The sequence below is a fragment of the Myotis yumanensis genome, unplaced genomic scaffold (genome assembly GCF_028538775.1).
Source record: "Myotis yumanensis isolate MYYU_CA2020_CCGP unplaced genomic scaffold, mMyoYum1.0.hap1 SCAF_10, whole genome shotgun sequence".
Taxonomy (NCBI): domain Eukaryota; kingdom Metazoa; phylum Chordata; class Mammalia; order Chiroptera; family Vespertilionidae; genus Myotis; species Myotis yumanensis.
Genome location: NW_027223761.1, coordinates 20,096,422 through 20,168,159, shown reverse-complemented (window position 1 = coordinate 20,168,159; position 71,738 = coordinate 20,096,422). Strand labels below are relative to the sequence as shown.

Genomic DNA, 71,738 nt, shown 5'->3' with positions numbered 1-71,738 from the left:
AAATAGACTTACAAGTCCAGGAAGCGCAGAGAACCCCAAACAAAAGGAATCCAAAGAGGACCACACCAAGACACATCATCATTAAAATGCCAAGAGCAAAAGACAAAGAGAGAATCTTAAAAGCAGCAAGAGAAAAACAGTTAGTTACCTACAAGGGAGTACCCATACGACTGTCAGCTGATTTCTCAACAGAAACTTTGCAGGCCAGAAGGGAATGGCAAGAAATATTCAAAGTGATGAATGGAAAAACCTACAACCAAGATTACTTTATCCAGCAAAGCTATCATTCAGAATTTAAGGTCAGATAAAGAGCTTCACAGGTAAGGAAAAGCTAAAGGAGTTCATCACCACCAAACCAGTATTATATGAAATGCTGAAAGGTATCCTTTAAGAAGAGGAGGAAGAAGAAAAAGGTAAAAATAAAAATTATGAACAAATACATATCTATCAACAAGTGATCTAAAAATCAAGTGAATAAATAATCTGATGAACAGAATAAACTGATGAATATAATAGAATCAGGGGCATAGAAAGGGAGTGGACTGACAATTCTTGGGGGAAAAAGGTTGGGGGGGGGTGTAGGAAGAGGCTGGACAAAAATCGTACACCTATGGATGAGGACATTGGGGGGGGGGCGGTAAGGGCAGTGGGTGGGGTGGGAACTGGGTGGAGAGGAACTATGGGGGGGAAAAAAGAGGAACAACTGTAATAATTTAAACAATGAAGATTTAATTTTTTAAAAAAGATAATGCTATATATACCTGTATCCCATTTTGCATAAGTGCCCTAATATTTTATTTCATTGAATGAATGTAGATGTTGATAAGTGAAGATAAAAGTGAGGTTTGGATAGGTTCCTAAGTTTCTTAAACTGAGACACATGAAGGGGAGTGGATTGATGGACAGCTCTGCCTATGAAAGAGCAGCTTCAAGAAGGTTAACTTAAGTGAAAGAGGCAGGCACAAAGGACCACATATTGTATGATTCTATTTTAATTAAACATTCAGATAGGCAGATCTGTAGAGACAGAAAGAAGATTAGTGGTTGCCTAGGGATGAAGGGGTGGAGGGGAATGGGAGTGACTGCTAGTGGGCATGGAGCTTCTTTTGACGAAACCATTTTAAAATTAGACTGTGGAAATGATTGCAAAATTCTGAATATGCTAAAAGTTACTGGATCATATGCTTTGAAAGGGTAAATTTTGGAATTTGTGAAGTATACCTCAATAAAGCTGTTTAAGAAAAAAAAAAGAAAGAGACTGGGCAGGTGTATAGGACCAAGGGTGACATTCATGGGAAGGCACCATGTCTATTGTGGGCATTCCCTTGTGATTTGATAATGAAAGAGAAAAAGGAAGTGAGCCATGGAGTTTAAAGTTCCTTAGAAAATTAGAAAATAAAAAATCAAGTAAAACATGAACCCATCCATCTTCCTGAGTGAAGTAATCATATACAAAACAAACTTCCCTTCCCTATATCAGCAAAAAACGATACTCTTAAACTAACTAACCTACTAAACTTGCATCCTTGTTTAGGACTCCATAGCCCTGCACAGTCTCGTACTTCAGGTTCTGTTAGAACTGACCAATATTGCCAGGATTCTTGCAATTCCCTCACCCGTTGCACTGTGGCATGGTCCAGATAGATCATTCACCAACAGGACACTTAATGAACAAGTAGAGGTTCTTGGAACAGGACTGAGCCAAATGCAGAATTCAGGAGGAGGAGAGGCCAGCAGCCCCTTTTGGTCAGAAGTAGAAAGGAAGAGATTCACCATACATTCCTTCTTAATAGTCATTTCTCTTTCTGCATTTGCAGTATGGCTTGACTTGTATTGATTAGAGTTATATATGGATTGCTAGAACTATATTACATGACTATAAAGATGATCAAATTAACCAATTAATATGAAGTGGCAAGTTGCCAAAGCCAATTCCAGCATGTCAGCAAGGGCCCAATCATCTGGAGTGGCTGAAGGGCATTTCCCCAAACCTGAAAAGGATGCAAAAATTGATTATCTTGCTGCCAGACAGCTCAGGGCATCTTAATCTACATGTTATTGCCTCCTACTGGCCAAACACCTGAATAGCCGTAGGCAAATTCTTCCAATCTGACAATGGACTCAGTAAATGAAACCAGACCCTTTGATGTGTATATCGCTGCCTCACCTCATGACAATTTGTGTTAATAAAAAGCATGGGGTCCAGAAATGAGGAGATCTTAGTTTCTTTAGCGAGGCTCCTCTGACCCCCAAATGCCTTTCAAAATTATGTTTTGTCTCTGAACTCTGTATTAAGTTATGCACAGCCCCTTCTTCAGACTGCTGAACCCTTCTAGATGCTGGACAATAACCCCGGCAGCAAGTAAAATGGAACAACGTTTTTTGTTGTTGTTGTTGTTTCTTTTTAATAATACATTTGTATGTTTTTTAAAAAATATATTTTTATTGATTTCAGAGAGGAAGAAAGAGGGAGAGATAGAAACAGCCACGATAAGAGAGAATCATGGATCTCCTGCCTCCTGCAAGTCTGCCACTGGGGATCGAGCCCACAACCCGGGCATGTGGCTTTGATCAGAATCAAACCTGGTACCTTTCAGTTCGCAGGGCTGACGCTCTATCCACTGAGCCAAACTGGCTAGGGTTGGAACAATGTTTTATATATGTATATTATTTATTTATTTTAATATATTTTTATTGATTTCAGAGAGGAAGGGAGAGGGAGAAAGAGATAGAAACATTACTGACAGGAGAGAATCATTGATTGGCTGTCTCCTGTATGTCCTACAATGGGGATCAAGCCTGCAACCTGGGCATGTGCTCTGATTGGGAATCAAACCGTGACCCCCTGGTTCATAGGTCGATGCTCAACCACTGAGCAACACTGGCTGGGCTATATGTATATTTTTAAATGATGAGACACCAAAGTGTGAAATCCTGATAGAGGGAGATCCATCACAAGCCTGTAGTAACTGAGAAGTTAACGGACAAGGCGGGCAGTAGATGGATCTGGCTAGTGATAGTGATGATACTGACTTCAGTGTGTGTAACTCTTTTCAGTTTATAGCCACAAATATTGGGTCATGACAGCTTGGCTATAAGCCTCTCATCTGATAGATGAGGGAGCAGGACCTCAGCTCACATTTGCTGATGGGACCTAGCAAACAGGCAGCAGATGAGGGACAAGGCAAACAAACGTACCATTCAAGAAGAGGGAATATTAACATCTCTCCCACAGTGGTCCACGCAGGATACTCCTTTTCCCTCAATCACTGCCACTTCAGCTAGGACTATCGCTTCAAATATTTGGGCACGCATATCTGAGAGAGGCTGAATACACCCCGCTTTACTTGGTGCCCCGGGGATAGGAATTCTTCTCTTTAATAGATCTCTTCATGTGGAGGGTTCACAACTTCTTTGTCAGTCCCTTCTATCTTTGGATAAAGATAAGAAAATCCTTGCTATAAGAAAGTTTGTCTTTGAACTAAGCAACAATTTCTTTCCAAGCAAAAGGGACATTAGAGTCTCCTCCCTCCATACTTCATACAATGCAGAAAAGGGTGACATTTTGCTTGAAGAGGTGTGTGGGACTAAAGGATTCCAATATTCTTCCTTACCCTGTTCTGGAGGAAGACAGTAAGCAGAGAACCCAGTTTGGGTGTTCAGACTTCCGATCTACAGAACTGAGATAATATGTCTATTGCTTTATGTTGCTAAATTTGAGCTAATTCATTATGCAGCAACAGCAAGCTAATACTCTCATTGCATATTTTCATTTGCTTCTCTATAAAAATACCCATTTCTGAACTTTTGCAGTTGATATCTGATTGAGCTATTCTTATTTTTTTAAGTTTCTTTGTAGAAGAGTTGTGCTATTCAATTAAGGAAACAGTCACTGAGCTTCTATTTGATGCCAGGCACTGGGAAACAAAGATGAATAAGAAATTAAAACCTTAAGAGACTTCAAAGAGGAATAGTACAATTAGACGCACAACTATTATCTGAGTCACAAAGCAATGGAAGCCATGAGGGCATAACAAATACAAGCTATGAGAGTTCAGAAGAGGGAGAAATGATATCCATATGAGGGTGTCAAGAAAGGTTATCTTGAGGTGGCTGTGAGAACTATGACAGGAAGGCAACATGAGGCTCAAGAAGTAGATGCCTTTGTGGGGTTGGATACCACATTTAAATAGCAGCTATCATCAACAATCTAAGTCTGGAAATTGTACTGGAAAAAGAAGAAAATAGTGAGGGATGGTAGTAGGAAACACATGGAGTCAGGGTGATGGACTCATGAACTTGGGAGGGCCTGAGGATCAAGAAGTCACCAAGAATAGATTTGGTGAATTGCACAGTAAAAACAAAACAAAACAAACAAAACAAACAAAGCAGGACATTTTGATAAAGGTACATTTTAGAGTTTGAGATTTTAAAATCAAACATTTTCCAATTATGGTGAGGTTTGGGATGGGGCTGCCATATCATCTAACTGGGAAACTGGGATAGCATGGAGTATGAAGTCAGTGGAGGTATAGAGGTCAAGACTGTGTGCAGCGAGGGAATTTGGAGGGGCATTCACCTTGAAACCATTTGATTTATCTTTCTGGTTGCCCTTAAACATACAGGGCTAAATAAATGTTTACTTGAGAAGCATAGAGAAGAAGGAAATAATCACAATGAGGTGAGGTCCATTTAGAAATATTTCAAGAGCTCAAAATCTGGTCTTGAAGAGAGGCAGTACCACTCCTGGCCATGTGTGGTTTCTCTTAAGCTGATTACCCAAACCCGTTGGTGACCAACTTGAGAAGAGTGATGTCTTGAGACCTTAATAAAAGATGTAATATGAGTAGTGCACAGAGGAAAGCTTTTGGCTCCCCCATCTTTCTATGTGCCACATATGAAAGAGAGAATTTCAAGACTAATCATTCTTTTTCAAGATTAATTAATGATTCAGTAAAATAAATAGATACTGGATGACCCATAGCTATCTTATTCTTTCTTCCTCTATTCCCTCCCCACACTTTCAACATCCACATAGAAAGATGTGTCTGCTATTCATCTGGCTTTTTATGGCCTCCCATAGACAAGACCTTTTCTACTATCTGGGAACCAGCTGGATAGCCCTCACCAGCAAATATTTATCAACCTAATGTCCTGCCTCCAACCACAGTGGCCCCTTCTTCTTGAAATTGAACTCTGCTGACAAAATACTACTTTTAAGATCAAGCAAGTTCACGGCAGTTGCACATTTTTCAAGTCACATCAGCTCTTGATGGTTTTCAGGTCTATTTAAAGGGCCACCTCAGTGTTGCAATGCACAGGAGTTAATTAGGTGCGTGATTCCCAGTGGCTCCAGGGTTGTCAGTGTTCCTGGTCTCAGAAAGGCTTCTGTAGGAGAGGCTTGGAGAGGGCTCTCTCAGCAGGACAGCTATGAGGTTTTCCAGAAGAGGTTCTACCCGTCCCATCACTCCCAACAGGACTGAAGGATCAGAATCTCTTTAAATAATAAACAATAAAAAAGAATAAACAATAGACACTGTGTGGAGGGCCACACCTGCTCAATACATGTGGTAGGGCAACTATTTTCTGGTTTTTATCATGCTGGTTTATCAATATATTCTAAGACTTAGAATGAATTTCAGAGAACACCTTCATTTATCCTGGATCGAGGAAAATAAATAAACTTCTATGTCGTTTTCAATGAGCTAAAAACAACTGTTTGCAAAGACAGACAAGACCAGCTTTAAGCAAAAGTATGAAGTCCTATAACTTTGTCCTTTGTGCCAGTCCCTCTGGTTTTAAACCCCTCTCTTCCCCATTTTGGGTTCCTTGCCTTTCACACTACCACTTCCCTCTGTGTTCTCATGCAGCCTTCCTTGGTCCCTGGTGACTGAGGCACAGGCTTACACTCTGGCTCTGCCAATGACTGATTGTGACCTGGTGAGCAGGCATGACTGAGAACCTCTGTTTCAGAGCACCCCTCTCCATGGCCTTCATTCTCCAAACCTGCTTCAGTTTCCCAGTCTTGAGAATTCTTCCCCTGACATTGCCAGATGCTGTACCTATGTTTCCATTTCCTTCTCTTCTTTCACTGCTAAACTGGCATCTCGCTTTCTTCAGTTCCCCCTGAGCACCACTCCACATACCCCATCTGGGATTAACAGGCTATTGAAACTGTGCTGAGAAGATTTCACTTTCCTTCCTTCTTGCCACATCCAATGGTCGTTTTATTCATGTGTTCTTTTTCCTCTTTGATTTCCATGCCATGTTCAACTAGCATCAGTGGGTAGTGAGGGCTTTGAGGATTAGGATAGGAACTTGAATGTCATCAGGTTATGAACGAACAATAACAAACTAACAAATATTCTCAAGCCAGGAACAATATGAATTGATCTGTGCTTTAGGGAGGGCCCTCTGCATGGAGAGAGTGTGAAGACAAAAAGACCAATTAGAAGATTTTGGAAGATCATGAACAATGGGGTTAAAACTGCCTGACAAAAAGAAGTTGGGGTGGAGATGTCAAGAGGCCTCACTGATTCTACTGATGATATTTATGTTCTCTAAATATGAAAGAAAAAGAGAATCCTTTCTGAAATTTTGCCTTGGGGAGAAGGGAGGGAGGGAGAGAGGGAAGGAGAGAGGCAAGAATTAAAAACACACCACAATCTTGCCAGACCAGTGGACTCAGTGTTTGAGCATTGACCTATGTACCTATGATTCTTGATTAGGGCACATTCCTGGGATGTGGGCTCAATCCCCAGTAGGTGGCGCACAGGAGGCAGCTGATCAATGATTCTCATTGATGTTTTGATCTCTCCCTATTACTTTCTTCCTCTCTGAAATCAATAAAAAATATACTTTTTAAAGAGCCATAAAAATAAACAAACATCACAATCTTCCTGCATCCTATCCTTATGTTCTTCACCCTGCAATAAGGAGTAAGAAACAAGTGGTTTGTTTTTGTTATTTCTTCAATCTAGCAAAGATTATTTACATACAAATGACTGCATTGGCCATGGTGATCCCTTTCTCCAATATCAAATCTTCGGAGATCCAAGACTATAGGCATAAGGCCAAGAGCTGGGGATTGGGGGAAGGGGTATAATATTTTAGCTTCACAGTAGGAGGCTATGGCTCTGGTAGAAGAGAAACGGGTGGGAGTGTGGGAGTGGACAAGAGAAACTGCAGATTTTTTCCATCTGGATACAAGTTGAAGAGCTGCCAGCATCAACAGGGTGTGAACCACCATCTTTCTCAAATCCTTGAAAGAAGCCGCAGAGTCCTGTGGATTTGTGCAATGCCTACTTCCTCCTGCTCCTTGCATGTCCCTTCCCAAGACACACAAATAAACCTCAAATCTTTTCAAATTGGATATTTGATAAATCATAAGCAAAGCATGTACATGAGGGAAATCTGGCTCTAGTCAAACAGCAAATGATTATTTTCTTTTAAACTCCCTGCACATCGATATTTTGAAAAATGAGGTCTATGAAGTGATATCCTCGCTCCTCCCCCCCCTCCCCGCCCGCCTTGCTATACATTCTTTTATGTCCTCATGGGGGCAGTGGGGTGTAGAGGACTGAGTATGGACTTTGGATTCTTGAAGACCTGAATACAAATTCCATTTTTGCCACAATCTTTCTGTATGGCCTTTGACAAACACATCTCCAAAAATTCCATTTTCTCATCTGAAAATGTGTTTAGGAATGCTTCCTTTTGGGAGAAATATTATGAAATGAATTTTATTAAGGCCCAATCCACACTACCAAAAATAGTACCTGTCTGTCTTCTTTTCTCTTTGTTTCACAGAATCATTGAACCTTAGAATTTTAAAGAACCTGTAAGGTGGGCTAATTCAGACTCTTTTTTTGATAGTGTATTTATTTATATTTTTCCCAGTTTTATTGAGCTATAAATGACATATAACATTATATTAGTTTAAGGTGCATGACATAATAATTTGATATATGTATATACTGTGAAATGATCCCCACAGGAGGACTAGTTAACATCCATCACCTCACACAGTTATATTATTTTCTTGTGACGATAATTTTTAAGATCTACTCTCTTAGCAACTTTAAAAAATACATTATCATTAACTATAGACAGCACGTTATACATTACATCACAGGACTTATTTATCTTATAACTACAAATTTTGACTCTTCACCCATTTCCGCAACCCTCCACCCACTGCATCTGGCACCCACCAATCTATTCTCAATTTCTAAAGTTTGCTTTTTTTTTAGGTTCCACATATAAGTGAGATCATCACTGTTAAGTGTACTATCTTGTACTTACTTCCAGTGATGGAGAATTTACTCCTTTCCAGAACATTCATTCTACCTTTAGACTGTTCTATTGCTTTCCTACAATCTCTCCTTCCCCCTTCTTTCCCTCCCTCCTCCTCCTCTCTCTCTTTCCCTCTCTCTTTTAGCCATTTAGTCCTATTTACAACTCATCCAAAAGATATTCTTACACTGAAGAGATTCTGTGTAAAGCATCCAGTGCTTTACAAAGGTAACTGTTGATGAAATGGTTACATAGTTTGAGGCCAAAAGCCACTCTTGGCTTTTACTGCCTCTAGGGATATCTTATTGGAACCAGACCAAGGACTAAGAATATAGTGGAAGCAGGGTCAGTTGAAATGAGCTCCACCCAACCAAAGCTGGCATCCTCTCCACCGCTGAGCCCAGGCATTAAGCCAAGCTGCCAGTCAGTGCAGTGGGATATGTCACACCCCACAATCTAGAGAGGCCCATTGGTACCGAGGAAAGAACTGGCCTTCTTTTAAAGCTCCATCAGCTCCTTTCCTTGGTGGCCAATTCAAAGTCACTACATCCAAATTTTATGTATTTCTTTGGCCAAGACCAGCGCTCCAGGTGCCAGAAGAGTTATGTTTTGCTCCAAGATTCTGGGATTAGCCATCTGACTGAAACTTAGAGTTTAAGGTGTTGTAGGTGAGTCTGCTCTTTGTCTTTCTTTATGAATGGTTACTGGTAAATTCTAGAATCATAGAATGGATGAGTTAGAAGGAGAGGAAGGGGAAGCAGGCATGCAGTATTTAAAATAGGAAAGGTTCAGTGATTTTGAAGGAGAGGAAGGTGAAGCAGGCAAGATGCTGATATCCTCTCTCCCTACTGCTGGATTTTGACCTGAGGATCTGGACTTGACTTGATATTCTAGAATTCTGCAAAAGATCTTGTTTTTAAAAATGATCTGCTATTTACAAATGGAAAGAAAGAAGAACTTTGGACTAGAATTTACACTTACCTAAGCTGATACATTGTGTAGACAGGAGATGAGAAGATTCAGATTCAGAAACGCAAATACTTTTTCCCAAGTCACAGAGCAAAAAGGTAGAAGGGACATGAATTAAATCAGAATTTTTAAAACTTCCAGGTTTGTGCTTTTTATGCTATTCTAGACACATGAATGTGTGCACGTGTGAGTATGTATGCAATTTAAAAAATCATCTAGTTTCCTTGGATCCTCTATAGTTACCATCGAGACCCCAGGTTGTAAATAACGTAAAGCAGAAAGAGCTACTCCTGGAGAATGGGATACATGTCCTAACTTCACCTCTCATCCCAGCAACTATACAGACATCCATTCTCTCTTTTGTCTTTAGTCTCATTATCTATAATAGGGAAAGTATAGATTAACTGGTTTCTACCTCTGGTATCCTATTATTTTATTATTTTAGGTATATTCCCAGAATTTTCTGGACATCCATGCAGTATTTAAAATAGGAAAGGTTCACCCTGACCAGTTTGGCTCAGTGGATAGAGCGTCCGCCTGTGGACTTGGGGGTCCCGGGTTCGATTCTGGTCAAGGGCGTGTATGTTTCTAGTTCTCTGTCCCTTTCTCTTCCTCTCTGTAAAAAATCAATAAAATATATATATTTTTAAAAATGATAAAATAAAATAGGAAAGGTTCTGTGATCTTGGGATTAGGGCAAGTTTACAGTGTCTATATAATAAATATATTTTTTAAAAAAATGTTTGTTTTTTTTTTAGAGAAAGAGGAAGGGAGAGGGAGGGAAAGATGGAAACATCAATGATGAGAGAGAATAATTCATTGGCTGCCTCCTGCATTGCACCTACTGGGGATTGAGCCCACCATCCTGGCATGTGTCTTGACTGGGAATCAAACAGGGGACCTTTTGGTTCATGGGTCGACACTCAACCACTGAGCCACACTGACCAGGCTGTAATAAACATCTTAAAACCCTATATTTAGCCAGTCAACAAATAATCACTAGAAACCTATACTATGTCCAGTACTGTAACAGATGAGGAGAAAGGATGGATGAAAACAGAGAACACATATTTTTTTCTACAGACTAGTCTCTAGGTTTCCTTCATCATACTCTAAAAGTCACCTGAACTGCAATGATCCCCTGTACCTCAAGTATAGCATTCATTTGAGAATTACCATATAAGAACTTTATTCTTTTTTGTCTTGATGTAGAGCTTTGTTAAAATATAAATGGACCTGCCCAGGTTAAGGAGAAGAAAACTCTGTACAATTATTTTAAGCATTCAGGTTCCAGTCTTGTCCAGTCCATTGGGATGGGGAAAAGGTCATATTTACTGTGGTTAGAGTTATAATACAGTCTTCTGGATTGCCCAGCCTTGTGGCCATGTTCTTTTATAGTATTCAAGAAAGAGAACAGGCTCTGGGATCAGAGAATAAAAGGTTAGTAAAATTGCAGCTCAGTAACTTAATAACTCTTTGAGCTGTCTTAACCTCAATGAGCTTCTGGTCTGAAATATGTGTCTTTTGGAATTATTGCAAACTGAACTTATTCAACAAATATTATGTAATGTCTACTATGTGCCAGGCACTGAGATTACAATGCCCTCCCAGTCTTTATAGTCAAGAATACAGACAGAACAGATAAGCAAACAAATGTAAATACAGTCTGGCCACAGTGGCTCAGTGGTTGAACATCGACCTATGAACCAGGAAGTCATGGTTCGATTCCTAGTCAGGCCACATGCCTGGGTTGTGAGCTCAATCCCCAGTGTGGGGCATACAGGAGGCAGCCGATCAATGATTCTCTCTTATCAGTGATGTTTCTATTTCTTTCTTCCTCTCTCTGAAATCAATAAAAATATATTCAAAAGTAATTATGAAGTGTGATTTTATGAAATACGTCAACATGTTGCTATAAATTTTGGGGATAACATAAGTAAAGGACATTTGGTCAATGTAGCCATTATTATCATGTACAAGCACATATACTTGGGTTTAGGCAGCCAGTGCAGTGGAGAGCAGATCTTGGATTAGGGATGAAGAAACCTGGATTCAAATTCTAACAGTGCTGATTATCTGTTAAGTAATAAAAGTCATTTCTTTTTTCTTTTCAAAACTTTATGTCATTTATTTCATTTAATTCTTGCAATCTGTGAGGTGGTTCTTTTATTGCCTCTGTTTTTATTTTTTATCAATTTTTTAAAAAATATATTTTATTGATTTTTTATAGAGAGGAAGGGAGAGGGATAGAGAGTCAGAAACATCTATCAGCTGCCCCCTGCACACCCCTTAACTGGGGATGTGCTCACAACCAAGGTACATGCCCTTGACTGGAATCGAACCTGGGACCCTTGAGTCTGCAGGCCGACATTCTATCCACTGAGCCAAACCAGTCAGGGCTTGCCTCTGTTTTTTTAAAAAAATATTTTTATTGATTTCAGAGAGAGAGAGAGAGAAAGAGGAAGAGAGAGAGAAACAACAATGCTGAGACAAAATAATTGATTCTCACACTGGAAATCGAGCCTGATCCCGGGCATGTGCCCTGACTGGGAATTGAATCGTGACCTCTTGGTTCATAGGTCGATGATCAACCACTGACCCACGCCAGCCGGGCTATTGCCTGTTTTTACAGTTGAGGGAAATCAAAATAAATTGAAGAGTGATGTGTCAGCTTGACCAAAGCCACACAGTTAGTGAGTAGCAACATACGGATTAGAGACTAGCTCTCTCTGACATCAAAGCCCTGCTTTGGATGACCGCAAATAGGATAATGGATGTGAAAATGCTGCATGAACTCAAATGCTGTAAAAATAAGTGGCGGGGATTCTCAGACCATGCAAACTAACACACACACACACACACACACAAACACACTACATTCATATACTCTATTTCTTTCTATATAATTCCTATGTACTCTATATCTATATATAAACTCTATGATTTATCAGAAATGAATTTTTCTTATAAATTTAATGTATGTCATATACTCTATATTTCTACTTCTACATTTTTAGGTAATTTAGGTAAAAATAACCAGGTTATCAATAATCATATAAAATAAAAGGCAATCAGCTTTTGTCACATCCTTAAAATGCAATAGACTAGATATAATAGACTCTTGGAGTTGAAAGAAAAAAGAATTATGATGGATCTTGCTAAAATATACCTTTAATGATAACTGTAAAAGTGAGAAATAAGGGGAGGCCACGGGGTAATTGTCTGGCCACGGATAGTTTAGTTTCTCTTCTGAATGACTGGTGCTGTTACATCTCAGGGGAGTGTTTGCTTCTAAATCGACCTGTCTCAATTCAAATCATCAAAGCCTTTTTTCCTGGCTTTGGAAGCAACTTTATAATCTTCCTGCCCAGTCTCTTGCACTCCCATCCATCTTTCACACAGGTTCTACAGTTTCATATTGCTCTCCGTTATATGGTTAAACTTATATTTGATACCTACTTCTCTGTTTACAAAGATGCAAGTAAAATTAAAAACACAAACAAAAACAAACTTTCATGTTTTCACTCTTGTCCATAGGAGAAAGGCCAAACTCTCTAACATGATATTCATTCAACATATATTTATTGAGCACCTATTATGTGCCAGGTTGAGCTACTTGGGATACTTGAATAAACAAAGGAGATTAATGCTTTTCAATTCACGTGAAATATGAGCTTTCAGAGCAGGCTTTTCAAATATAACTTAGTCATAGCTAATTTAGTTTATCTGACATGCTGTTTTTTTATTCAGTGTAAAATGAGCAATTGCTAATGATGGAAGCCTGACTTTCTCTACAAGAAGAACATAACAGAATAAAGAGAAGAAAAAACATTAAAAATAAACAAAAGAGACAAAAATTCCTTAAAATCCTGTTTTTAAAAATTGAATTTATTGGGGTGACATTGGTTCACAAAACCATGCAGGTTTAAAGTGTACAACTCAATAAAACATCAACTGCAAACTGCATTGTGCACCCACCACCCCAAGCAAAGTCTCTTTCTGTTCATACACCCTTGTCCTCTCGCTATCACCATGCTGTCATCTGTGTCTACGTGTTATGTATATATGTTTTTTTGGTTAATTCCTCCACCTTCTTTCATCCAGTCCCCCAAACCCTCTCCCTTCTGACAGCTGTTCCATTTATCGATGCCTCTGTTTTTATAAAAACCCTGGTTTTCAGTAAGCTTACATTCTAGTAGAGGGAGAAAAATCAGAAAGATCAATAATCAACAAACCAGCCCTAGCCAGTTTGGCTCAGTGGATAGAGTGTCAGCCTGCGGACTGAAGGGTCCCAAGTTCGATTCCAGTCAAGGGCACGTACCTCAGTTGCAGGCTCCATCCCCAGTAGGGGGCGTTCAGGAGGCAGCCAATCAATGATTCTCTCTCATCATTGATGTTTCTGTCTCTCCCTTTCTCTCTGAGATCAATAAAAATATATGTTAAAAAATCAACAAATCAATTATATGCTATGGTAGAAGGTGATAAGTATTATCAAAAGAGTAAGGCAGGGTAAAGGGGGACAAAGTCTAGAAGTGGAGAGAAGGTTGAAATTAAACATAAATATGCACACATATATACAATTAAATATACAGTATGTACAATTAAATACGCAGTACTAGTATGTGCAATTATATATATGTTAAACAATTAAACAAATGTCCGCGCCATCTTTACTTTGGAGATCTTTCGCAATTTGTCCACCTCCCACTGTCTCTGAAAACTAGACTGCTATTTTCTTCTCTTAACACTGTTTACCCTGTGCTCCTGCCATGCTGACATGTTTAAGGCTCCGCAAACACTGTACTCTCCTGAGCTTTTTATATCTTTGATGTAAAGCTCTCTGAACCAACCCCCTCCCAACCCCTCATACACCAAATTTTCATCCTGGTGATGCTGTACTCATCGTTGGAATCCTCCTCCAACACGTCTTCTCTTTGAGGACTCCACCTGCTGTGTCCACGGTCCCAGGTGCCTTATCTCACTGCTGTGAATAATCTGTTTCCTGTCTGTCCCGTGCATTATAAGGACCATCTTGAACTTAATAGTCATGTTTTATTACTTTCCCTATCATCCTCATTTAACTCTATAAACACATGATGCAAGGTGTTTGATCATTGATAATGTTCGTGCTAAATGAGCATTAGCATTTCACAGTGAGGAGGTGTTTTTTTTTTTTTTTTTTGTACCTCTTTCTTTAATCTTTACAGGGGATGTCAGCTTTTCACACCTCTAAGTGCTTCACTCTACTGCTTAAAAACAAAGAACACCGTAACCCCATACAGAAAAACTATGATGACAAAAACCACAACGTTGCCTCTTTGGGCACTTAAAGTCTTGACATACTTATTTTCTTTTAAAAAAAGAGTACCTAGGATAAATTCAAGTGCCTCAGTAAGTCAACTGCAATGCTTGGAGCAACTGAAAAAAAGGGGGGATATTTGGTCAATGTAGCCAAAATACCTCTTTTGGTATAGTGCCTTTGGTACAGTGCCTTTGGTATAGTGGTAACATTGACAGTGAAGGTGATGATGCAGATAATGCAAAAATGCCAGTCTATTCTGGGGCATGTCACTTTTCCATAAAGAAAGGCATCAGATAAGGATGATCACGAACTCTATGAAAGACCCAATAAATGTTGCAGAGGGGAATTCAATGTCAAAGAGAGGTAGGACATTTGCATTCCAGTTTCTTCTGACCCTGAGAGTTTATGATTCCATGACAGAATGAAATGGTTTCTTCACTTGGATTTTCATTGCCACAGGAATCCCCCTATGGGGCTCTGAAGGCAGCAGAAAGAAGATACATGTCTATGGGAAGGAATATCAGCACAATGACTGATTTCATCCTGTTGGGATTTTCAGAGCATGCGGAACTGCAGGTTTTCCTCTTTGTGTTGTTCCTGGGGATCTATTTCATGACTCTGGCTTGGAACCTGGGTCTCATTGTCCTGATCAGGATGGAGTCGCACCTCCACTCCCCTATGTATTTCTTCCTTGGTAACTTGTCCTTTGTTGATATCTCATACACCTCTTCTGTAGCCCCTAAGATGCTCTGTGACTTCTTTAAGGAGCGGAAGACCATCTCCTTTGTGGGTTGTGCTGCCCAGTTTTTCTTCTTTGTTGGGATGGGAGGCACTGAGTGCTGTCTCCTGGCAGCCATGGCATATGACCGGTATGCTGCCATCTCCAACCCTCTGCTCTACACAGCACTCATGTCACCTACCACCTGTGTGGGGATGGCCATTACAGCATACACTGGAGGATTCCTCACTGGATTGGTCCAAACTAGTTCCATATTTCAGCTTCATTTCTGTGGGTCGCGAGTCATGAACCACTTTTTCTGTGACCTACCACCCCTGCTGGTCTTATCTTGTTCCAGTACCTTCCTCAGCCAGGTGGTGAACTTTCTGGTTGTGTGTGCAGTTGGTGGGACATCAGCTCTTGTTGTTCTGGTTTCCTATGGCTATATCATTGCTGCTGTTATGAACATCCATTCAACCCAAGGGCGGATGAAGGCTTTCAACACCTGTGCCTCTCATATGACCACAGTAATTCTCTTCTATGGCTCTGGTCTCTTCTCATATCTCCATTCTAGTGCTGGATACTCTCGGGACCAAGATAAGGTGGTGTCCATCTTCTACGGAGTTGTGATTCCCATGCTGAATCCTATCATATATAGTTTGAGAAACAAGGAGATCAAAGATGCATTGAAAAATCTCAAGAGAAGAAGAAGCAAATGTCTTTTATGGGTCTTATAGTTCCTTGAGTTAAAAATCTTAAATTTTTCTAATGTATATGTGTATAGACATAATAATGACTCACAGAATCTGAACAATAAGTTAAAGAAGCTATTTCAAATAAGACCCCTAACCTACACTCCTACTGTATAATTAGGCTCAACAAAAGTTTGTTTTCTTGCCTTTACTTTTCTTACCATGGACCTATAGAGTTTTAATCTTGATCATCTGCAACAGAAAATAAATGTGCTTTTTCATGACATTCTTTAGCTTTATGGCATCAGATGGTAGGTTCAGGATATCATGCCTTAGAGCCAATTAGGACATGGCCCCAGGACCACAAACATTCAATAGAGACTACTTTATACTATAACACTACTCATATCAATCCATTCACCACTTGGGACAAATGGTGGACAAATTTGACCAGTGGACAAATTTTAAGTTTCCCTTGCCATGATTCCTACTTATTCAAGGGTTGATGCTGACCAGGAAGGCTGACTCTGGATTAAAAACCTGAGAACCCTAAGTGAGTTGGGTTCAGCAATGGTTACTCAGAGCCAGGAGAGCAATAGAGTACCTGTAAACGTGTGGAAGAAGAGCCAATGATCACACCTCTGGAATCATCAAGTCTCCTGGGGCCAGAAATAGGAACCAAACCCAGCAGATCCAAAGTTGTAAAGTCACAGTGAGAAAAGAGCAGAAATAAAAGCAAGTGAGAAGACCTAGAGGATAGAGGGCCATGAGGTTAATTTTCATGGTTGAGACTCCTGGTGACTGGGTGTGACCACCTGGTTGAAGGCATAGGGTCAAAAAAGAGACACTTCCCTTAGAAGCTTTGATTCCATATCTGTTTTCTCGACCAGTTCTAACTCTCAGCCTTGGATGGATATTTGACTCATTTACTCTCCTCCTGACCTCCAATTGACTTCCACTTTATATGCTAGACTTGGATTCTTTCTGCTGTATCCCTGGAATTTGAGTCCCATGATTTTGACATCCTTGCCTTCATCTTCATGCACTATCTTAGAAGAAAGGGCCCACCATCTGAGAAAGGTCATGAATTGAGGTAGGATAACCAAGGTGCAAGGGTTTGCAGCAGAACTGAATGTGAATTTTAAATGGTCTGATTCTATTTTATAGGCTGGTTCTTGAACGTTTCTGAAGTTCTGCTTCTTTAATGTGTATATAAATCCTGGTGAGTTGTGACAGCCATTCCTAAGTCATATCAACTTTAGCTATAAACTATTCTGCCTCAATCTTTTTTTTCAATTCATGCTGTTATTTGATTTGTGCTCTGAACACTTGGATAAGAGTTACTCCAATATGTTCCTATGCCATCCTCTATTTAACCTATCAACACCTATGATAGATTATGAAATTTTATTATTTTTTCTTGTGTAGCTATCTTGTGTAGCTATTAGTTTTTCTTGTGTAAAAGTAGGTTTACAACATTTGTGAGTATGCAAAACAGAGTTTATTCTTGTATTATTATTTATTAAATATTGTATTATTTTCCATAAAACAACTACAAGCCTACTTTTGCCCCACCCTGTATGTACTCTTTTAATCCTTGAAATGACCTTGCTGGACAGGGTTGTGTATTGTTCTCATTTACACATAATGTCCTACATAAAGGCTCTTTAGACACTTTTTTTTTTTTTTTTAGTTCTCACAACCACATTATGAGATAGGTGTTTTAGCCATTTTTATCTAAGAGGTGAGATATGTAAGGCTCAGGAAGGAGGTTAAGTAACATACACAGGCGCAGACTAAGTCAGGGAGATCCTGAGTGTGAATCTACATGACACCAAAACCATTAATTGAAAATACATAATCTCACACAAATGCTTGGCATCATCTAGAGAAAAAGAAAAATATATTAAAAACTATGTGTGGTGCCAGGTGTGTATTTGAAATATCAGAGGGACCACTTTGTAAAGTATATGATTGTCTAACCAACATGCTATACACCTGAAACTAACACAAAATAATATTGAACATCAACTGTAAGTGAAAAATAAAATTAAAAAAGAAAAATATATTAAAGCAAAGTTGATCAAAACTATTATCTCAAGTCAAGCATGATTTAAGTATATTAAGAGAAAGGAGAATAGACTTCTCCTATACAGTAAGGGTTAGTTTCAATAAGATCATCATTTAAGTTACATATCAGCAATAAGGAGCTGCAAACCCCAAGGAGGAAAAGAAGACCTTCTAAGAAGGCCTCCTGCTGGCTAACTGGGCTCAAATTAAAAAACAACCACAACACAGAGCTTAGCTGCCATTTTTGCACAGGGGCCTCTTACTCAAACCGCACTCCAGGGAGAAGCCTGCACTGAAACTGCCTGCCACCACTGAACTGCCGGCCTGCATTGTACTCCTGCCAGCTGTGCCAATCCTTAGAGAGGTTCCTGAATGTTATTTCAACCAATAGGATTGAGGTTTTTCTCATCTAATCAGAGCTGTGCAGCTCTGACCAATCAGAGCGGATCAATCAGGACAGTGCCTTTGGACCAATCAAATTGAGATTTAGAGTCTTCATTTGCATGAGGATGGACCAATCAGGGACCAGGGGCAGGGGACTTCTGCCCAAATAAGCCAGCCCCACTCGGGCTTAGGGAGCACACTTTCTACGGAAGACTTAAGGCTGCGTTTCCCTGGCAAGAGTTGAAACACCAAAGCGGTCTTGCTGGAGCAGGGCAACCTGCAGGAGCACAATGGACCATGGCAGGGTGGAGCTGAGCAGAGCTGCCTAACCTGAAAGGGGCCTGGCCTCAGGGCTGCCTGGCCCCGGAGCTCCTCAACAGCTATGCTGTTTTCACAACCATGACGCAGCACTGTTGAGCGGTTTGCCCTGAATAAAGTTTACTTTTTCATCACACCCCAAATTGGGGATTCCTGTTGATGTTGAATTGGCACCAATGACCATCGGTTGTCAGAGCTTTATTTAAAACGCATTATTCAAAAATTTATTTCTCAGTGGAATAATTTTATAAATGGGTTTATTCCCAAATGACTAACAAGGAAGAAACCAAAATGTTAAAAACAGAACTGAATAATACTCTCGAAAGGTAACAAAAGTAAGGAGGATCCATCTCAGTTACAGCAGATACATCTATATTCAGATTAAAGAAACCATCAGCTGTGCTGTAGGCTTTGATGAAGAAAAACAGTCATGAATGGCAAGTATGAAGACATTGGGGTCCAGGAGGGAGATGACCCCAAGCCAGATAAGAAAAGATTTAGCACAGAACATGGTATCAGTTTCCACAATGAATTGTTTATACTGGAGGATTTTGCTCTCAACTGCTTTCTCGTTAACAATTCCTCCATTGACCTTGTGAATTGTATCATTGGACATGGAAACATGAAATCTTTCTACATTGGCTGCTGAGAAGTTTCGAGTAAAATTTGTGCCCCATCTGTAGCAAGAATTTAGGTCACACCCGCTTGTGCTTTTATTCTCATTCCTGGCTAGAGTCTGCATCACTACTTTTTTCTTTTCACAGTTCTTTGAATCTGTTATCTTGTATTTTTAAAAAAATATATCTTTGCAAGCTGCTTGCTCCAACATTTTGGAGTAAAGTAGAATATACAAATGACCAAGAGTTTGCTTTACCCCCCATATTGGTGTATTAGGAAGGGAAGTTGTCATGGATTTTAGTCACCAGTGTCTCTAATCTCTGCCCAGATCACACCCATCTCCCTAACCTGGAGTCATCCTAGACTTCTTCCTCGTTATTCTCCCAATTCCCTCTCAACTCGCCCAAGTGCCGCCCCCCCCCGCCCCCCCAACCTCAGAAAACATTCTGATTAATGGTCCATAGACCCTGGTCTATGTTCTCTTAGAGCCGTGTACTTCCCTTTCCATGCAATGCATCATTGTTCAATGTCTGTCCTCCCATGGGACTATGGTCTCCTTGACAAACCAAGTGGTGCCTGACATGTGGTATTTGCACAGTAAATTTATGTGAGAACATTAACCATATGACTATATCTCAGAAAGTTTTTAGAGCCATCAGTGACCTCCTAGTGACTAGTCTATTCCGTTCCCCTCTTTTCAAAAGAATAGAAGCTCTGAGTGGTGAAATAATTTGCTAGTGACTCACAGCTGGTTAATTTTTCCAGCAATCTTTTCATTTGTTACACAACAGCTGGCCGTTGGTTGCCTGTCAACACATTGTCCAAAAGGAGGTGAAAAGTCCCATAAGGCAGAAGTCTGCATGGTCTGAAAACCCTTGCTTGCAGCTCTGACTTCCTCTTTGCAGGGAAATTATGCTGCTTTAATTCTGTCTCATGACTTATGACTGGGAAAGGTTTTCTTCTTCTCGTCATAATTACAATGCCTTGGCTAGAAGAAACTGTAGAAAACACACGTGGATTGGCGATCCTTGAGCTGCGTTCCAGGTGACCCAGGGATCTGTGCAGGCCTCCTCCAAGGGGTAAACTGAGGCAGCTCCTTTGCTATGTGTTTTATATCTTAGTTTCTAATGCAAGCTTGCATTTGTAAATAAACCTTCCACTGCTAAAATTAGGTTTATGATCTCCAAATTTAATAAAATCTTCTTCTTTTTGTGAATGAGGAAATGAAAGTCTAGAGAAAAGAAGCAGTTTGCCAGAAAGTGACGAGGCCAGGACTCAAAGCCAGGCCTCCTGATTCCTAGTGTCTTCACTGTGCACTTTTCTCCACACACACTCACACATATACATACACGGACACCCATGCAAACACATACACACACATAAACACACACAGAGCCACATTCATACACTCACACTCTCACATACACACACACCATAGAAGTGACAGGGAAAGAGGGAACGCCTGGTTCTTGTAAGTGTTCTACTGCTTGGACAGTGAGTCTCCGACTTCCTCTACCCAGGATGTGGGCTTTCTTCATCTTTCTCTCTCCACCTCTGGGCACTGACCAGCTGCTCTCTTTCCCTCTCCCTGCTCTCGTCACCTCATGAGAACTGCCATTCTCCACCTTTTTTCTGGGGTGCAGGGAGACAGAAAGGCAGATCACATTGGAGCCTGGGCATCCCCTTGTGGAAAGAAAGTTGTTCCCTTGGAAGAAGGGTTTCAGACTTCAGTGAAGGTGTTCTTTCATTGGGAGGAGGGGGTATGATAGGAGGAAAGTTTGTTTCCCAAAACTCTGATGCCACAAAACATTTGTAGCCACTCATTATACCTATGAAAAAGTTAACTGTTCAAAATAACCGCAACAGGAGAATTTGGCTGGTTGAGCTGACGCATGAAGATGCTCCTCCCCCTTAGACACGAGCACAGACACAGTTCTCTGAACACAAAGATAGAGGCTCAACACCAACAAAGGGACCCCTTTGAGTGCTAGAAAGAGAGAGCTCAGAATCAGAGAAGTGAGTGGGAGCTAAAACCCCGTGGCTGAGGGTATTTCTGAGTCAGACGGAGACCTCATCACAGTGTCCTGGGGCTTCCAGTGTCCACTGGTCCTGTGTACAGTGCTCCAGGGGGGCTGCCACTGTCCTGGGAGTTAAGAGAGGATGTCTCAGCCACCACACACACATGAGAAAAACTCCAGCCACTCACCTGTGGCAAGTGGCTAGGAGGTTTGCCAACTTCCAAAAGATATCAGAATCCCAGTCTTGTGTTCACACAGATGTGAGGTTTTAATTCACGTGGATGCCAAAGCAAGAAACTAACATAAACATTGGCCATAAGGCCTCAGCAGAGACAAGTTTACCTGCAAAAACACAGGGCAAACAGCTTCTCACAGTAAACCGCAGTAGACAAGGAACTCAAGAACCATAAATTACAAACCACACAAGGAAACAAGCCACCAAGTAAGTATCAGCAGGAACAACACTGGGAGGACTACAGGCCTTGACCTGTATAGAATAGAATATCCTAAACATTTTTGAGTAAAAGACCTGATATAGCTTTCCAAGTTGTAATTGGATTGAGGATGCACGGATCATGCCTCATGCAGACGCTGGAAAGGATCTCATCGAACCTTCTTATCTTATAGATGGAGAAACAGAAACTCAGAGTGGGGAAGTGTCTACAGTCACCCACAGGTTAGTTAGTGGCAGAATGAGGAATAGAATCCAAGTTTCCAGAATTCTAGCTCTGTGCTGCTTTTACTGTCCTGTGCTGCCCTCATTTCCCAAGGCAGAAACCAAAACCTAGTTTCAGGAGAGGAACCAGGGGGAGAGGAACAGCAAGGCCTACTCAGGACCTGGGAAACCCCAGAACCAAGGTACCTGATTCTTATTAGCAAAGTTCTGATTTAGCTTGCTGATAACTAGCATTTTAAAATAAATCTTCCTATCTTCTTTTTGCATTATGCTGGCTGTCTTTTCTATTCTTCTCCTCAGTCCTACTCCTGGCTGTCAACATGATGAATCCAATTCTGATTGGATTGGGAAGCAATTTGCCAGTTAGGCAATGACAAGGCAGTTTAGCTCTGTGATAGCTCCTCCTTCCTTCTGACCTCTGCCCTATCCTCCAGTCAGGCCCTGCCTGCACCCTGTGTAGGAGGATTAGCTGCAGATACTTGGCAGGGATGGAGACCAAGGAAGGTGGGTCTGGAATGAATATGGGTTCAGTCCTGCAGGGCCAGTGTCATAAATACCAACTCAGAAAGAAGGCAAAAGCTCTTGGCACATAGAAGCTCTCCCTCTGGGCTCTTATAAATAAGTCATTTATTATTTATTATGTAAGACACTGGGCTCACACCGTCTCAGATTCACCCAGGATACAATTATAGAAAATATAATTATTTTATAATATGAAGTACAAAGAGCACAAGCTAGACCCAGAGTATGTGTTCAAAAATATTGAAGTAAATTCCTATAATGTTTCGGCTTCACTATTCATTGCCAAGCAGTCATGGTCTGATTTTCCAGGGATATGTTTAAGAAATACTGTCAGCTTTGTCTGCTCTATTTAACAGTAATAAGTATTGATTGGGCATCTGCTATGTACCAGATACTGCACTAGACTCTGGTAATACAATGATGAACCAAAAAACACACTCTCTTCCCATAAAGAGCTTACAGTTTACTAGAGGAGAGAATCAAACAAAAAGTCCATTAAAATAAGTAGTTAAAAATGAAAGGGATGCTAAGGAGCATGCAAGAGGGACATTAACAGTAATTAATGCTCTCCACCAATTAATGTTTCATTGGGGGGTACACTCACAGAGCAAGAAATGTAAGGAAGAAAAGGAGAAAATGCGGGGAGGGAGACCAAACACATCTAAGGGGGTATATTACTGAGATGACAACAGCTTAAGGAAAGACACAGACAGTTGTCTAGTCATGCAAATGCCTTCAGACAGACCACAGGAAACCTCCGGTCCTCAAAGCAGTCCATTGTAGGAAGAGCAAATACTTGCCAGATCCCTCATATCTCTCATCTTTAATGCATCAACACTCGTTGGCATGTGGGATTAAGTCCTCTGTACTTCTGGAGGAAGTTATCTAGCTCCTCTGACAAACTGCTGGAAAAGTCATACCCCAATCCATGGCCCAGTGCTTCATCTGAGCTCAGAAGTGAGGAAGCAGCCAGAGTCTCCCTGTGTTCAGAACTACTTAGGGTCTCCAGATACAATATGAGATGCCCAGTTAAATTTGAATTTTTGATAATCAATGACTATTTTTCTTAGTATAAGTATGCCCCAAATATCACATGGGACATACTTATACTAAAAATTATTTGTTGTCCCAAAACTCACACACAGACAACAGTTGGGTGGTTACCAGAAGGAAGGAGATTGGGTGGGGGGTGAGGGAAGAAGGGGGCAATAGTAAAGGGTAAAGGGAGTTAAATATATGGTGACATAAGATGATTTGACTTTGGGTGGTGGGCACACAATGCAATATACAGAGAAAAGCCAAGATCCTGAGATCTCCAAAATGCCTTTGCTCACATTCCCATCCAGTAAGGATTGAACCATAGAGTCAGCCTAGACTAGAGATTGCAGCAAAAAGCCCAGCAAAGCTGAAAGCTGATACACATTGATCTACCCAAGTCATAGAGAGTTTTTACGTGCATGATTTCCTGATTTCAGTCAATCCTCTTAACAACTTCATCTATAACATAGAGGTAGATGCTGTTGTGTTTCACAGTTGAGAACCTGAAGGCTTAGGTAGAGACTCCAGAACTTGCCCAGAGTCATATATGGAGCCAGGATGTTGCCTGTATTTCAATTCTGAAACTTCTGTTTCACATCCATATTTATCATTCTCATAGCTGAGATATTTTGAGTGAATATACAAAGCAGAGCAAACTGTAGAAACCAAATAGACCCATAACCCAGCCCATGCTCTTAATTTCATACTTAGATCACAAAAAAATAGTAGAGACTAGGAATATTTCAGTGGAGGACTCAAAGCTCCCAATTACACATAATTCTGGAAGATTCACCTCACCTAGCTCATTTGTTTTTGTTTTAATCCTCACCTGAGGATATTTTTCCATTGATTTTTAGAGAGAGAAGAAGAGAGAGGGAAAGACAGAGAGAAATATTGATGTAAGAGAAACACACTGATTGGTTGCTTCCTGCACGAGCCCCAACCAGGGCCTGCAACCAAGGTACATATCCTTGACCGGAATTGCACCCAGGACCCCATAGTCTGCAGGCTGACACTCTATCCACTGAGCCAAACTGGCTAGGGCTAACTCACTTGTTTTTTACTTTAATCTACTTATGATTAAAACATACTTATGATTATTTTAGGTAGAAAGGAAAGTGGTGGTAATTTTTACTTTGTCACTGCTCAAAGTCCATCTGAAGATCTTATTGTAAAAGAGTGAAAAACTGAATGTTAGATTGGGTTTATGTTACCCAATAACAAAACAAATATAGAAACATGCAATCTGCCAGGAGTTAGCCCAGAGAGGTCAGATGCCACTCAGTTACTTCTTTTGCTCAAATCATCCTCAAAGAGGAAGTTTCATGACAGGAAAGACATGGGGATGGAGCAGTGAGGACATCAGAGAAATCCCACTGCGTTTCCAGTCCTGTTGTGTGTGAGGCCCCCTTGTCAAGCTGTTTTCAGCTGAAGCAGAACACAAGAGGCATTCTTCATACTAGGCTGATGTCATTAGGAAACCTGAGGCAGAGGGGAGGAGCTTGGCCCTAACTGCTCAGTCTCTAAGGGACTCAGCTTGGAGAGTAGATGGAAAGGAGGGATGGCTTTGAAGGCTTAGTCAGTCAACCAGACTCTTAAAAGAGCATTACATTTGACACTGGGTGATGGGCACCCAATGCAATATACAGATGATATATCATAGAATTGTACGCTCGAAACATATATACTCATATAACCAATGTCATCCAAAGAAATTTAATTTAAAATTAAAAAAAGAGAAAAGAAATAAATAAAATTTGAACCCTTGGGAGGGCGGGGGGGACTAAGTCTTTGCCAAATCAGATTTCCTTCTTTAGTGCAGTGGAAGTATCACCTCAAATCACAGACTTGTTTCCTCTGAACCTAAATATGGAAATGGTGAAGAGAAAAGAGTAGAAAGGGAAGAGTGGAAGAAGAGAAAAAGAATTAGGAAAATTGGGAGGGAAAAGTGTTAGTAGAGAAAAAAATCAAATGGCTGAAGGCTGCCAAATTATGACCTAGCTTTTAATGGGAATATGCAGAATTTCACATGGGCCTTCGGTTTTTGCCCACAAGATTAATTGGAGTCAAGAAACCCCTATGTTCCTATTTATGTGGTCAGGACACAAACAATCTGAATGGGAGAACAGTCTTTGAAGGGAAGAACTGACAAAACAACTCTATCAGGTTAGGAATTAACAGTTCAGGAAAAAAAGTATTGTCACTTGGTTGACTGATACCTTCTAGATTTTTCTAGAACCAAGTTTATTCCAGAGTCTATAAAAGTCATAGTTCTGTGATCCATTTAGAAATTGTTTGAGTGTAAGTTTTCAGACTGGTTTTCCAGATTTCTGCTAAAAATAAGAAAGGAAACGGTCCCTGAAAATACAGTCAGACTCTTTCCCCCAATCCCCGCCTCCCCCCCCCCCCCCCCCACACACACACCATTTCAGACCACAGTGAAATGCGGAAGTAGGAAACACCTGGACCAGCTCCAAGCCCACACAGAAGTGAACCTCAGGCCTGAATCATGGCTTGGCTCTGCATGAGATGATGCCAGAAGGTTGCACGCGCTCAAACTGAGAAAGAAAGCAGACACGGGACTTCCCTCTTGAATCTTTTTGGAGGAAGTGAAATTATTCTTCTGTAACACAGATGGATACCTTATGTAGAAAAGTTCGCTGTTTCTTTTAGAGACCAAAATTCAGTTTTCAGACAGGGGCCCTTGTGGGTAGCCATCTGGAGAGTTTATGCGATTGCATAAGCATTTCTGTACAAGAAAAAAAAAGTAGAGGAAATTGCTGGTGAACAGAGTAAAGCAAGAAAGAAGTGAGTGTAACACTCAGGTCAAACTCTGCGGGCTGCTTCCTCACCTTTGACCATTGTGAGCAGCAATGCCTGCTGCTGGCACGCAAATTTAAATTGAACTGAAATTCCCATCATTTGCACTTCTCTTTTCATTGTTTCCCAGGGAATACAAAAGAGAACTTCCTTGAGCATAGCAATCAGAGTCATAGGCTTTGAGTTATTTCAGATATATGGAAATTTCAGAAATAATTTCTTCTTCTTTTTTTTAAATGTATACTTGTCAGTTATTTTCTTGAATACAAAAGTAATGATTACTCAGTACCCATCCCTGTGTTTGGTACTCAGTAGATTCTCAAGAAAAATTTGTCAAATGATTAAAGACATGCTCATTGTTGAAAACTGAAAAACCACAGAAAAGAGGAAAAAGTTTAAATAATTCATACAACTATAAACCAAAATTAATTTGAGACTAATAAAGAATAAAAAGCATTTATTTGAGGCAAAAGGAGCTACAGCCTGGGAGACAGAGATTCAGGTAGTATTCTAAATTGTGTTCCACTGAGACAAAGGGGAGTCAACACTTTCTATAGCGAAAATTTCCACTTCAGTTGTCAATGTGTAAATGAGGTATCTAAATCATACAGTTCTGATTCATCTAAATCATGCAGTTTTGATTGGCCGATATAGGTGCGAGTGACTTGCACAGTTCTGATTGGACCAGGCGTGTCTCATTGATAGAAAGACTAAATCAGGGCTTCCCTGCAATGATTGACTCAGATGGCATAAATGGGAGTGGAGGGCATAGTGTGGGAAGCCAAAGGTCCAGTCTGAGGTTCTTCCCAGTATACAGAGTACATGAGGAACCCCTGTCAATAAGTGGCCACTGGATTCTAGTATTCATAAGATTGGGGTCCTTGGTTGAACATAGGGAGTCCACCTCAGCAGATAAACTTCTTGGTGGGTCATATCAAATGATTCTTTTATCTCAGGGTCCACAAAACCTACCAATCAGATATAACTACTGTCAACAGGTATATATTTATACACAGCTGAGGTCATGTTGAATGTATACCATGCTTTTTTCACTTAACATTATGGCACAAGAGTTTCTCATGTTCTTAAAATTGTTTGAATATTCAACTATGATGGCTATAATATATTATGTCATATGGATGCAATATAATTTCACTCCTATTGGCTCTTTTAGCTATTTTCAATTTTTGCTATGATAAAAATGAAGAAGAAAGCTGTCTAAAAAATGACAAAGACTGGATGTGTTAGGATGTGGGAACACCTGAATATAGAATTATCAATATTTGCCTTATATTCTCATTGCAGAAGATTTATTAACAGGATTTATTAAAGGGATAATCAAGAGTACAACATTGTTAGCATGTCTTTAAAACTGTATGAGAGAGTTTTCTCATTCTGATGAATTAACCATGAAACAATTTGAAGAAAAGTGTGTGGATATTTTAACAGACTTACTGGAAATACCAAAGGGCATTGAATTCTACTTTTTTTAATTCTTGGATTATGCTACTGAGCTATACATTTATAACTGATTTGGAAATTGACCAGGACATCCTGTGCATCGGTTTGCTTCTCTAGCCAAGTATATACTGGGCACTGGTTGATAAATCAATCCTTCTTGGGTGTAGGTGAATTCCCTGAAGTGTGATAACTGATGCATGAATAGGCCCACAACGTCTGTTTCTAGATTTACAGAACACAATATAATTATTATTTTAATAATAACTAGTGAAGCTCACTCTGTGAAACCAGGCAACTGGCCTCATGATTTCTGAAAACACGGTGACAATCTGAGGTAATTCAATTCCTTGAAACTGTCTTTCCAGGATGCATACAGGTGATAGTATAATGATACTTAACAAATCAAAGCATAACCTTTTCAACCTCAGCACTGCATCTCCTTCATGGTCTGATCTGGGGAGCCATGAGAGTGCATTGGAAATCCCATTAACTCCCCTGGTCTTTGGCTACCACCAAATATCCTAAAATGCACCTTAGTTGTCCCAAAGAATTGACAGATCTGGGCTTTAGTTAATCCTGGCATGAGATCAATGAGCCTAAAAACACTATTCTAAATTATGGGCTCTAATGCCCTAACATTAGTACACTAAAGAAAATTTGTGAAATTGTGTTCTACTGATATAACAAATGAACTGTTGCTTTAAAAAACTGAGTAATGAAGACCTACATTCTTTTTTAGGCACCTGTACTGATTACATGGGCTTAAGAATAGAATGAGAGGCATAACAGCAGGTACCAAATTATTACACACACGCGCGCGCACACACAATACACACACACACACACACACACACACACGGTGTATAAGTGTGTATATACATACTGTATATTCTTTGGCCACTGTCTGCTATTTCCAAATCAAAATCTAGACTATAGTGTGGATTTTCTCTTTGTTTAAACATTTCTATCTGAAAAGAAACAACAGCACAGAGTGGGACCCCTCACCTTCACTCTGAATGCTGAGGACAATGCAGACGGAGGTTCCCAGTGTGTAGCAAGTGGAATCCTCTTCAGATCCCTTCAACTCCGCCTCAGATAATGCCATCTCCAAAGCCGGGACTATTAGGGCTTATCACAATGAAACTCCACAGGACTCATGTCCAAGGTTTTCTCTCCTTTCTTCTGTGGGAACAACCTTCACCCTCAGGTGAATGGGAAATCCGGGCTTTGGCCATGAGCTACCTCTAGAATAGGTATGAAGGAGTCGGTGTCTTGGCAAGCGTGATATTGTCATTTACCTCTGCATTTGCAGTTAGAAGAAACTAATATTGGAGTTCCAGGAAAGAGCAGTCAGAAAAACTTTGAAACATCAAGAGAATGAATCGAAAGCAAAACCAAAGCTTTCTTTTATAGCTAGAAAACTCGTGTGGAGGAAACAGTAGGTGTGTGGTTGAACTTCTGAGTCCTCCCTACTGTCACAGCATAACCACCTTGGGGGCCGTGGGGGAACAGTTAGAGTAGTTAACTGTTAAGGCTATTTAGTACACCATAATATTTTCAAAGTCCTGATGGGCCACAGTATTCCAGTCGACTCATTTCCCCATTTTGCAATTACAGTCGCCTAAAGCGGAACTGGTGGCTTTAAGAGAACTATTGATTTTTTTTTTTTTTGTAGTTTCAGCAATTGCTCTTTCACATTGGTTCAGCTTGCACCACACTTGCTGGACGCTGCTTAGGGCTGGCTTGCCGCTGAGTCTGTCTGAACCATGACCAGCTTCAGGGGTGCTGTCCTCTTCTGGGCAGTGGCAGCATGGGCTAAGATGGACAAGCCTCTGGGCGAGGCCAATGAGGCTGGATTTCAAAAATGCAAGAATGCCTTAAACCTACCTGTGCTGGAAGTCTTACCTGGAGGTGGCTGGGATAATTTACGGAATGTGGACATGGGACGGGTGATGGACTTGACTTATACCGGCTGCAGGACCACGGAGGATGGACAGTACATCATCCCTGATGAAATCTTGACCATTCCTCAGAAACAGAGCAACCTGGAGATGAACTCAGAAATCTTGGAGTCCTGGATGAATTACCAGAGCAGCACCTCCTTCTCCATCAACATGGAGCTCTCCCTTTTTTCCAAAGTCAATGGCAAGTTCTCCCCAGAGTTCCAGAGGATGAAGACGCTTCAGGTGAAGGACCAAGCTGTAACCACCCAGGTTCAGGTAAGAAACCTGATCTACACAGTTAAAATCAACCCAGTTTCAGAACTAAACTTGGAGTTTAAGAAGTTGCTCTTGGACATCTGTGACCGTCTGGAGAACAACCAGACACGAATGGCCACCTACTTGGCAGAGCTCCTGGTCCTCAACTATGGCACCCATGTCATCACCAGTGTGGATGCTGGGGCTGCTCTCATTCAGGAAGACCACATCAGATCCTCCTTCCTGCTGGACAGCCAGAGCAGCCGTAGTGCTGTGACTGCATCTGCTGGAGCTGTCTTCCGCAACATCGTGAACTTCAAATTTGAGGAGAACTATACCTCACAGAATGTCTTCACCAAGAGCTACCTCTCAAACCGCACCCACTCCAGGGTGCAGAGCATTGGAGGGGTTCCTTTCTACCCAGGCATCACCCTCCAGACCTGGCAGCAGGGCATCACCAACCACCTGGTGGCCATAGACCGTGCTGGCCTGCCTCTGAATTTCTTCATCAACCCTGACATGCTGCCTGACTTGCCAGGGCCGTTGGTGAAGAAGTTGTCTAAGACGGTGGAATCTGCTGTGAGACGCTACTACACGTTCAACACCTACCCTGGATGCACAGATCTCAACTCGCCTAACTTCAATTTTCAGGCCAACACTGATGATGGCTCTTGTGAAGGGAAAATGACCAACTTCTCCTTTGGTGGGGTTTATCAGGAATGCACTCAGCTGTCAGGAAATGGGGCTGTCCAAGTCTGCCAAAACTTGGAGCAGAAGAATCCACTCACTGGTGATTTCTCCTGCCCCTCTGGCTACTCCCCAATCCACCTCCTGACCCAGATCCACGAGGAGGGCTACAATGGCCTGGAGTGTGTCCGGAAGTGCACCCTCTTGATCTTCTGCAAGACAGTGTGTGAAGATGTGTTCCGAGTGGCAAAGGCCGAATTTAGGGCTTTTTGGTGTGTGGCTAGTGGTGAAGTACCAGAAGACTCAGGACTACTTTTTGGGGGTCTCTTCAGTGCTAAGAGCATTAACCCTCTGACAAATGCACAGTCATGCCCAGCTGGCTATTTTCCACTAAGACTCTTTGAAAGCCTCAAGGTATGTGCCTCTCAGGACTATGAGTTGGGATATAAGTTTTCGGTCCCCTTTGGTGGGTTCTTCAGCTGTGCAGTTGGGAACCCCTTGGTGGATTCTACCAAATCTAGAGACTTAGGGGCACCTGCTCTGAAAAAATGTCCCGGGGGCTTTAGCCAACATCTAGCCCTCATCAGCGATGGGTGCCAAGTATCCTACTGTGTCAAGTCTGGGCTCTTTACAGGAGGGTCTCTGCCCCCTGCCAGGCTCCCACCTTATACCCGGCCACCCCTTATGAGCCAGGCTGCCACCAACACTGTCATCGTGACTAATACTGAGACTTCAAGCTCCTGGATTAAAGACTTCCAGACCAACCAGTGGAGGTTGGGAGAGCCGCTAGAGCTTCGCAGGGCCATGAAGGTCATCCATGGGCATGAGAGTGGTCTGTCGGGGGGAGCAGCTGCTGGGGTTACAGTGGGGGTTACCACCGTCCTGGCAGTTGTTATTGCCCTGGTGACCTATCGCATCCGGAAATACAAGAAGAGGGGATACCAGGCAATTGAGGAAGAGAGGCAGAGTTTGGCTTCTGGCACTGCAGGGAAGGAAGACGCTCCTGACCAAGAGCAGGAGCAGTGTCCAGCCTAAATTTCTCCTGAGAAAATGCTTCATTTGCCGGCAGAGCTTCAAGCATGTCTTTCATTCCTTCTCTCTACATTTCTGCCTTTCTAACTATTAAAGTGGCAAGTGCAACCAAAAGCAGGTATACCTTTGGTCTCTGGGCCAGGAAATTAATAGAGCTACATGGGCGAGTTTGGGGTGAGGATTGGGGAGGAGTTGTGACTTTCTAAGCAAAAGTCATTCTGGGCATTAACACATGAAGGGGTATGTTTTCTCTATGGGCACCATTAATTATTTTCACCTGAATGCATACATGTAAAAAGTAGGGTATAAGGTGGGAGAATGTTGCTATTTGAATTTGGAAATGATGTATTTAATCTGAGGTTGGGCATGGTTTCCAATTCATGAGCTATAAGAATTTCTGTCTTGAAAAAAAAAGAATTCCTGTCTTTAAGTGTTACCCTCCAGCTATCTTGTTTTTAAGAGTTGTCTGGATCTCATGTTCCCGGAGGCTGACAGAGCCTCCAGAGGACACAAGAGTCCTGCTTGGCCACAGCTTTTTAGCTTTGAGGGCTCTGCATTGATGGGCTGTGTCGTCTCCTCTGGGTCATCTCAACATCATCTGAACAGAAACATGTTGCTTATACCAAACCTATGTTTTCCAACTTCCACACAATTTAATACTTACTTAGACCAGATCACCTTTGTACTTTGGACTAGTTCATAAAGTCCTGAGAAAATATTTTAACTTATCAACTTCTATTAGGATGTCAAGGGAGAAGGAATAATATGTAGAAAAGGAGTAAATGAAGAAAGGATAAAAACTGGAAAAGGGTTTGGTACTCAGAGGAAATTGGAACTCTTACCCACAACAACTACCTGGCTTCTTTCTCTTAGCTCCTCATAAACGGAGCAAAGAAAAGAGCGTAGATTTGGGTGGATTAAGTATTGCAGTTTCCTGGTCTATGTTACCAAAGTACAACCCCTTCCTCTTCTATGAATGGCCCTTTTCTTTCCTGACTCCTATCACATGCACCCCCAGCCTCATACATCACATTCCAACAAGAAGTTTGCATTTTTCTGGGGATGGGAGACAAGGAATAAAGCAAAAAGTCAAAGTAAGCCCACAGCTAAGTTTTTCATTCTCCTGAAAACCAAAACAGACTAGACACCGCATATGTACCCTCCTGCCTTTATCTTACCAGAAGCAAGGGGGCCAGCATGATCAAATCCATGCTTTTAAATGAAGCGAAAAAGGCATTCAACAGCATTTGTGACGTATTCCCTTCAGTTCCAGGCTGACCTCCTGGAGGCACCTGACAGGATGCATGCCTGTTACCTGGCACATGAGGCTTTGCCCAGTTTTAGTACCAATCTCACCTAACTGCAATGATCAGGGAGACTCTATCAATCTTCCTCCACCACATTTTAAAAAGTTACATATTTCTCACCAAATCAAACCACTAGTGAGTGATCTTCTGTGGAGGATAGTTTGTCCTCCCCCGGTTCACATTCATAATCAGGAGCTTAGGTTTACAATTGGTCCTTCTTCAGAGGAGCTTGGAGCATCCCAGCCTGTGAGGCCATGAGAGGGAGGACCACCCCTCAACCCCTGCTGTGATGAAGAGAAGTAAGTGACAGAAGTGGAGCCCAGCCAGGGGCACCAATGTCTATAATCCCTTCACTTGACCTCACCTCTTAAGCATTAAAATGTTCCTCTAAACTTTTGGGGGTTTTGTGGGTTAGTTTCAGCCAAACTAGCCACTCTTCTACTGCCTTTCCCAGGAATTCTTTGAAGATGACTGAGTCAGAGAGACAAAATAGAACTGTGGCTTCCAGACTTTCAATGCAATAACTTCCCATGCAAGTGAAAACCTTGGCTAACTTATTTAACTTTTTTCCCCCATCACCATTTATACCCTTATACCCTTTCCCACTTCCCCCATGCAATCATCTCACTGTTGTCATGTCCATGAGTTCTCCCTCTCTTTTTCTTTACAAACTTATATTTCAACTAACAAAATTGCACATAAATAAGCATTGAAATATGTACTTAAGGAACACTCTGTCTGAGTGTTCACCCAGAGGAAATCGGAACTTGGGAGTTCACAGTGTTTTTACCAAGTCAGAGCCCGGAGGGGAGGGTTCCCAGGCCCGCTTTCCTGCTGGTGAGCCCAGGCTGGGGTCTGTGGGAAGGCCAATCCAGATTTCAAGAAAACCACACTTTGTGACCTCTCAGAAATGCAGACAAAGGTGGCTTTGGGGAACAAAGGTGGCTTTACTATTGCATTTTATTTCTGTGTTCTTGTTAATATCATGATGATTCATGCTAAACATTTATTTGAAAAACAACAGACTGTGAACTATTGAAACATACACTCTAGTGTGGTCAGGTAAGGGGAACTGTAAGAAGTGAACATGCATAGTTGTTAAAAAGTTTTTCCCTCGGGTTCATTTATTTCCCCTGTCATGTGGTCTGTTTTCTTTAGAGGAACAAGAAGTCAAGCCAGGTCCCTTGGGCACATGTGTGGTTGGAAAGATGCGTAAAAAATAGAGAAAAGGGACTCCCCCTACTCCACCCAGTAGGAGGGCTTTGTTTATTTACAGGCTCAGGGAGTTACCCCAAATGCCTCACGGATAGGCACCTGATCTATAGAAAGAAGAAGGTTGACAACAATTTGTGGTTGTTTGCCATTTATTGTTCTGCATGTACAGCTCATGAGCACCAGGTGGCGATGTCCTCTCATAGAGCAACACCAACAACTTCAAAACACAGCAGTTACAAAGATTTACATTAGGACAGTCACCTGCCCTCTCCCAGAAACCCACCCCCACTCAATGCCAGTGACCACAGACAAAGAAAGAGTACAGGACCCTTTCTTGTACCACATGGGGCCTTCCCCCAGTCTTCTCATGCACACAACAGTGCAATACCAGAACGAGTACTTTTGACCAAGTCTGAAATCACAGAGGAAAGGGATGAAAACATAAAGGCACACACAACCACATATGCACAATTAATCTTTATGGGATGAGCATCTGACAGGGTTTGTCATCTCTGGAGACTCAGGGAGGGAGGAACTGGGCTGCTGGTGCTAAGACGATGAAAGGAAAGGCATGGAAGTCCCTGCATGGGCCAGGGAGTTCAGCAGGCCTTCCGGTGGGGACACACCTGTTCAAAGTGCTGGATGCCCAGGGCCTCTGCTGGCAGGGTCCTCACTGAACCCGAGACTGTACCTTTTCAAGCCAGCTCCAGAGAAAGGGCAAAGGAATGCTTCCCACCTTGCCTGGCACAGTGTTAGAAAGGAAATGCAAGATTCCTTCTGCCCAGAATGTCCCACAAGAAGATGAGGATGAGGTAGCCCCAACTGAGCATCCTCAGAGAGGAAGAGAAGTGGGGAACAGATAATCAACACCCCAGGGGAAAGGCTTGAAGGTCTGAAGACTTACTCTCAAAGTGGCATTTCCCCTGGCATACATCCTGCGTTGTATGCTCTCTGGATCCCCTTTCCCACCACACTTTCTTTTGCTTGATGCAGAAAATCAGTTTCTCCCCATTGCCCATTGCCAGTTGTCAAAGCATGTCTTCTTTCTTCCCCTTCTCCTACTATACAACCGGGCTTCTATCCACTGACCCTCCATCTGATTCCTCATCACTGTGGGTGACAAGGGTGGAGGCGGAGATGGCAGTGGCCCATTGTAAAGCTCTCTAATGACCTCTCCTATATGGGAGCCTGGCGAGGGCATGGGGGGTGACATTCAACACTGCAGGGGTGTCTCTTGAGTTTGGGTGTTTCCTTCCCAACAGCGGCAGGAAATGACTCTGTGGTGCAGTGAACTCAGGACCAACCCAGTTTGCTGGTGAGATAAATGACTGCTGACTTATGAGAGAAACCAGAACCAAGATGGCAGACACAATTCTCCCCATGAGAACTCCCCCTGCTACAGCCTATGACTGTCCAGACAGCCAGTGGGAAAATGAGGAAAGGCTCAGCACCAGCGTCCCCGGGGAACTGGGTGATACTTAGGTAAATCCACTGGTCACAGCTGCAGGCCTAACAGCAGCAGCTCTGAAAAGCTTGGTTTCTGGTTCTAATTTAAGTACCATTTTTTTGAAGGTTCTTTTGTTTCAAATTTTCTAGCATCAAAAACCTCCCAAATATTATGAAATATATATCCATATATATACGTCAAACCCCCAAAACATGAGGTATATAAATTCAAATTAGTATCCAGAGGAACTTCCCCCAAACATATAGTTCAAAGAACCCACTTTCAAAGGGGAAATTGGGTTTCCCTGCTTGATCCCCCTTCTCTCCTCACTGACCCCCAATTCATTTAATAATGGGAGCAAGCTAAAGGCAAGAGGAATATTGGGGAAGAGATAGATAGGGTCTTGGGACACAACCCATACACAGGTTGGACTAGACCATAAGACGGTGCTAAGCCTGTTACAAATGAGCTAAAGAGGCTCTCTCCATGTTCTAGGTCAATCTGCAATGGATGAGGGAAATGGGGGGCCCAGCACCACCCCTGGGCTCTAATGAACGAATTTGCATGGATACAGATTGAAGCCCTCAGAGAAACAAGGCTACATGGATATTGGCTCAGATCCAATCTTGAAAGAGATTGAAAAAGGGGTCAGTCCAGCCCCCACCTTGCACATCTCCCCAAACACAGTTCTGACTCGATCAGAACCCAAGTTTACTATGTGATGGGTTGGCAAAGGGTGAGAGAAGTCGAGGGGTCACGACTGGGCTGTCTGATCCCCATCAGAATTGGGGTTTGACATCTTGCAAAACAGACCGTGAGAACATGATGGGACTCTCCACCAACCAGGCCCAGTGGTATACATGTGCATGTACACACACACACACACACACACACACACACACACATGCACGCACATACACAGATGGCACAGAGCCCAGCACAGGCTCTACTCACAGTGACTTGATGAAACTCATGGAATCTTTGAGCTGATTTCGGATGAGTTTGGAAGAAGACTATGGACTCCTCTCCCTGAGGACAGTTCAGATGCTAAATGGGATGCAGGCTCTGGTCTGATCAATGAGTGGCTGGAAACACCTTGGGATGCCACCCAGAGAGGACTCCCAGAGCCCATCCACCTGCATGAGAGAAGCAGATGCCTCTTTGGACCGGTCAATGGTGTGAGGAGGAAGGAGGGCCCAGAGAAGCCAAGGACTCTTATGAGAACTGAGTGTGCTCTCAGAGGCCTTTGCCTCCCTGGCCCTGTTGGCAAGAAGCACTTCCTCACTCTACGCCAAGGCATTGATTTCTGATGTCACAGCATTTTAGCGGTTCACCTCTTTGCCCCCCAAACTTGCACAGTGAGAGCTCCTCGCCTCCAGCAGAGGAGAGAAAAGTGGAAACTCCACTTTTGGAAGTGGAAGCAGCAAGAAGCCAGCTGAGGCCATGACCCTCAGGCTTCACGAGGCCAGGATATGGAGTGCCCATGCACTGTCCACACCCTAAGTGTGCTGACCATGCCCCCACTTAGGGGGTGAGGGACGGTGTTCTTGACTACCCAGCACCGAAAACCCCATGGGAACAGACTGGGGATGGTCCTCATCTCATGTCCCTTTTATAATGGATGAGGTTTATGAATAACATTCCCTTACTCAATCTGGCTCCCCCCTGTGGCTGGGAGGGATGGGGAATGGAGACAGGACAGGAGGGGAGATGAGGGAGTCGGGAGGGCACTGCACCAACTTCTACCTTGACTCTCCACACTTCCTACCCTGTGGTCCCCACAGCCCCTCTCCCCCAAAGCCCTTCCTGTTCAGTCCTTCTCCTGGGCAGTGCTGTCCTCAGAAATGCCCTGGGCAGCCAGTTCAGCCAGCACATTATCCAGGTAATTGGCATCTGGGTAGCCATGGCCAGTGAGATTCGAGCCAAACTCTGTCTTGTGGTGAACCTCATTCCAGATGACGGTGTCTGACTCGCCTGTCGTGCTCGAGGTACCAATGGCAAAAATGAGGCGGCGATCCCAGGCCACCAGCAGCAACTTCAGAACCTACAAGAGAAAAGGCAGGAGACCAAAGTCAGACATTTAGTGTTGACCAAAGGCTATCATTTGGATGGTAGAGAGTCCTGCAAAGGGCCCCACCCCTTCCTGCATCATAATGCCCTAAGTCAGCGGTTCTCAACCTGTGGGTCGCGACCCCTTTGGGGGTCGAATGACCCTTTTACAGGGGTCAACTAAGACCATCAGAAAACACATATATAATTACATATTGTTTTTGTGATTAATCACTATGCTTTCATTATGTTCAATTTGTAACAATGAAATTGGGGGTCACCACAACATGAGGAACTGTATTAAAGGGTCGCGGTATAAGGAAGATTGAGAACCACTGCCCTAAGTGAAGGGAAGATTTGGATGTGGATTCAGGGACATGCAGGTAAGTCTTTGCTCTGTCACTGCCTAACTGTGTGACCTTGTACAAGTTAGATCACCTCTCTGAGATTTAATTTCCTTATTTATAGAACGGCAATGGTATGACCTACCTCTAAAGGCTGTGAGTAGTTTAGCAGTTGCTACATGAAAAGTAGCTTAATAGCTGTGTCTGGAACACACTATTCAACAAATATTAGCTACCAATATCACAGCTGCATTTTGAAAGTTAGGACCTAGGAGTTCAAGGAACTTCTTTTTTTTAAAGAAGTATATATATATATATATATATATATATATATATATATATATAGATTGATTTCAGAGAGGAAGGGAGAGGGAGAGAGAGATAGAAACTTCAATGATGAGAGAATATCATTGATTGACTGTGTCTTGCAGGCCCCCTACTGGGGATCAAACCCACAAACCAACCATGTGCCCTTGACTGGAATCTAACCCGGGACTTTCCAGTCTGCAGTCCAATGCTTTATCCACTGAGCCAAACCAGCTAGGGCTCAAGGAACTTCTGATCTGAGACCTTCTGAAGCTGTGCCCGCCACCCTCACCCCACCCCACCCCACCCCCAAGTTTTGCTTGGGTCCGTAACACAGCCGTGAATAACCTGACACCCCCACCTGGATGTGGTATTCATTTACCCACAGCTGAAGTTGTGGAATATTTCTGCAACGACAAGGTCGAAGCGCTTTGACCTCTTCAAGGCCATTTCATATTTATTTGCTCATCTGGTCCTCACACCCACACTTTGAGTGAGGTCTGGCTGGCGCTTAATCGTCTCTATATTACAGGTGAGGCCCAGAGAGGTGTTAGGGCTTGCAGAATGTTCTGATTCAGCTACAATTTAAAAATATGTATCTTTGTTAAGCAAGACAAATGCCTAACACCGTGTCCAGGACCTGATAAAATGCGTTGGGTTAAAAACTGAACGACTGTAAACATGGTATGGGCTGGAGGTGGGGAATCGTAGTAGTAATAGTAGCAGACATTAACACTATGAGCCACTGTTCCCTGCCTCAGAGCACTGCTTCTCAAGCTTTAATGTGCTTTCAGATCACCTGGGATCTTGTTAAAATGAAGCAGGTTCTATGGTTCTGAATTTCAATCAAGTTTTCAGATGTTGGTCCTAGGACATCTGTTAAGCAGCAAAGTCCTAAGGGGAGGATTCTAAAATAGATTAATTATTGCCCCTCCATCTTACAAAAAAATTTCTAATCATATCCATCCTTACCTATGGTTGACTCAACTATGATCTTGTGACCATGTGCATCTGTAGCTAAGAGAGACACAGTTCTCTTTACCTTGGAAGCAAAACTTGGTCCTTAACATAGAAGTAAATAACTTGATACCCGGGTTCTTACTTTTCTCCCTTTCTCACTGTCTGGAAGGTAACAATGTCTCGGGAAACCACGGGCACTGAAGCTCTTCCCAGGATTTGGGTGTTCTGGCCCCTGAAAGTAAAGAAAGAAAACAAAGGGCATTTAAAAAATCAGTATATATATTTCAGAGAGAGGAAGGGAGAGGGAGAGGGAGAGATAGAAACATCAATGATGAGAGAGAGAAACTGATCAGCTGCCTCCTGCACACCCCCTACTGGAGATTGAATCTGAAAGCTGGGCAAGTGCCCCAATCGGGAATCAAGCTGTGACCTCCTGGTTCATAGGTCAATGCTCAACCACTGACCCATACCAGCCAAGCAACAAAGGGCATTTTTCAACATATTTCTGATGAGGAGGTGTAGGTTGGGACTAAAGTAAATAATGAACACAATAATAATGGTCTTAGGGTCTAGACAGAGAACAGACCCCAAAGGCAGCAGGAGTGAAGCCCTGGGCTTGGACCCAAGCTGCAGCCTCCCAGCTGTGTCAGCTAAAGCCCTCTCTTGGGGCGTTGGTTTCCCATCCATTAAACAGGACGGATGTAGAATCTCATCTTGTGTGATTGTTATGAATGCTAAATGAACAGGGTGCCTGCTTGCATACTAAGAACTCAGTACATGTTTAGCATCACATCTATTCTGACTGGTTTTACAAAAGAGGAATACAGTCCTTACAGGAGAAATGACTTCTATAGTGTTAGTGGCTTTGCCAAAACTCAAGCCCAGGATCTCTGAGGCACAATCTGGACTTTTTACCTCCAAACCGCTCAGAACAATACAAGTGCCTCTCAGCTCTGAGCTGCACAATCAGAATGATCTGAATGATTCTTGTGCATTTTCTTCTTTGTCCTCATGGTTGTTTTGTTGTTGTTGTTGTTGTTGTTGTTGTGTGTGTGTGTTTTGGTTGTTTTCTTGTTTAATAATGTGGATTGGGAAATTCATGACTAAACATCTAACATTTCAACTGTTGTCACCCAGTTCCATGAAGCAGTCCCAGGCCACTGGGTGGAAAAGAAACTAAAGTAGAATGTAGTTAGAAACCAGGATGCCCAGTCAGGGTCCACAGGCCCCTTTGAGAAATTCATCAAAAGTGAGGGATTTTTGCCAACATATTTTTTTCATTATATACAAATGTTTGTATATTGTTTCTGATTATCCCAGACTCCTTCAAAATCTGTGAAACCTGTTTTAACATCTCTTCCACATATAATGTAAAACCAATATAATAAAACACTAATATGCAAATTGTCCCCTCCACTGGGAGTTCGGCCAGGGGGTGGGGCCAGCTGGCCAACAACCTGTGGCCCCTTCCCCCAGCTGGCCCCACCCTCAATTCTCCCCCCTCCCCTCCCCCGCCATTGGGGCTGGACAACTACCTGCAGCCTCTCCCCCTGGCTGGCCCGTCTATCAGCCCAACTAGGGCAGGCCAGACCCCACCTGTGCATGAATTCGTGCACTGGGCCTCTAGTATAATATAAAACCAATATAATATTAATAATTCCACGCTTGTCCTGGCTCCCCACACAGATTATCGGTGAATATGTCCTGGTGAATGAATAAACGTGGGTACGTAGGAAACTGCAAGAAATCGCGGAGTCTTCACTTTCTTTTATGATGCACAAGGATGATTCCAAAATGATTTTAAAATTCTGGAATTTAAAATATTTTTAATGGCTTGGTTCAAGAGAACCTATGACTTTGCAAACCGAATGGCATTGTAAGTGTGTCTGGTCTCAGAAAGAGCTACCATGTCCTCTTGGAGATGCAGAACTGCACAGTCCTGAATTTCATATTCACATGAAATCACTCCACATTTGCCACATCCCCATGGCCACACCTGTTTCTGAGCCAGCTTGCCTTACTGAAGGGCCAGTTCCCAGCAGGGCTCTGCCTGCCCCTCTCCTGCCTGGGACAGGTCTGCCCTGCAAAGGCACAGATGCTTGCTGGCGCTGACCCAGCAAGGCTGAGTGCTCCTGGTGCATTGCTAAGTGAAGCAGTCACGACTGGGCTTGAGTTTCTCCCCCAGGGAACTGTTCTCTGCGGTGAAGGCTGAGCTGAAGGTCTCCACCCTTCATGAAATCCCAAGCCTCCCGGGGCTGAGAAAGGGCAATGAAATCATGACCTTAACCAGCGATGCCCCAAATGAAACACTTCCTCATGGCCCTTCAACACCCCAACCTTTTCTCCCCTGGGACTCTATGGTTGCCTCCTACTAAAATCTCTCTTCCCCATTTCTTCATGTCTTTCAGAGCCTACTAGCAACTGCCCTGCTCCAGAAAGTCTCCTCCGACCCTCCCAGTGAGACAGACACGGGCCCTCCTCCTTACCCAGACAAGTGGGATACTCCAATAATGAGGATACTCCCATAAGGTTGGTGACCAGGGATTGGGCACTGCAGTGCTGTGCCCAGCACCACAATATGTACATATAATGATAGCTCCCATCCTCAGAAAACCCCTGCATAATAGGTTCCTGGCTGCACAGATAAGGAAACTGAGCCAGGAAGGTCACGTGTGGTCCGAAGTCCCCAGCTGGCGAGGATCAGCAGCAATTGGAAGCCGCCCACAGCTTTTACTGCTGGTGCATGTCCTCTTTGCTGTGTAGCTTAGTGATGTACAGTTAATTTCCCCCCTGGCTGGTTGGTAGGTCCCTCGAAGAAGTACTATGTTTTTCATTCAGTTCTTTTACAGGCTATCACATCCCGTTGTTTTGTTTCTCCCACGTCATGTCTCACTATTTGGAAGAACCTTGTTTATTTATCTGTTTACTTTATTGTTATCCTTCTCCCACTAGAATGGGGACTTCAGGGGAACAAGGACGGTGTCCATTTTGCTCACCATTGTTTCTCTCGCATCTAGAACATGCCTGGCTCAGAACCCACACTCAAATGTTTGTTAAATGAAAGAAAAAATGGAAAAAGGCAAGGAGGAGAGGGAAGGGGAGGGTGAACTAATAAATATTTACTAACGAAATGAATCCAGTAAGCACCCTAGAGCATTTAGAAAAAGCTTCGATGTGTGACGAAGGAACGCGTCTGTATTGACTGCCAGGAAAATTGTTCAATTTGTTCCTTAGGACCGTCTTTCAAAGAATCAAAAGAGGAAATAAATGCCCACAAAAATCAGAGCCAAGGACTAGCTATCAAATTACAAATGCTAATACCATTTGACAAGGAAATTCCACTTCTAGAAAATTATTCTACAGACATACTCACAGGCATACAAGGTTATTCATTACAGCATTATTTGTTGTAGCAAAAGATTGGACACAATCCATATGCCCATCAAATGGAGACTGTTGAATATGAATTACGGTAGCTTTATACAATGGATTATCACGCAGAGCTGAGAAAGAATGAGGAAGCTCTCTCTATGCGGACAAGGGAAGATATACAGTCTACATTGTTCATTGAATAATGCAGGGCGCAGAACAATATGTCTAATATGTCACACTTTGTGTAAAAATGGGAGGAGTGGATGCAGTCTGCTGCATGTGCACAAAGAATACGGGAAGGAGAGAAAAGGAAGTAGGCACAATGGTGGAGAATGGGGGAGGGGGAGGCCCCATAGATGGGGGATGAGAGTGGAAAGAAGACTTTTCAGGGTATAATAATATTGGTCAGTTTGGGCTGCTCTAACAAAATACCACAAACTCGGTGGCTTTCAAACAACAGAAATTCATTTCTTATAGTCCTGGAGGCTGGAAAGTCCAAGATCAAGGTGCCGGCATACTCAGTGTCTGGTGAGGCTCGACCACATAACTTGTTTCGTTTCACAAGTTCGCAGCTGGAGAAGAACTTGCTCCAGGATGAATTGTACCTGGAGTCTCATCCCTATCTGATTTAGGTGCTATGTAGATGAGACTTTGAATTTAGACTTTAAAGTTGATGCTTGAGTGAGTTAAGACTTTTGAGTTTGTTGGGATGGAATAAATGTATTGAAAAAGGACATGAGTTTGGGAAGGGCAGGGGTGGAATGCTATAGACTGAAAGTTTGTGTCCCCCCCAAAACTGATATGTTGAAACCTAATCCCCAACAAGATGGTATTAGGAGGTGGGGGTTTTTGGTAGCTGATTAGGTTAGGGGGGTGGAACCCTCATGAATGGGATTAGTGCTTTATAAGAGAGACCCCAGAAAGCTCCCTCTCCCCTTCCACTATATGAGGTCACAGTGAGAAAATGGCTGTCTATGAACCAGGAAGCAGGCCCTCAGCAGACATTGAATCTGCTGGCATGTTGACCTTGGACTTCCTAGCCTCAGAAATAAAATATGTTGTTTAAAAGCCATCTAGTCTGTGGTATTTTGTTACTGCAGCCTGAATGGACTAAGACAAACATTTACTTACAAACATTTAAAATGATAACAGTTGATGGCCGAGGATGGGCTCACCTGAATGCCAGGGGGGATGCTGTAGATGATCCGGATGGTTTTGCAGTCTGGGTGGCCAGGCAACGAGTGGGGGATGAGGTGGTACTCCATCTTCCCTGGAGGCTGGGTGCCTGTTTTCACCCCATAAATGGTCTTACAGGTTGGACATTGCAAACTGCCATCCTGAGGAGACAAGGCCAGGACAACCAGACTGGAAGACAGTTTTGGTAATGACCTCCCCACCCAACCCCAAAAGGTACCATAGACCAAGGGCCTGGGGGACAAAATACTCCCAAGTGAGTAACAGACCTTGGTTGTCCTTGGCTCTTAAGGCCATTTTTGCTTTCTCCAAAGTAGCAGGAGGCAAATTCCACCAACAGCCCTGTACCCCATACTAAGGGACATGTAACAGAGACCCTGTCCTTGAGAGGGAGGCCAGGCTTTGCACTGCACCTCAGGGCTCTGTTGGGGGTTCTGTGAGTGTGTGTGTATGTGTGTGTGTGTGTGTGTGTGTGTGTGGAGAGAGAGAGAGTCCAACTGCTGTGATGTAAGGGGTCACTGTTTCACAGCAGGGACTGGTGAGGTGTCATCTGAGGGAAAGAGAACCGGGACAGTAAATTCTATTTCCAGATTCCCAAGAAGAAATGGAATGAGAAGAAGGAAGGAGTGAGTGCACAGGGAGTATGTGTGTAGAAAATGCTGCTACACAGCTGGGACCAAAGCTCTCCAGGACACCTGCGTCTCATTGGGAAGGCAGGAATCCTCTGTGGAGCTACTTAGGGATATTTCCATTCAAGCTCTACTCATTTAAAAGCATAGCTTGTGTTCAGGGCAATTACACCATGTGATCAAGGAACAGGAACTCAATGCTTGGGGCTCGGAAGGGTCCCACTCTCTGCTCTGGCCTTAACCTGCTTCATGACCTGGAGTGAATCACTCCATTTCTCTCTGGGTCCTTTTCGCTCCTCTTTTGTGAGAAGAAACAACAACAACAACAACAACAACACACCCACATGCTTCAAAGTATTAGTGCTAAAAAGAATAAAGAATAGTGTCTAAAGAAATATTTTTAAAGAAGCATGGAAATCAATGGAAAGAGGTACTAGATTAATCTTGAATATAGTCATCAGAAAGGAAGTGTGTTAAGAAATCCCTTTAAACCCAAAACAACCTCTAAAAATGCAGAATCCCAAAGTAACCTTTTACTTTAGGGTCAGGAAAGTGCGCAAGGGTTCCAGATATGCATCACCCATCAGTGACTGAACATACACTTCCTAAGACATTGAGAAAGGTCCCCAGCACTTTGAAAAATCAATCATAGGGTTACATAAAGATGAAGGGAAAAGTTATAGCCATAGTTAAAACAAAGGAGGAATCAATTTGAATCATACTAGTAATAACACCCTATAAACTAGGCATTGTTTTATCTCCATCTTCCAGATGGAAAATGAAACCTCAGAGTTGAAAATCTTGCCCAAGGTCATTCAGCTACTAAGCTAGGGTTCAATCTTGGGTCAGCTGTCTCTCTTGCCTCTACTCTTTCCCACAGCAAGAGAAGCACACAGCTGCCCCCTGAAAGCCAGACATTTTTTGGATGAGTAAGAGGTTGGAGGAGATGTGGGAAATCTCAGATCTGAAGCAATCCAAGCTGGGCCTGGAGAAACAAATACAGCTTGAATTCATGGAAATGGGGGTTAAAGGTTATTCCAGGTATAGGAAAGAACATTGGAAAAGGCAAGGACTTAGAAAAATCTGGGACTTTGTAAGGAGATAGTTATCATCCAAGGACATTCCCAGATTCCCAGAAGCCAGCTTTAACGGAGGGAATACCACACCACCTTCAGTAATGGACAAGACGGGAATCTCAGCCTCTCTGCCTCCAGCAGGGATTGTCCTGGCCGACCTTGGCAACAGTCCATAATGCCTTTGAAGGGCAATCAAGGGTGTTTGAAAATGTTCAAAGAAAGCGAATTATAACTGGAAATCACTAGTCTCAGAGAAGGAAGGATGATCAGGAAACCCATTTATGTCAGTATGAATGAACACTCACCATGGGCCCAGTGCTCTGATGAGAACTTCCTTCTCCTTCATTGATGGGGCTCATTTCACCTAGCAATGGGCCATGACAATGACCACTCCCCTCAAAAACCTCAGGGACAGAAGTCTATACCTCTCAGACCACCACGCCTAGTGTAGAGATTGGGGGGTTGGGTAGCACAGCCCACAGGAAAGGAAAGACAGGTGTTTTGTTTTTAAAAATATATATTTTAAATATATTTCTTTATCGATTTCAGAGAGGAAGGGAGAAGGAGAGAGATAGAAACATCAATGATGACAGAGAATCATTGATTGGCTGCCTCCTGCACACCCCCTACTGGGGATCAAGCCCACAACCCAGGCATGTGCCCTTGGCCAGAATCGAACCTGGGACCCTTCAGTCGGCAGGCTGACGCTCTATCCACTGAGTCAAGCCAGCTAGGGCTTAAAAAATATATTTTAATTGATTTAAAAAGGAAGTGTGGGAGAGAGAGAGAGAGAGAGAGAGAGGGAGAGAGAGAGAAACATCAAAGATGAGAGAATCATTGATTGGCTGCCTCCTTCATGCCTCATACTGGAGATCAAGCCCTAAACCCAAGCATATGCCCTGACCAGGAATCAAACTGTGACCTCCTGGTTCATAGGTTGACACGTAACCACTGAGCCACGCCAGCCAGGCTAAAGACAGGTTTTGCAACATTATAATTTTGTGGAGGATGGATCCTACTGAGAACAGCCAAGATGACCACTCCTGATGCCCGGGGATGTCTTTAAGACTCCCTACATCACCTGGAGCACAACTCCAAGAGAGCCTTCATGCTCTTGCTCCTCCGGGGCCCAGTGCGGGAGGTGGCAGCAGCCCCACAGCCTGGCACTCACCTTGTTGCCATTGTTGTACATGGCAACCAGGCAGTAGATGTGGTAGATGTGGCCGCATCTGGACAGCTTTCCCACCAGGTCAGGCTTGACTGTTGGCTGCGGGCCCTTGTAGCCTGAGGGGGTTGTGAGGCGCTCCATACAGATGGTGCAGTCCTGGGGGTTGCAGGGGACAGAGCAGACAGGCTGTCAAGCCTCTCCCAGCCTGGGAAGTTGAAGCATCCCCACACTGGTTCCCAAATGATCAGGTGAGCTGTCACTGGTCCTCTTCTAGAAAGCCCACAAACTAGGGTATAGGTGCCTTTGGGAATCTAAATATAGTTTTGTCTTGCTTTACACAACTGAAGAATTCCTGAAATAATTCCTGGTGTCAGTACCTGTTAACTTGGAGCTGGCTAACAAAATTACAATCTCCTTGTGAGCTGGGACGATACACTGTCCTTCCTTGGTGTTTTTCCGTGGCTTGTGAAGGAAACTAATGTCTGCTGACAGGCCCATTGATAAGCTTTTTTAAAGCTGAACTAGGGTAAAAGAATTATAATTCTAGTGTACTAGAGGGTCTGCTATTTAAAGAAAGCTATAACAGGGTTTCTCACCCTTGGCACTATTGACATTGGGGGCTGGATAGTCCGTTGCTGCAGGGGTTGTCCTGGGCATTGGAGGGTGTTTAACAGCATCCCTAACCTCTACCCACTAGATACCAGTAGCATCCCCTCTCCCCACTCCCAAAGTTGTGCAAAACCGCCTCTCGTTGAGAACCACTGATCTTCATCCAGCCCATTTTAAAGTCAGTTCCAACTACTCATCATTCTGCTTTTCTTAAATTCAGACTGTCATGTTAAGGTAGTTTAGAATCAATCAGCTCTTTGCTGAATCAGGAGATGAGAGAGATTAAGCTGCAGCTCGGAGCCCAGGTGGGAGTGCATCTGACCGGCTCTGGACCTGTCAGGACTTAGAAAGCAGCTCTTGCCACGTGGTTCGAAAACTCCGGAGGAGGAAATGCTGGTGGGTGATGGAGAAGGTGAGCCCTGCCCGGCCTCCCCTGCACTCACCTCATCTGGCGGGTGCCGGACCTTCTGCAGATACTTCTTCAGCACTTCTTCTGGGGTTTTACCTGTGGGGACAGGATGGTCAGTGCACCACTGAGACTGAGACAAGGGTTCAAATAGCCTCACCAAGCTGGACATACCAGAGGAGAGCCTTACCAGCCAGGCTTACAGCAGGAGAGGAAACGAATTCATTCTGCAATGGGATTTAAGAATTTGAAAGGGAATCAGGGGGCAGAAGAGGCAGAGAGGTGGTCTGAAGAGGTAGGAAGTGGTCCCACCTCCTTTACCTCCTGCATCACTTCCCTGACATCCCCCAGCCTGTTTGCAACAAACCCACTTTTTAGTGAGAAAGACTGAGTGGGTTTCTCTTCCATATAATCAAAGAGCTTGGACCTGCCCAGACAGTGTGATAAGAGCAGAAATAAAAGAACTCTGTACACTGTTACAGGTTGAAAAAAATGAGGTAGAATGTGCCAAGCACTGTCTCGATCTGCAATGTGGCATCAAAGTGATATTATTTCCATGGGAAACCAGGAGGTTGTGACCACAGCTTCAGAACGGTCTTCGCTGGCTGTTGACAGTGCAGTCGCAGCCAGTAGATGTAGCACCGCAGCAGGGAAAGACTGATGCTCTGGGAAGGACCCTGCCAGGTTCAATGATTGTGGAATTTCTTTGGGGACTGGACCCCTTGGAGACAGCCTAGCCTGAAGGCCGGGAATGAGATGATTCGGCCTCACAAGCAGGCAGAGAAGGAAAAAAGGGTCAGTGCCTCCTCTTAACTTCTCTAAGCTTCCGTTTCTCACTTATAAAATGGGGAGGGGCAATAGCATCTACTCCAAGAGCAGTTTTGACAATTAAATGAGCTAATGGACATACAGCCCTTTTAGCACATTGCCAGCTAAGGATCCGATATGTGCTATTAATAATAACAGGAAGAGTGGGAAAGTGCAAATTCCTGTCATTTCCTATCAGATTATGAGCAAAGCAATCGAGTTCATTTAAGCAGAGAAAGTCTGATAGACTAGAAAAGTAGGACAAGGGTTTGAGGAAGTGGACTGGGCAACAGCCCAAAGCTCAATGCCGGCCCTTCCTTTCCACTGTCCTGCTGCATAACATGTTTGCAAGGTTAGGGCTTAAGGGTGACAGTCAACACATTGAGCCACCAATATCAGTGGCCAGAAAGACCAGCCACAGGGCTGAGGCAGGTTCCTTTGGTACCAGGGCAGGCACAGGTATGGACCCCTTAGTTGTGGGATTGTGGGCACGTAGGAAGAAGCTCCTGAATGGGGGTTCAAGTGGCCAGAGTGTCTGGGGGCTTGAGAGGGACACAAAATAGTGACCACTTCCCAACTATCATGGATGCATTCCAAGACATCCTTGTTGGATACTGGTTGTGACTGGTTTCACTCCAAGTAAAGGGGAAAAAAACAGAGGTTCTCTGAGGTCATGACTTGCAAGTGACAAAGTTGGGACTTTAATTTAGTCTATTTTAGTTCCAATTCCAAGGTGGTCTTTCTCTCTAACATATTTCATTTATGTCACACTGGGTGGCAAAGGGGGTGGTGAGTTTCCCCCATGGAACTCATAATCTTTTAAAATAAGTTGTTTCTATAGTTTTAGAAATATAAAAATATGCATTGCTATATTTCTTAAGAAGTCTCCATCTGATCCATACACACTCCACTGTGGTATAATCACCAGAACAGGTTCGAGTTAGGCCTATTTAGCCTATGCAGAAATTAAGGCACAGAGTGGGTAAGCCATGGGGATGACCCTCAGTGGTGGAGGCAGAGCTAGGGCCAGAAGCCATAAGCTAAGGAGGCTGATACCTTTCTTGGCTTGTTTTTTGGTGGTCTTGCGGCTTGTATTGGAAACCCCTGGGATGGATTTTATTTCGCTCTTGCTGACGGGGGGTGGGTGGAGGACCAGCTTTGGTGGCCTGGTGAGACACACAGGCAGCCCCGCTGCACTCATGAGGATCCCAGTGATGCCTGGAAGGGCAGAGCAGGTGTCAGGAAGGACTGGGGAGTTAGCTTCCCAACACCCCCTCAACTCCTCCCTCAGCATTAACCTCCTCTTTTCCTCTCCACAGAGTTCTCATAACTCATATTCTCTACTTACCCTCCACCTTTCCCAGAAACAGATTCGTTCACTCCTCTTCAACAACATGCTTTCCTTTTAGCAATCAGTTCTCCCCAAGTTCTTTCTACTCATCCAACCCAACTCCTACAATCCCCATTTGTTTTAATTAATATCCAAATGCTCTTTTACAAATGCTCACTACCTATTTTGTCACTCATTTTTCTACCTTCAGCAAGACTAGCCCAGGGTTTCTCTTACCTGCCAAGGCAGGATTGACAGGACTGGACCCATTTAGGTTCTTCACTGGGACGGTGGGGACCCTGTGGAAGGAAAAAGCAGACGCATTATGGTTTTAACAAGTGGGACAAAATGAGTCAGTGGTGGGACCTCAGAATTTCCCCCAGTGAAGAGCTTCCCTTTCTTACAGAAACTAATCGTCCCAACTAAAGTGCAACAAGTTCTTAGTGTGACCAGTGGGGAGAGGTCCTCGTCCCAGCCTATTGCTAGTGGGGGTGGATTTCTTGCAATATCCCGAGAAAGAATTTTCCGAGACTCACACAGGAGGATGAGATGTTGTAGAAAGTTTTATTTCCCTGGAGTTTCCAAGGTCCCATTCCCTTCAGTCCAGTCATAGAAGTAGTGTAGCTGGGGCTTCAGCAGAGCTAACATCAAAGCCAGTGTCCAGAGTTTCCTTACCATGTTGGAGCCAAGTCCGGTCCAGCATCAGGCTAGCTTGGCTTAGGTTTCCCGCTTAGTCCATTGTGTGTGGCACCCGCATGGCCAGGGGCCATACAGGTAAATGCAAGGAAGCCAAGAACCAAGAGTCAGGAGCAACAAGAGAGAGAACTCCTTCGTTTAGGGCAGTGGTCGGCAAACTGTGGCTCGCGAGCCACATGCGGCTCTTTGGCCCCTTCAGTGTGGCTCTACCACAAAATACTGACTTCTGCGCATGGGCCACGAAGTTTCAATAGCACTGTAGGTGCATGCCCGCAAGTGGTATTTTGTGGAAGAGCCACACCCAAGGGGCCAAAGAGCCACATGTGGCTCGAGAGCCACAGTTTGCCAACCACTGGTTTAGGGCATTATGTATTCCAAAATTTTTGTGGGCTTGCATTGGCTTCACCCATTCTGGCCAATCCATGGTTCCCCAATTTTGACCTACAGGCAAGTATCTTCCCTAGTCACCCCAATCTTACTGTGTATGCGTCTATCTCCTCTTTGTTGGAACCCTTCCCACAGTAATCTTCAGGGAATGGGCCAGTGGTTCCTTGGGGAGTGCAAAGTTGCAGCTTCCTAGTGAAGCTGCCCATATGACCATGCCTATAATGTCTGGCCTTCCCTTGCTCCTTTTTTATTATTAATTACTAGCTAATTACAAGAGCATCATTAGCACCATAGCCAGAGGTGATATCTTCCAAACTAAGACCATGTCACTCCTCTACTCAGAACCTTAAAACTCAGAATGGCTCTCCTCAGTTAATTCAAAGTCCCAGCAAGGCCTACACAGCCCTGAACGTTCTGTCCATGCTCCTCACCCCAATCCTCCTCTCTCTCTGCTCTCCCTCATACAAATTGCCTCTTTGCCTATTCCTCCTACATGATTGGCACTTCCGGCCTCCGAGCCTTTGCATATGCTGTTCCCTCTGCCTAAAATGCTCTTCCACCAGATACATTCCTGGCTCCCTCCTATAACTCCTTCACTCTTGGCTCACATCTTGCCTTCTCAGTGAGTTTCCTGAGACCATCTTATTTAATACTGCTATCAGCTTATCCATCTCACCCTGGGACCCCCAAACCCTCATGTTACTGCTGTGTTTTTTAATTTTTTCCCCCGTGGAATTAATAATTTTTTAAAATAAGTTGTTTCTTATTATCTCCCCTTCTAGAATCTAAGCTCTACAAGGGCAAATTTCTTTGTCCATTTTGTTCAGAAGCCTGACACTAGTAGGCATTCAATGAACAGTTACTGAAGGAATGAAAGAATAAAGAAACAAGTTCAAACCTTGGTGGACATCAGAGTCACCTAAGAAGCTTTGAAAGAGCCAGAGCCCCAAGCCTGCATTGGGGCACAAGAACTTGCATTTTGACAGGCTTCTGCGGAGAGGATGCAGATGCCACCAATCCCCAGTCCAACATTTGGAAACCATTGCTCTAACAGCTGTTACTTCTCCCACTCTCTGAGAAATATAAATACCAGGCAAAACCTCCTCCTCTCTCTGTTCCTCTCCCAGCAACTCAAGCCAAGCTGGAGAGGAGACGGCACAGCTGCATGGGAAAGACGAGGTCTCCCGGCGCCAACTAGAAAAATAGGGGACATGTGGGGCTCAGTCTTGCACCATCTCTCCCCACCCCCTTCACCACCCAGGCTTCTACAGCTGGGCTTGGAGGAAGATGTGGGCTTGGAGAGGCCAATGCACCGGGTCACAGATGACTCCAGGAGCCAGGCAGCCTGAGAAGCCGGCAGTTCTGCTATGGGGGTAGGGTGGTGCTGGGAAAACAGGAGGAGGGAAAGAGAGCATGTTGGTTCGTTTACTTACATTGTTTATTATTTGTCCATTCATATTGAGCCAGGGACACAGCAGTGAACAAGACAGCCCAGGAGCCTTTATCCTTGTGTTATAATTGCTAACATGCACAGAGCCTGCCTTGTACCCGACACGTCTCACTGCTCACAATACGTAAGTCACCCAATCCTTCCAACAACCTACGCAAGAGGTGTTATTATGATCAACCCTACTTTAATAGGCAAGGAAGCTGAGGCACAGAGCGGTTAAGCCAACTTGATAAAGATCACACAGCTAAGGATCTGAATGCAGGAAATCTGGCTCGAGAGCCCAGCCGCCTATGATGCTGTGCTCTTATGTCTACTACATCATCTGATCACCTGATACTGCAGACAGAGTACATGAAGCTCAGAGAGTGAAGGAATACACACACATCTAAGAGGCGGCAGAGCTCAGATGGGACCTCAAGGCTGGGCAGTGGATCTGCCTGAGCCCCACATGCCCGGGGGTGCTTCTCCGGTGATGTTGAGTCTTGCAGGGCCCCTGTCCCTGTCCAGGGACCATGACATGTGCACAGCGTTGTGAGAAGGATGTGGAAACAACAGATGTGGGAGTATTTGTGTCTCAGCAGGCCACTAAGGGATACTTTTCCCCCGAAACTGTCCCTAGAATAAATCAAACCAGATGAGGGGGAGGGGAATTCAAAACAAGGGAATGTAGGCCAGGAAAAGAGTATGGTCTAGATTCTGGATCCTGTGACCTGCTCCTCGGGGACAGGCATGATATGGTGGGCCAGGAGTCAGGAAAACTGGGTTCAAATCCCAATCCTGCCAGTATACCTCACACAGTCCAGTAACTTTTCTGAGCCTCAGCATCCTTATCTATAGACCTGGGTTTAGAAGATGCTAAGGAGATTTTTCTGACAATTTCCCACCCCAGTACTCAAGAACTGAGTCCTCCACCCACAGCTGAGTCCAGTCCTCCTCACAGCAAGTCCCCACTCACAGGGCTGCAGAGGCTGGGAGTGGAGACCTGGCCTCCTGTGCCTGTCCTGCTCCCCACTAGGGGGCAGCACCCCACTCAGCCCCGCACCTGCCTGACCCCTTCACCACTCCAAGGCCCCCACTCCCGCTGATAAGTAGTTGTGATCTGGGTGACAAAAGCTACCTTTGTTCCCACAAACTGGACTGGCAGGTTTCCACACCCAATCTGCTTAACCAGGAAATATTCCAACCCGCACAGCAACCCCCCAGGCAGCCCAAGAACTCTGGGGAGAGGCAAGGTCTGGAGAGAGGGAGGGTCTGCACGTCAGGCCTGGGACTCCTGTGAACACTGTGGGAGAGGTGGGTGTCCCTGCTATGCCAGGAAAGGGGAGCATGGCAGAGAGTTTGTCACTGGATTCTGGTGGCACTGGGGCTTGGGGAAGAAGGGAATATTTGTTTATGAAATACAGAAGGCTATATAGGAAGGAGCCCCTCCCCCAGCCAAGGGGCCTGGAAGTTGCCTTCCAATCCAGCTGAGCAGCGACATGTGACATGTGCCTTTGGGAAGGCCACCACGGCCTCTCTGCTCTTGCTGGCTGGGGCCCCTGTGAGGATGGAGGCTCTGGAGCAAATACTTTGTAAATAGCCAAGCCCTATGCAAATTTGGGTGATTATTTACACTTTTGTTTCCCAACTGTAAGAGGAAGTTGGGCTTGATACAGTCTTCTTCTGCTATAGTATTCCAATTTTCTCAGGTTCTTGAGGGCATGAAGTGCAAAGTGTCAAGTTGAGTGTTGGGCAGTCCTTAGGATTGTCGAGTTAGCAACAACTGGCCACCCCTCCCCCACTGTTATTGGTTAAAATGAGACATGGAGACTGGCTCATATAGTCCACACCGGTCATACCGTGCTGGGGCCCCAGCTCCATAAGCCTGAACCCTCCTGGAAATCAGCAGCCCAGTGGCAGGCATGCTTCCGAGTCCTCCAGGCAACTCAGCTCAGCCAAAGCTGTCGGCCTAACCACTTGTTGATCAATCAGAAGACAATTCCCCTGCCCCCATTCTGTTGGGTTGATCCCAGGTATGGAGGGTGCAAGTTTTAATTTCTGTCCCTAAAATATAAAACTAGAAAAAGAGAAGAGCTGGTAAGGTGGCAGGGGAGAGGAGTTGAAGACGTGAGAGCCAGTGTTTCTCTTGAAGTCATGAGCCAACCCAGGAATCCTCAGGCAGAACAATGGTCTTGTCTCTCCAGCAACTATGGCCTCATTGGAGATAGAGAAGCCTCAATTCTGGAGCAGAGGGCCAGAGGGGCGACTCTCGCCCTCCCCTGTACAGCCCCCCTCTCTCTTCTCTTTAGAAGCCCCCTGCTTGTGTCCCTGAATAATTTACTGGGTCTTTTGTTCCCCCCAAACCCTTCTCTCTATCCCACCTCTCCCACCCTCCCTGGTCTTCTTTTTTTCCGTGGGAAAGTTTCTTGAAGAGGTCATGGGCAGTGAGGGGTGTGGGGAGGGGCCACTGGACGACAGAAGGTCGATGGCAATGCCAGACAAAGGGAATAAACACGCTAATTAAATGGCCAAGAAAGACTGGAGCAGAAGATGGTAGTGGGGGTGAGGGAGGTGGTAAGAGGTGAAAAGAAAAGGGCTGGAAGCTAGGGAGGGGCCTCCCTTGTCAGGAAAACAGAGCAGAGAAAAAAACAACTTGTTTCTATAGCTCTTTTGAAACTGCACTGGCCGGCCCTTCAGCCTATTCTCTCACTCCAATTCTACTGGCTGGCAGAGGGAATAAAGCAGAGAGATAAAGAGCTGCCGACTCCCTCATTGGGATTTAAAGCGATCTGGGCTTCCTTTCCCTCAATTATGGCATGGGGTCACTTGGCATTTGTCAAGGGCGCCAGAAATGAGGTAAGGCTGCTCAGCTTTGACTTCAATTCAACAACTACATAGGGCATATTCAATAGATACCTGAGAATAATTGTAATAACAACAATAGCAGCTAATTCTGACCCAACTCTTACTATGTATCAAACATTGTGCTAAATCTATACACCAAATATTTCATTTAATCCTCATGATAACCCTATAAAGAAGGTGCTAATATTATCCCCATTTTACAGATGAACAAAGTGAAGACAAGAGGATGCAAAACTTACCCCAAGTTACACAGCAAGGAACTTGGGTTCAAGTCTAGGCAGTCAGTTCTGGAGGCTGGGTTCTTACAAGTGACAGCAATCACCCTGAATTGTTAGGGGCCCCCAAGATGCTATTGTGTGACAGTGAGTAGAAATTGAGTGGAGGCACTGTTTAGGTACCCAGTGCCCTCTCCCACATACTTCTGCCCACTCAGAGGAAGTCATATGAAAATTCCATGCACCTGACCAGTATTTGACTATTTTGTTAATCGTTTTCCCATAACCGAGGAGCCAGACTTAAGCAAAAAATAAAATAAAAAAGTAACAACACACCAAAACAACAACAACAGTGGATTAGGAGACTAAAACCTAGGTTCCCAGCCCACTCTGTGTGTAACAATTAGCTATGGGGTTCTCCCTGGGGAGCTAATGCATGCCTGACACTTGCATCACAGGGCAAGGGAATCGGATAAAGCTGGGGAGTGCACGTGGTAAAGATTTTCACGATGACCCATGGGGCAGGCAGGGCAAGCATGATGGTCCCCATTTCACACGCGAGGAAACTGGACCTTGCTGAGATTCTGTGGCTTGCCCAGTGGCAGAGGAAGGTATACACCCAGTCTATGGTATACCCTCCTTCACTCCTCTCAGGGCTGAATATCCATGTGCAGAGATCACCCTCTGGGCAGCCTGAATTTCACATTCAGGTGTCCAGTCTAACCCTAACCATCCCTACTGCCTGGGGCTCCTGGGCTACAGGCCAGGTGCCTCTGGAGAAAGGGAAATTGGGTGGTGATGAGAAGCCAATCTCATAAGAAACCAGGGCAGGCAGAGGCTGTGGGCACTGCATGGCCCTGGGTCTCTCCCATGTTATGGTCGAGCAGACCATGAAGATCATAAAAAGCAATACTCACAAAACATACGACATCACCAGCTTGTCACAGGATTAACTGAGACAATGCAGGGAATGTGTCCAGCACATGGTAAGGACTCACTACTATGGGCTGTTATTCCAATCCGAAGGCACCCCTCAAGCTGCCACACAGACCAGAGGAAAGGGACAAATCCTTGTTTGGCACCTACTGTATTCCAGGCACCGTGGTGCATGCTGGACAGGGAAGGGGCCCTGCAGAGTCTGGCTCTGCCGTCAGACTTTCTAAAGTGTGAATCCTGGTCTCTGGACATGATTAGTTGCGTGCCCTTGAGCAAGTTAACTGGTAGTGTCTTCATGTGTAAAATGGGGTCAAGCTGCCTACTTCACAGAGCTGCTGTGAAGGATTAAATGAGGTGATACCCCCCACCCCCCCAAACTGGAACAACCTGGGTGCACAATTAATGTGGCCTGCTATTACAATCACACCTGATCTCTTTAGTCCTCACAGCAACCCCGACGTGGGCATGGCTGCCAGAACTCACAGAGGAGGAAGTGAGGGCTGTGATGTGAGGGACTGCCCCATCTCAGGGCCAGTAAGAGGCAAAGTCTCCATTAGAATCGCCCCAAAGGCCGAAGCCTCCTCATCCACCTGCAGCCAGGGTGGTAGGACAAGATGACAGGGAGCGGAAAGTCAGTCGTTTGCTCTGCCTGGGGAGTAGAGACTCGAGGCAGCCATGCAAGCACCTACCCAGAGGCGATCAGCACCCGGGACTGCGCCATGGCCAGCCGCTGCAGGTTGGTCCTATTCAAGGTCGCCAGGGCCACCCTTCCTGTCTTGCCGTTGGTCCCTGGGGGGCTGGCAGGAGAGCCCACAGCCGCCCCTGCCGGCGTGCTGGCAGCCTGTCGCTGGATTGGCTGGGATGGGGCTGTCTTCACGGGGCCTCGGATGGTGCCCGTGCTGTCCAGGAGCTTGGCCCCAGGTCCTGGTGGTGGTGGGGGCAGCTTGACCGCTCCGGATGGGGGCACGTTCTTACGGGCTGCTGGAGGCTGCGGGGGCCCGGCTGCCTTGACGCTCATCACCAGGACGCACTGAGGGCAAGAGCAGGGCGGGCCGGGTGGTGAGGCAGCTGACCCCGCGGATCCGGCTGATCCCGGGCTGGCCGGCCAGGACTGGGCCTTGGGCAAGGTGCCGGTGACCATGGGGTAGATGAGGTCCAGACGCCGGCGGACGCGGCGCTGGCGATGGGTCTGCCGGTTGATCTGGCCCATGGTGCTGAAGTCAATGACGTAGCTAAAGCCGATGGAAGTGAGGTCGATCCAGGGGTGCTGCCTCTCGTAGGCGTGTTGGATGGTGATGCCCACTTCCATGTCGTAGGGCGTCCAGGAACCGTTGTCGTTCTCCCACTCCCATACCACGCCCTTCCCGGGGGCCGAGGACGGGTCGTAGTAGTTGCGGCGAACTGGGCGGAGGGTCCCTGCCAGAGGGGGATAGAGGAGAGGGTCGGGGTCAGCAAGGAAAGAAACGGAATTCTGTTTCATTCATAGGCAAATATCAAATGAGTCCTACTGTGTGCCAGGCACTGGGCTGCCTGTTGAGATATCAGCTATGAATGAGACTCATTCCTCTTAGTCAAATCAGGGTGAAAACAGATGAGTTATAAGGCAAAGGATATGCCGCTACCAGAAGGAGCAACTCCTGGCTTGGAGTGGGGACACCTTGATCTGCAGCCAAGTTTGTTCCCTTACTACCTAATATACCTGAGAAACAGGATGACTCCTTTGCTGAGTTTTTGTGAAAAGCAAGCGTGACTCCTCATTAACTCAACAAATACGCACCTGTATATGCCAGGTTCTGCATTTCTCTTGGCCCTAGGCACATAATTCCCTCGACACCCAGTAGGTGCTCATAAATATCATATCCTTTCTCCTCTATCCCTCCAAATGTTCCTGCCTCTAGGGTTATCGACAAAAAGAACGTAGGGCCATGGAAACCTAGAGGGCAGAGGAAGACCCTGCCTCGGTGGGGGAAGACTGCCCAGAGACCTTGATAACTGAGCTGGCCTGTTATATTGTAAGAAGAGAAAGGAAAATCGGGTTGAGAGCACACTCCCAAATTTCCCAGCATTAAGTCTTATATCAACAACAATAATGGTCATAAGAATAATTTTCTATGTATCAAATGTTTTTCTTTCAAGAAACCCAAACCCTCCTAAAGAGATCATCTTCATTGTTACAATCTTGCTGCGGGTAGGGGTTAGGGATAGGGACAAGGCCAAGGTCATTGCAGGGGAACAGTACAGAAGAAATGAGCCTGCAGGACAAGAAGGGTATACTAAGCCTCTAACTGCTGCCTCTTTCTCCCCTACCTACCCTCAACCTGAGTTCAGACTTCATTTCATGGATATCATCAAGGCTACAGAAACTCAGCTCAAGGCAGGTTGGGGAAGCTGGTGAAACCTTCAGGGTGGCTGGAATCGCCAAATCTGTCATCTTGAGCCCTAGCCATCAAAGTGGTGGGAAAAGACTCCCCTTCTCCGGCCTCTGACTCACCCCTCCTCCAACCCAGAGGAAGACACCAGGACTTGGGACAGAATCCCATTCAAGGGGGGAAGAAAAGGAACAATGGCTATTCAGGCCTTTGCCAGGGTCATAACCCGCCCCCACCCCCCCATCTTCAACCCCCTTAATGACCCAAAACATCAACATTCAGAGGCAGGAGGGAGAGGCAGAACAATCCCCTATTCAGCAGCAGGACCTCTGCTGGGGGACATGGGGTAGCTAGCAGGACAGGAGGAAGCGGGGAGGCAATAGGCCCCTGGTTTGCTTCTATTTCCTTCCTAAGCAGCCAGCTTGCTGGGGAACAAAGAACACAGGCTTTGTGTCCAACAGCAGAGGACCCGCCCCTTCCAGCTGTGTGATTCAGCCTCAGTTTCCTCATCTGTTTGGAACCCAGGGAAGCTACTTCAAAGGGTGAACTTGAGGATGAAGTGTAGAAATGAATATAAAGTACTGAAATAACACCTGTCACGTGGCAAGAGCTCAAGAAAAGTTGGTGATTATTCTTGTAATTTTTTTCTACTATTTGTCTGAGCAGAATGGAGGAGGAGGAAGAGGAGAAAGAGAAATTTTATATATAACTCATATTTGTACAATCCAAGTGATCTTCATGGCAATCCTATGAAACACCTTTTAGAGATGAGGAAATTAAGTTTAGAGAGCTTAAATGACACTCTTTTGTATTCCTTTCAGTTAGCAGAGACAATGTACTGGACCAATTTTCACAGATGTGCTTAGAGGGCTTTTTTTTTTTTTTTTTTTTTTGAAACCAGTGTTAACCAGTCCCAGAGATGCCTGGGTATTGCCCCAGAGCTTCTGGAGATCCTGGCTCCCTAACCGTCCCAGGTTTATCTTCTTTTGTGCTTATCTGCCTCCACTCCTGACAAATAGACACCCCTTTTACCCTCATGGGTTCCCTCAGAATGCCTGGACCTCCTCCCCTACTGTTCCCTTCTATTGAAATTCTCCTGACCATCCAGGTCCTATGCCATTTACCACCCACCCCTTGAAAGGTTCTTCTAGTCAGGAATCCGGGGTGCACCAGGGTCTCTTTTCATGCCAGCGCCTTATGTGGAAGCATAGACACCACAGTGCAGGTCTTTGCTTTCTAGTGCCCACTGCAGTGCCTGGCAATAATGAGGGCTCCATAATGTGCTGTGATTGATTGACGACTCTGGCTACGTTAGCATTTGATTATTTGTCTCATCTGCTGAGTACCCACTAGTGCTGTGAGGAATGCCAAGACCTAGGCACTCCTCAAATAGCTTACAGTCTAAAACAAGACAGGTATGCTAATGACTATTTATTCATGAGGCAGAATAGCCACAGGAAGGGTGCCAACAAAATGCCTGTTGGCAGAAAATCTGACCACATCCTTAATGCTTAAATCCTTTTCATGACTTCCCCTGAGTTCAGCACGGAAATCCCCTCCCCCCACTCTGCTCACATTTCTGTCACCCCAGTCTCCTTCACTCTCTGTCAACAGCCATGCTTCTCTGGACCTTTTCATAATGCTGGTCCCTCCCTCCAAACACTCAGGCAATCTTTCTCACTGCTCATCCTTCACATTTCTTCTGTGCTGCCTTGACCAGGTCAAATTCCGACTCCTATTTTTCTTATAGCATTTATCTTGATATGCAATTACACATTTATTTGTGTGATTAATTAGATGAAAGTCTGTCTCCCTCCACTGGACTCCCAACCCCATAAGAGTGGACATCCAGGTGTTTGCTCAGGGCTGTATCCCACAATGCTTGGAATGTCCTAGGGGCTCAATAAATATCAATTAAATATTAAATAAAGTAATGATGGTTTGGAGAACATTTTAAGAAATGGATGATAAGTAGCATAAGACCTGAATATAAGGAGAATTTCAATAGTCAGACATGACAAAGGACTGCTAAGCTGTCATGGATTTTATTTGGACACAATAAGGAGCCAGTGAAGTTTGTGACACAGAGAAGTGACAAGAGCAGAGCAGGTCTGTTAATTGTGTCTAAGTGAGAAGTAATGAGGGTGTTGGCAGTGAAAATGAAAAGGAGGTGACAGGTCGGAGGGACTCTACAGAGAGGAAATGGGTAGGACTTGACCATGAGGAGCTGAATGCTTTCCAAGAGCAGTTCCAGGATCACCTGCTTCAGAATCTTTAGAGGTACAATGCCTTCCAGCCTTGGTGGGGGGACCACCCTGAGTTCCCATGCACCTAAAGTTCTAACTGCTGGGCCACATGGTCTATGTGCCTGCACATGCCTGGCACCCGAGTGAGACTCTGAATGACAGAATATATCAAATAGTACTGAATTTTGACCATGGGCAAGTGGTAAAATGGAAGCACCAGTAACAGGCAGAGGGGTGTCAAGATGAAGAGCTGGGTTTGGAAGGAGAAAATGTTGAGTTCAGTTCAGTCCTAGCAGGTTAATTACAGACAGAAGACAGACCTCAGAACCAAAGTTGTGGGACAAAAGAGATGGTGGGATTTAATTCTCTGATTATTTTCCGAGGCCGTTCCATCTGGAATGGGCTAGTCCTGGACCTTCTATAACCAGGACCGTGAACTAGATGATCTGAGGAAATCCACTGGATCCTAAGGTGCAGTAACCCAAGGAAAAGGCCTCTAATGGGATAGAGATAAAGGATGTTCCCAGACTAAGGAGGAATAAAGAGAAAGAAAGTCAGTTTTTCTTGGCAACTCAGACACCTGCACTTCAAAGCACCTAAGATATTTCAGCTTCTGGAAAATGGGAAACAACACTTTCTAAGAATGACCTGAAGTCTCTAGGGCATTTCATCCACATCTATGCAACACTGTGTTAGAGCATCTACTCTGTCCAAGAAATATCAGTACCCCTCACCCTTACTAGAATGATTCACGAGGGCAAAACTTAGGTACTTAGGTGTTTGTTACTGCTACACTCCATATGCCTAGAACAGCACTGCATGAAGCAGGTGCTCCACTGGTGTTCATCACATAAAGGAGTAGAGCATAGAACAATTGATTTGGAACCTCAGCTTCCCCATTGACTGGCTATAAACCTTTGAATAACTTAATCTCTTTCAACTTGCTTCCTTTCCTATAAAATGGGAACAATAGGTCTTTCATAAGGCTCTTGGAGAATTAAAACAAGATAATGTGTGCAATGTGCTTGGGGCATCACTATATTGTAACTGTCACGTGGTCATCATTCCCTTTGCCTCCTCCATTCCTGTGCTCACAGAGGATGCAGGGCATTGTGGGAGCCTAAAAATCAGCTGCATCAGCTTCTGTCAAACCCTTTCATCTCTTTCCATCTGACCTTCTCACCACATGAAAGTTATAAAAGAGGCCACAGCTCCACAGACATCTCTGAGCTGGAAAGATCCCTCCCTCACACCACACAGCTTCTAAGCAGCAGTATCACTGGAGGAGGGGCCAAACCCACTCACATGCTGACCTGCATGATCGGAAGAAAGGAGTCACAAGGAATCTTAAGCCTGTTCTTCATTCTGCAGAGGAAAATGAGGCCTGAGCAGCGAAGGGACTTGCTCAAGGTCACACTGTAAGCCAATGAGTCTGGGATGAGAGCCTGAGTCATGTCTCCCCCTCCCAATCTGGGTGTTCCCTCTTCCATCCTGCTGCCTGGGCCTTGGAGATGGCAGCGATCAGGTGCATTGGAAGATGCAAAGGAAAGTGATGCTGAAGTATAGAGCTCACTATCCTACAGCAGGAGGTTAGCCCAGGCAAGGTAAATGACTGTAGGTGAAGAGGAGCCAACCAAGGCCTTTGGAAGCAGCCAAGACCCAGAGGTCCCCATCTCTTCTCTTCTTCCAGATTCTCTAGCCTCAAATGCTTAGAGGAGACCAGCATGGAATGCAAATAAGCTCTGACTGGGAGGCTGTCTCGGGGAAGAAGTGTCCAGGGCAAACAGAGGCGGCAGAGGGTGTCTGCAGCCTCCTAGGTATCTCCCTGGAGACAGGCTGGATGAAGTCAGAGCCCAGGAAAGCTGAGAGTCTGAGGACTCCCTTGGCAATAGGGCAGGCTACTTCTGAAAAAAAAACAAAGCTCCCATCTCAGGAAATGTCCCCACATAGAGGCGCCAACAAAAAAAAGAGAGGAATTGCCTCTACACGGGGGACTTCCAGCTCTCCTTTGTTTATGGGGATGTTTCTGGTTCCCAGCTTCAAACTATGGCTTAGGGGACAGTGGGTAATTTAATTAGACATTGCCAGGGCTTGGCCGAGGTTGCCTGGGAGCTGGTGGTTTAAAGTTTCTACCCTGTCATGGCCTCATCAATGAGCTATATTGAGAGGAACTGTGTGTCTGTTGGTGGAGAATGGAGAGCAGGGGGCTCCAAGTCCAGAAACCCAGAAATCCTATTCTACTTTGACAAGCTCCCTGACAGACCCAGCATTCCTGGGAATTTAGCCCAGTGCCTCTAGCACCCAGTGCAGGGCCTGGCACTGAGGAGACAGACAAGAATGCGAAACACACCCTGAGGCAGTCTTTAAAATGATCCAGGACCAGCTCTCTGCCTCTGGTCTAAAGTCTGCAGAGCACCAGCAAACTCTTCCCCGAGGAGAGGCCAACCACCACCTGGTGCCTAGCTTTGGACTAAACAGCTTGTCCTTAGGGAAGAGCGATCAGACCTGGGGGAGGTGGCTTCTGTCCTTCAACCCGGTTTTCTCCAGAACTTCACTTCTGTAGAAAGGGCCCTTCAGGCCATGACCCTTTCTAGGTACCATGTCCTTAAACACTGATTAAACTTTCTCCTTTCCCAACTGTGAGACAAGGGCTGGGACCTTTATGTCACTAGGGTGGCTCGCCATGTGCTGCAGAGACTTAGTTTCAAATAGAAAAGCCTGGGTCTGTTTATTTTGAGCAGGACTGGAATTCCCTGTCAGGTGTCTTAGCTGCTGGTCTTTCTGGTCCCACCTCCAAGGCTCCGCTGTCCCCCTCTCCAGACACATGTCCACCCCCCAATCTGAGGCCTCTGCTCTCACCTCCACAACCTCTGTCCAAATTACACAATTACATTCCCTCTCTGCACCTCAGCCACACTTAATCCTCTTTCTCAATCTCCCATGTCATCCTTACTCCCTCTTCCTCTCAGCCATCTGAGCTCCACCTCCCTCCCTTTCCCACCAGGGTTTAAGCCTCCTCTCCCCTCCCCCATGGTAACACGTCTGGAAGCCTTTCCCTAGAAAACTTTACTCACGAAGCCAGTGTCTGCAAAGTCTTTGGCAAAGAGGTTGTTGGGAGTCATGACTGAAGATGGGACAGGAGGGTGGAAAGCTACCCCTTTCCCATGAAAATCCTAATTAGCACACAGGATGTGGGGCTTTCCAAGGGGGCTGAGATGCCCAGCTCCAACAGCTGTTCTCTGGCCTTCTGGGACTCTCCCAGGCTTCCTCTCCAGTCCCTCCTCCCCACACCTGCCTCTCCAGGCTCCTCTGCACACTCTTGGGAAGGCCCAGCCAGAATTCCAGAAAGAACTTCCACCACTCCCCCACCCCCCCACCCCCCCCCAATGAGACTAGGGGAGACAAACTTGTCCCAAGTCATCAACTAAGTCTGGACACACTGGGCCAAGCAAAGAGGCAGCTCTGCCCTGCCCCTGCGCCAAGGACCACCACCCAGACCTCCTCCGTGTCGTCTCTCTTCCTTGCTCTGATGGGAAGGCTGGTCAGCTGGGAAGTGAGATTGTGGTAGCCACAGTGGCAACTTGCATCTCACAAGAAGATTGTTTGTGGTCTGGGAGGCCGGAGTGTCCCTCCCAGTCGACGGTTTAAGGAGGAAGCTTGGGGGCAGTTTCTCCTTAGGAATCTGTCTCCTCCTCCTCCCCTCCGCGGACAAAGGGAGCGGAGAGGCTTCCCTGCCAGGCATTCCGAGCCCGGTGCCCGCCCCCCTCCCTCTCTCCATCTGCTCGGCCTGTTGCTTCAGCCCTGGGACTGCACGAGCAGCCGCACCGGCGGATGCCACAGCATCAAGGGCGCTTCAAGCCCTGGAATCCCCCAACTCCAGTCTCCCCTCCCAGGGAGCCCAGCCCTTCCCATTGGAGACTACCGCTAGAGCCTCCGGGGAATCTCTGCTTCCTTCCCCAGTTCCCACACCCAGCACCCCGCTGTGGGAAGGCACCCCACACAGGGGGGCAGAGGCAGTAAGGTGGGTGAGAAGGGGGATGTACGGCAGGCCCAAGGGTGCCCGGGGCAAAGCAGGGTCAGCCGAGGTGTGGGCGATGGGAGCAGGAAGCCTTTACTAGGGGCTGTGATTGCTTGTGGCCGAGGTGGCGTCACAATTTCCACCGGGGAGGACCTGGGTCCACCAAGCGCTTAAAAGGGGGCGTAAAAGAGGAGTTGGTAGGGGCTAGGGTGCAGCTGGGTTTGCATAACCAGAACACTGACACCAATTGCTTGGGGCTTATTGCAGGGGGGAATCTTAGGATCTTGGGCAAGAAGCGCCCCCTCCACGACCACCTCTGGGAGCCACCACAGCACGGAGGTGCAGACTGGGTGGGCCCCTGTGGGCTCGCGCCGCGGGAAATCTCAGGGCGGGGAGGGGAGGTGCGCGCGGGCGGGGCAGGGGCGGCCGGCTCACCCGTGTCCTGGCGGAACTGGTTCATTGACTGCAGGTCGATGATGTAGGGCGCGAGCCGGCTGTCCACCTGGCCCAGCACCACGCTGCCCCCGGCGCGGGGGCCGGCGCGGACCACCGCCTCGATGTGGTGGCTCACGGCAGGGCTGTAGGGACGCCAGCGGCCGTGCTCGTTCAGCCATTCCCAGACCACCACCGCCGAGGCCAGGAGCATGGCGAGCCCGGGGCTGCGGCGGCGGCGGCGCGGCGCTGTCCCTCTCCCGGGCTCGGTGCGCCCGCCCTCCTCCGCTTCCTCCTTGGCCGCCGCCTCTGGGCCTCGACCTCGCACCCCGCCCCGAGCCCAGACGCCCCGGGCACTCTCAGCTCCGGCCCGTGGGCCGCTCCCCGGCCGCGCATCCACCGGGGCCCGGAGACCGGGGCCGCCTGGCTCGGACCGCGCGCCGCCTCCGGGGTCCGCCGCTGCCGCCGCCGCTGCCACTGCTCCGTGGGGTCGGGTGGCTTCATGCAAATGTCCGGCTTTCTGCAAACAGGCCCCCGCCTTGCCAAGCCACCCGGCGGGCGCGAGCCGGAGCGGACTGCCAGGCGAGGACCGAGCCCTCGCACCAGTTGCGCCTCGGGCTCTGCAGTCGCCCGGGTGGGAGCTCGCCGCGCGCTCGCGCTGGGAATGGCTCGCTGGGTTCCCCTCCCTTCCCCACTCTCCGCCGCACGAATTGCTGTCTCCGCCTGGGCGAGAGCTCCCCCTCCCTGTGGCTCCGCTCAGTTGCTTCCAGAATGAATCGCTCCTCCCAAGAGAGACACTAAAGCAAATCCGTGCCCGTGGGGGTTACCCCAGCCCCTAGACGCTGAAAAGCCACCCTCCATGACGCGGCCCAAGGACCGCAGTAGTGGCCCGGCCTCAACTTTGCCACCTCCCTCCCAGGACTGAATTGTCTTCTTTTTCTTCTTCTTTTTTAAAATGCAGCGTGATCCGTGTCTGCAGTGCCAGCTTTGGGACACGAAGTGTCTCCCGCTCGCGCACGCACCCGCACACTCACAGTCGCGCACACAGGTGCCCATACCCCAACGCCCTTCTAGTTCGGGGTGGTATTACCTCATCTTCGCCAGCATCCTTAGCTGTCTGTCAAGGATGCATTGCCACGCCCGCTGACTACTCGGGCCGGTGCCTAGGAGCTCACACGCCCCCTACTGGCCCAAAGCGACGCCTGCCGGCCAATGGCCACACTCTAGTTGCCATTCAACTCCAACCTCTGCTCAGGAGACTCAGTCCGAAGGGATGCAGCAATTTGGTGAATGAAGGATTTACACCTACTTCAGAGTAGAAGTGGTTTTTCTGGCCTGCTTCGACGTTGCTTGAGTTAAGAAGACACATGCTAAATTGATTTATTCTTCAGGGTTTCTGTGACCAAAATAATGAGACACTAAGACAGACATAACTAGACTTGGTTATTATGGGCTTAAATAATTAATGTGGAACATAATCTAAAAGGGCAGATTGACATCAGGATTACATGTTAATCTTGCCCTAGAATACAAACTTTGTTTTGCTGAGGTTGCAATCACATGAAACACTAAATTTATATGATGAGGATCCAGGATAAGATATCGAAAAATAGCCGAAACCGGTTTGGCTCAGTGGATAGAGCGTCGGCCTGCGGACTGAAGGGTCCCAGGTTCGATTCCGGTCAAGGGCATGTGCCTGGGTTGCGGGCACATCCCCGGTGGGAGATGTGCAGGAGGCAGCTGATGGATGTTTCTCTCTCATCGATGTTTCTAGCTTCTATCTCTCTCTCCCTTCCTCTCTGTAAAAAATCAATAAAATATATTAAAAAAAAGATATCGAAAAATAAAAATTATGTGTTAGGGACTGGGATTATGAATTTTTTGAAGTAATAATTTTTCATAATATCTTATAGTCATTTTTTGTTTGTTACCCTCTCTCTTTCTTGTGCTCTCTTGAATTACAGAGATATTATTAATATTATTATGTGTATTTCCTTAATATTATTATTTGTATTTCCCACATCTCTTTCATCCTTTACCTGCTCTTCACAGAGTTCCAAATGCAAAGAAAAAATATCATACATGCTTCTCTTTGAGTCTCCAAAAGCGCCAGGCTCCAGGCTACCTCTGAGCTTTTCCTTGCTGGTGGTGCCCTTGCCCAGAAATCTCCCTACCATGCCCTCCAGAAACCCCAGTATCCCAATCAAACTCAATCAATTTTCAGGGTTTGAAGGATGAAAGGGACAGGAGTAAAGGATACCTCAATTAATCTGACCAAGAGCCACTTATTATTCCTATTTCACAAATGACAAGGCTTATGGAATTTATGCAATTTGTCCCAGAATATTATTTAGCCAGAGGGGAAATTGGTATTCAAAACTTAGTTGGAATCCCCTCACAAAAAGAAAAAAACCCCCACACATGTTAGATGGCCAGGCATGTGGCAATGTAGACGTGTCTCAATGTAAAAGAAGGGAATGGATAGTGTTACAAATGTCTTCCCCCCAAAATATATGCATATTAAAAGAAAGAATGAAAAAGAGAAAGGAAGGAAGAAAGGAAGGAAGGAAGGAAGGAAGGAAGCAAGGAAGGAAGGAAGGGGAAAGAAAAAGAAGGGAAGGGAGAAATTTTATTGAGCTATTTTTTACTTTCAACCTTGAGACCAAGAGTATGAAGAAAGTCTGGGAACCTTCTTGTGGTCTGCATCTGTATAGATCCAGAAACCATCAGTCATGATGTAAGGGGATGCTAGAAGGACCAGGGAGAAAATAGCATCTGCCCAGCTAAACCAGAAATCCCCAGGCAAAAAAAGATAAGGGAGAAAGTGTCTCTTACTTAGGTCCAGCCTGATTTTGTATCTGGTCTTCATGCATGTCATGTTAAACATAGAAAATTACAACAAAACAAAAATAAATCCCTAATCACACATGAGAGGTTTGTGTGTAGCCTGATTCATTTGCAAGCAGAAGTGAGTATTTACATGCTTGGTATTAGTAATCAATTATAGTTGTAAGATGTGTGTATTTTTGATATTCTATGTTAATTTAGAATTTATAATAATCTATGTGGCAATCATAATTTATAATTATATGACAATAATAATATATTTCTATTTATGTTTCTTAGATCTTCCAATTCAACAATCCTAATTTCAAATAATCTGTAGCATGCCTGAAAAACTCAGACATTTCATTTTCATATCCAACTATATCTTTTAAATTACCTCCTGTTTCCACCCATAAGTGGCCTAATAATCTTTAACCAAATGATGTGCCCAATTTTTAATTTGGGACATGACAGCTAGAATTAAACCTCACTAATTAAGACCAATTGGAATGAAGCCAGTCTGTGTTGTTCAAAGCTACAATTTAAAGCTACTTCAAAAATTGCCATCATTGCTTAACATCAAGATTCAATGAAAAAGTCATTGTCTTCTTTTTCCGTGGAACATTCATGGACAAAAGTGATCCTTTTTTTCCCCAGTTACCTATTGCTGTGTAACAAATGGCTCTAAAATTATATGTTGAAAACTTCAACAAGCATTTATCAACAAGCATTTATTTTGCACACAAATTTGCAATTTGGGAAGGGCTTGACGAAGACAAGCTAGTCTCTGCTCCACATGGAGTTCAAGTTAGCTCAAAGGATGCGTGGGGGCTGGAATCATCTGTGAGCGTGCTCATTCACAGGTCTAGTGCTTGATGCTAGCTGGCACCTGGCAGCTCAGCTAGGGCTACAGCCCAAGCATCTACACATGGCCTGTCTATGTTGTTGACTGGCCTTTTTATCACATAGAGGTGGTTGGGTTCCAAATGAGCATGACCCAAGAGAAAGAGCTGGGCTGGAGCTGCATTGGCTTTTTGTAAATTTAAAGTTTTTAAAAATTTTTGAAATAATTGTAGACTCACATGCAGTTGTAAGAAATAAGACAGAGAGATACCATATACCTTTTACTCCATGTTACTCAGTGATAACATCTTACAAAACTGTACCTACAAAACTGTAGTGTATCACTACTGATATTGACACAGTGAGGATACAGACTAGTTACAATTCTGCTGCTTATTGAAACAATATAATTGCATTATATAGTACACAATATATGTTATATTATTTATATATTAATGTATGTTATATTATAATAAATGTATATTATACAATATCCATTTTGTGTACAAATGTATGCAATATAGTTTGTATCACCACAAGGATCCATGATGTTGTCCTTTGATAACCACATCCAATCCTCCCCACTATCATTTTGTCCTTAACCTCTGGCAATCACTAATATGTTCTTCACATCTGTAATTTTTTCAATTCAAGAATATCATTAAGTAAATGGAATCATAGAAAATGTAACCTCTTGTGTTAGTGTAGTACATTTGCTACAATTGTTGAGCCAGTATTAATATGTTATTAACATAAGTCTGTTTTTTACATTAGGGTTCACGTTGGTGTACATTCTATGGGTTTTGACATGGACCTCATGGAACACATGTAGTGGTATCTCATTGCTGCTTTCAGTTGCAATTTTCTAATGACATATGACATATGAGCATCTTGTCAACTGCTTATTTGCTATCTGTCTTTGGTGAAATGTCTGTCAAGGTTTTTGGTGCATGTTTTTAATTGAGGTGCTTGTTTTCTTGTTGAGATTTAAACTTTTTTTTGTATATTTTAGACAACAGTTCTTTATCAGAGGCATCTTTCACAAACATTTTATCTCAGTCTATGGCTTATTTTTTAAATTTGTTCTTTCTCTCTCCCTGTCTCTCTCTAACTCTCTCTCTTTTAAGAATGGGTGCTTGCCCCGTCTGGCTTGCTGCAGATGTCACAGGGCCCAGGGGTGGTAAGAAGTGTCTCCGAGTTCCAGTGCTCAGGCTCACATGGACTTTCTCCAACATTGCCCAGCACTTACCTCTGCGCCACATGGCAATGGGCCTTCATTCCCCTAGCAGTATATTTCACAGAGCAGACATTTAAAATTTTAAATAAAACATTACAATTTTTTCTTCCACAGATTATGCTTTTGTGTTGTATCTGAGAAAACAACACCAAATCCAAGCCCACTTAGATTTTCCTTTGTTAGTTTCTAGGAATTTCATAGTTTTGTATTTTACACTTAGATCTATAATCCATTTTGACTTTATTTTTGTGAAAAGTATAAAGTCTGGGTGTAGAGTCTATTTTTTCTTGTGTGTATGTGCACATGGAGCTGTCTAGTTTGAGCAACATTGGTGGAAAAGACTATTTTTGCTCCATCTATTGCTTTGTACCTTTGTCAAAGACCAGTTGACTATATTTATGTGGGTCTACTTCTGGGCTCTGTTTTCTGTTCCATTGATCTAGTTGTCTATTCTTTCATCAATACCCCCCTGTCTTGATTATAGCAGCTCTATAGTAAGTCTTAAAATTCAGTAGTAACAGTTTTCTAACTTTGTCTTCTCATTCAATATTGTGTTGGTCTTTCTGAGTGTTTTGCCTTACCTTATAAACTTTAGTATCAATATCTAACTTGCTGGAATTTTGATTGGAATATTGAGTTTTCCTACACTTGTATATGGAATATCTCTCCATTTATTTAGATTTTCTTTGATTTCTTTCATCAAAGCTTTCCTCATATAGATCTTGTACTTATTTTGTTAGATTTATACCAAAGTATTTCTCTTTTGGGGGAGGGGTGTAAAAATGGCATTATATTTTAAGTTACCCACACTGTTTGTTCATTGCTGATACATAAAAAACCAACTATTTTTTTATATTAACTGTGTATCTTGTAACTTTGCTATAATCATTTATTAGTTCCAGGAGAGTTTTTTGTTCATTCTTTGGGATTTTTCTACACAGTACATAGGTAATCATGCCATCTGTGAACAAAGTTTTTTATTCTTTCTTCCCAGTTAGTATATCTTTTATTTCCTTTTCTTATCTTATTGCATTCTCCAGGATTTCAGTATGATATGAAACAGGAGTGATGAACGCAGATATCCTTGACTTGTTTCTGATCTTAGCAGGAAAGCACCTAGTTTCTCATCATGAAGTATGATATTAGCTGTAGCTTTTTTGTAGATGTTCTTTGTCTACTTGAGGAAGTGCCCTTCTTACTTT

General features: G+C 44.6%; 3 protein-coding genes across 4 annotated transcripts; 2 read left to right on the top strand and 1 right to left on the bottom strand.

Annotated features, from left to right (window-relative positions):
- Positions 1 to 15,067: 15,067 nt before the first annotated feature.
- LOC139017734 (olfactory receptor 5A1-like) lies at positions 15,068 to 16,021 on the top strand. The gene has a single exon (XM_070426331.1). It carries the CDS (start codon positions 15,068 to 15,070, stop codon positions 16,019 to 16,021), a length of 954 nt encoding a protein of 317 aa, XP_070282432.1.
- Positions 16,022 to 29,519: 13,498 nt separating this feature from the next.
- On the top strand, positions 29,520 to 31,932 carry MPEG1 (macrophage expressed 1). Its single transcript, XM_070428072.1, has one exon. It carries the CDS (start codon positions 29,668 to 29,670, stop codon positions 31,819 to 31,821), a length of 2,154 nt encoding a protein of 717 aa, XP_070284173.1. The 5' UTR covers positions 29,520 to 29,667; the 3' UTR covers positions 31,822 to 31,932.
- A 2,548-nt stretch (positions 31,933 to 34,480) lies between these two features.
- On the bottom strand, positions 34,481 to 66,353 carry DTX4 (deltex E3 ubiquitin ligase 4). Of its 2 annotated transcripts, XM_070428073.1 has the most exons (9): positions 65,634 to 66,353; positions 57,255 to 57,981; positions 50,275 to 50,336; positions 49,764 to 49,925; positions 47,938 to 47,999; positions 46,889 to 47,041; positions 43,994 to 44,155; positions 39,589 to 39,678; positions 34,481 to 37,831 (listed from the first exon to the last, which is right to left on the bottom strand). In XM_070428073.1, the coding sequence occupies exons 1-9, from the start codon at positions 65,842 to 65,844 to the stop codon at positions 37,598 to 37,600; spliced, it is 1,863 nt and encodes a 620-aa protein (XP_070284174.1). In that variant the 5' UTR covers positions 65,845 to 66,353; the 3' UTR covers positions 34,481 to 37,597. The 2 variants fall into 2 exon arrangements, with proteins under 2 accessions (XP_070284174.1, XP_070284175.1); XM_070428074.1 differs by lacking the exon at positions 49,764 to 49,925.
- Positions 66,354 to 71,738: the final 5,385 nt, after the last annotated feature.

Bases quoted from the DNA above. Each gene is read 5' to 3' on its own strand.
- DTX4 (XM_070428073.1), bottom strand. From the start codon at position 65,844: ATGCTCCTGGCCTCGGCGGTGGTGGTCTGGGAATGGCTGAACGAGCAC. The intron at 57,982-65,633 runs GTGAGCCGGCCG...CCCCTCTGGCAG, and splicing joins CCAGTTCCGCCAGGACACGG to GGACCCTCCGCCCAGTTCGC. The intron at 47,042-47,937 runs GTGAGTGCAGGG...TGCAACCCCCAG, and splicing joins TCCGGCACCCGCCAGATGAG to GACTGCACCATCTGTATGGA.
- MPEG1 (XM_070428072.1), top strand. From the start codon at position 29,668: ATGACCAGCTTCAGGGGTGCTGTCCTCTTCTGGGCAGTGGCAGCATGG.
- LOC139017734 (XM_070426331.1), top strand. From the start codon at position 15,068: ATGTCTATGGGAAGGAATATCAGCACAATGACTGATTTCATCCTGTTG.